Source organism: Peromyscus maniculatus, chromosome 1 (genome assembly GCF_049852395.1).
Source record: "Peromyscus maniculatus bairdii isolate BWxNUB_F1_BW_parent chromosome 1, HU_Pman_BW_mat_3.1, whole genome shotgun sequence".
Classification (NCBI taxonomy): domain Eukaryota; kingdom Metazoa; phylum Chordata; class Mammalia; order Rodentia; family Cricetidae; genus Peromyscus; species Peromyscus maniculatus.
In genome coordinates, this window is record NC_134852.1 from 157,703,664 (window position 1) to 157,774,086 (window position 70,423).

The 70,423-nt window shown below is 47.8% G+C and overlaps 2 protein-coding genes and 1 long non-coding RNA gene across 3 annotated transcripts; 1 reads left to right on the forward strand and 2 right to left on the reverse strand.

Moving 5' to 3' along the window:
• Nucleotides 1-1,491: 1,491 nt before the first annotated feature.
• On the reverse strand, nt 1,492-8,119 carry LOC143269827 (uncharacterized). Its single transcript, XR_013046602.1, has 2 exons — nt 7,608-8,119; nt 1,492-3,216 (listed from the first exon to the last, which is right to left on the reverse strand). It is a non-coding gene; the product is annotated as an uncharacterized LOC143269827 (long non-coding RNA).
• Nucleotides 8,120-12,020: 3,901 nt separating this feature from the next.
• On the forward strand, nt 12,021-15,287 carry Mrpl11 (mitochondrial ribosomal protein L11). Its single transcript, XM_006980581.4, has 5 exons — nt 12,021-12,390; nt 12,741-12,836; nt 13,207-13,300; nt 13,386-13,545; nt 15,000-15,287. Exons 1-5 carry the CDS (start codon nt 12,268-12,270, stop codon nt 15,103-15,105), a joined length of 579 nt encoding a protein of 192 aa, XP_006980643.1. The 5' UTR covers nt 12,021-12,267; the 3' UTR covers nt 15,106-15,287.
• Nucleotides 15,288-27,121: 11,834 nt separating this feature from the next.
• On the reverse strand, nt 27,122-33,491 carry Npas4 (neuronal PAS domain protein 4). Its single transcript, XM_042258952.2, has 8 exons — nt 32,402-33,491; nt 31,496-31,647; nt 31,205-31,307; nt 30,823-31,096; nt 30,528-30,637; nt 30,051-30,186; nt 28,497-29,926; nt 27,122-27,865 (listed from the first exon to the last, which is right to left on the reverse strand). The coding sequence occupies exons 1-8, from the start codon at nt 33,021-33,023 to the stop codon at nt 27,837-27,839; spliced, it is 2,856 nt and encodes a 951-aa protein (XP_042114886.2). The 5' UTR covers nt 33,024-33,491; the 3' UTR covers nt 27,122-27,836.
• Nucleotides 33,492-70,423: the final 36,932 nt, after the last annotated feature.

The window sequence follows — 70,423 nt, forward strand, 5'->3', positions numbered from 1 at the left end:
CAACCTTACACCTAGAACTCCGTGCTATGCCGCAGGGTTCATTAGGCACATGTTCTGCTTTGCACATTGTCACAGGTGGTAGTGTTGCTACATTTCCTGTCGCTGTATCACAAGGATCTCCGTGCCCTGAGAGCCAGTGATGTGTTCTTCATTTCCTTTCAACTTTGACTGTTAGTCCTGCCAAAGGCCATCAGATATTTGCTGACAGTTATATCAGACAGGGTCCTCAGGCAGTCCCCATGACATTTGCACTTTGGTACCCACTGCCTTTTATAGTCCCCTCACCTTGAGTATATGTAGTGGCTGTGACTTGCTTCTGACCAAGAGTAGAAGAAAAGTGATAGGATGTACGTGATCAAGTCTACTGATGTAATATGTTCCTAAGTTCACTTGTAGCACTTGTCTTGATTGGATGAAGGGTTAAGTATCTAAAAGCCTCCTTCACTGTTATGATTAAAAGAAAATCTGAGCCGGGCGGTGGTGGCGCACGCCTTTAATCCCAGCACTCGGGAGGCAGAGCCAGGAGGATCTCTGTGAGTTCAAGGCCAGCCTGGGCTACCAAGTGAGTTCCAGGAAAGGCGCAAAGCTACACAGAGAAACCCTGTCTCGAAAAACCAAAAAAAAAAAAAAAAAAAAAAAAAAAGAAAATCTGCTTCTCCAGAAGCCGTCTGGGTCTTCTCTTATGCCTCCATCAATCCTAATCTAACAGGGGGCCTATGTGTCAAAAAACTGAGGTTGAGCCAGATGTGGTGGCACATACCTTTGATCCTAGCACTTAGGAAACCAAGGCAGCTCTCTATGAATTCAAGGCCAGTCCGGTCTACATAGTGAGACCCTGTCTCAAAAACCCAAAACAAAACAAACAAAAAAAAAATAAAACTGGTTTATGTCTACGAGCTAAGGAAGGCTTCCAGCCAGTAGCCAACAGGCAGAAAAGCTCTCAGTCCTAACACCATGTGCCACTGGATTCCACCAATTAAAGTGGATCATTCCCCAGCAGAACCTCAGAGAAGACCACAGTGCCGCCCAATGCCTTCAGTGAAACCCTGTGAGACCCTAAGTAGAGTATCCTCCAGAAACAATGAGATCATAAATGCACGCTGTGGTTTCCTTGTTTTGTTGTGAAAGACCCCCGAAGGCAGTCTTCCCTCTGGAGAGACCCTCGCCCAGAGATCACACGAGACCACAAGTCAGATGCAAACAGCAAGAGGCTTTATTCAGGAACACGGGTACCCGGGGCAACACAGTCCCTCAAGAAGCTCAAGAGACTGGCACCCCCGGGCTGGAGCGGAGGGTTTTTATAGGGTCGGGCAGCAGGAGCACGAGGAGGGCGGGTTCAAACTCAGGGCAACTCATGGTTTACAGGGCTCTGATTGGACGATTCAAATGAGGCCGGGTTCAAACTCAGGGCAGCTCGTGGTTTTTCCCCGAGCTTGACACGCCTGCTGCCTGGCTCCAAGTTGTTTTTCTGACCTTTAGTACCCTTTTCTGGGGCCAGGAGGCCGGCTGTAGACACCCTGCGCTTTTCAGACCTTACTTGAAATGGCGTTAGGCTAAGCTAGTATGCTGGGATCTTTCATTCCCCCATTTTCTTATCTCAGGGAATGGAATCCTCCATTCATGGGGAAGAATAGGGATGTGGCTCCATTTCCACCTGGTTGAGTCGTTGGTATTGTTGGGTCAATACCAAGGTCTGAACAATAGAAACACGTTCCCTGATAAATTGGTCCTTGTCCTGACACCTCGGAGATTGTAAGCTTATGCTGAGGTGTTGAGGCACATCCTGATGGGGGTGAAGAGGAATTGGTGAAACTTCCGACTACGGCCACCCCCTCATAATAGGGAGGTGTGGAAACTAGGCATAACCAGCACTCCTGAGTCCGATTTGGGCTGGTAACATTGAGGGCTGAGTAAGCGCCCTCTATAAGATTCAATAGCCGGTCTCCCGTACCGGGTCTGGGTGGTTGGAGGGTGACAGGGGTTACAGCGGCATTCGGAGCCGTGCTTGGGCGAATGACCGAATTGGGTCGGGTGGTAGCCCTCGGGGGTGCTGGAGCAGGTAAAGAGGGGCGCTTTTGGTCAGCGAGAACCTGGTTGGGGCCTATAGAGGCGGAGGGCTCCTCAATTTTAAGTTTAATCATAAAGGTAAATCCCTGGTCCTGTCCTGTCATGAAAAATCTAAGTCCCCATGTTTTTCCTTTAATCCAATCTTGTGCCGTCCCCCTTCCTTTCTGAGTAAAGGATATGTTTAGGGGGTTGCAGGTGAAGTTTATACAGGGGCCCTCCCCCTCCCAGTATGTACTAAGCTCGCCTGGGAAACCCCAACAATATGCTCGGGTGAGTGGGCGCCATGTGCGGCTTTCCCCTTGGGTAGTCCTTTTTACCCTAATGAGGTCCCAAGTGGACGAAGGCTTCCAATAGGTATTGCCAGTTGTTTCACATCCCCATGCTTTACAGAAGTAACTTTCATAACCCCCACATTGGCTAATCAGCTTTCTGTCCCTACCATCCCGGGGGCAGACGTAGAAGGATAGTTGTGACAGGGCTTTCCTGGCTTCGGGGTGGCCACATCCGTATCTCCCGTCACTACATTTGCAAGTTCCCTTACCATCCTGACAGACGTCTGGTGCTCTGGGGTTCATGGGGTCAGTGGTAGGGATGTCCCAGTCCTCTGACCCTGCTGCTAATTGGCAGAGATCTGGATGTAAGTTAGGCCACCATGTAAAGGGGGTGTGAAAGGCGGTCGTTTGCCAGACCGTCTCCCCAGTTTGTGAGATGACCTGCCAAGTGAGCCTCTTAGCTAGGTGCGGGCTCTCTGCCGCCCTAGTCCCCTGGGGGTAGGTAGAGATTAAGAGGAGGGGGAGGAAGAGGAGCCGCGGGTCAACCTTATTTTTAAGGGGTTTCGTGTATGGCGCACTGTCCATGTTGACTTTCTGGATCCTGCTGGGTCGGGTTCCCTGGCAGCCTTCACATGAGAGGCGTGGATCCATGCAGCAATCCCGTCGACCTTGAGTGCAGTGGGGATGGTCAGCAAGACAGTATAGGGCCCCTTCCACCGTGATTCCAGGCTCTTGGTCTGGTGTCGTCGGACCCAAACGGAGTCCCCGATCTGGAAGGGGTGGGGCACCACCGGCTTGTCTAGCTGCTCCTGATAAGCCTTGGCCAGGGGCTTCCAGACCTCCCTCTGCACCAACTGGAGGGCTTGAAGATGTGCTTCTAAAGTAGGGGTGGTGGCAAGAGAGGAAATATCAGGATGGAGAAAGTTTACAACAGGAGGTGGGGCCCCATATATGATCTCAAAAGGGGTTAGGCCGTGTGGGCCGGGGGTATTTCGGGCTCGATAGAGAGCTAAGGGAAGTAGGAGCACCCAATCTCTAGTGCCAGTTGCAAGCGTTAATTTGGTTAGAGTCTCCTTAATTGTTCTATTAGCTCGTTCTACCTGTCCTGAGCTCTGGGGGCGGTATGTACAATGGAGTTTCCAATCAACCCCCAATAGTTTGGCCACCTTCTGACTTACCTGGGAGACGAAGGCAGGCCCGTTATCTGACCCCAATAATTGAGGCATCCCATACCTGGGGAAGATTTCTTCCAACAGTTTAGCCGTCTCATTCTTGGTTAGAAATGCCTCGATCCATCCAGAAAAGGTGTCCACGAAGACCAAGAGATAGAGTACTTCTGTAAAGTCTATTTCCCAATGAACACCAGGACGATGGCCTCTTTGGCGGGCCCCCTTGTTTAGATGAACCTTTCCTGCATTGACTTGAGCACAGGCTGGGCAGGTGGAAGTTACCTGCTGGAGTACCTGATCCTGGTTCAGCAGCACTGCTCAGGTGTTTTCTCTGTCTAATAAGGTCTTTATCTTGTTTTTGCTCAAATGGGTCAATGCCTGTCTTCTTTGTTCCCAGTCCACCCCCATTTTCTTTGCTAGCTCATGGTCTTCTGGGCTATAGGGCACGGGGTCTCTCTCAGGCTGTGGTCCCGAAATTTACCCGGTCTGAATCCAGCAGTAAGGCCTGATAGTTAGTCATTCTGGCGTTAGAAAGCCATCTGTCCGGTGGTTGTCGGGAGTAATACGACAATGGCTGCCACCATGCGGAGGCATGGAGGCCATCCTGTAGCCATCGGGTCCAATCTCTTGGACAAGCACGCTACAGGTCTCCTCCAAGGTCCCAGTCTTTGCATCAGTACCCCCTTGGCAACACCTGAGTTCTCATTCACAAACAGCTCAAAGGGCTTGGTTAGATCTGGCAGACCCAGAGCCGGGGCCTCGAGTAAGGCCTTTTTGATCTGTTGAAACGCTTTCCGATGTTTCTCTTCCCATTGGAACATGGTCCCTGGTTTGGTGAGGGGGTATAATGGGGCTGCCAGTTCGGCAAAGCCAGGAATCCAAAGGCGGCAGTACCCAGCCGTATCCAGGAATTCTCGAACTCGGTGGGGGTTCCGAGGAGGGGGGATGGAGATTATCGTCTCCTGTCCCCGGTTTCTTAACAGGCAAGAGAGGGGCGTCCCAAGGTGATTGGCAGGGCTTTAACACCCCTTGGTCCAGGAGCCTCCGAATATGGGGCTTGATCCCCTCATGAGCTTCCCGTGACATTGGGTATTGTCTGATTGAAACAGGAGTCGCGGAGGCCTTTAGTGAGATCATCAGCGGTGGCTTCTTGGGGCAGTCTCGGGCCCAGTGTCCCTTCTTCTTACAGTAAGCTCATTGATCTTTATCAAGGGGTGGCCTCCTTCGCTCTCCCAACCTACCTCCCTCTCTCTGCTGTCCCTGAGACACAACGGTGGCCAAAACCTTTTTCATCTCCCTATGTTGTTTTCTTGTCCCTTTCCTCACGTTTCTGCCATCTCCTTTTCTCTCTTACTGAACACTTTCTCTGCTTCCTTCAATAAATCTGGCAAACCTAGCGCTTGCAAACTTTCCAACCACTGCAATTTGGTTCGGATATCTGAGCTAGACTGGTATCTGGATCATACGGAGTGTACATCCTATAAGCCTCCTTCAGCTTCTCTAAAAAAATGCAGCCGGTGATTCTTCCTTTCCTTTCCTTTCCTTTCCTTTCCTTTCCTTTCCTTTCCTTTCCTTTCCTTTCCTTTTTCTTTTTCCTTTCCTGAGCCAAATTGGTAGGCCTTCTGGCGGCCGCTCGGAGACCCGCTAAGAGCAACTGGCGATAGAGACGTAGATGCTCCCTACCTTCAGGTGTATTGAAGTTCCAGTCTGGGCGGGTCAAGGGAAAGGCGGCATTGATGATATTTGGGAGTTGGGTTGGCCTCCCGTCATCGCCCGGAACCTGCTTCCAGGTCTCCAGGAAAACTCTCTGCTTTTTTTTCTTCCTCCGAGTCCCCAGCGAGCGGGTTCATCATGGGGGGGGCGGCCGCCGGGAAGGTCGCGGCCGGCGCCGTGACAGGAGCCGCCGCGAGCGCTGCCGCTGGGGTGGTCGCGGCCCGCGCCGTGACAGGAGGCGCCGCGAGCGCAGCCGCCGGGATCGCGGCCGGCGCCGTGACAGGAGGCGCCACGAGCGCAGCCGCCGGGATCGCGGCCGGCGCCGTGACAGGAGGCGCCGCGAGCGCAGCCGCTGAGGTGGTCGCGGCCCGCGCCATGACAGGAGGCGCCGCGAGCACAGCCGCCGGGATCGCGGCTGGCGCCGTGACAGGAGGCGCCGCGAGCGCAGCCGCTGAGGTGGTCGCGGCCCGCGCCATGACAGGAGGCGCCGCGAGCGCAGCCGCCGGGGTTGCGGCCGGCGCCATGACAGGAGGCGCCACGAGCGCAGCCGCTGAGGTGGTCGCGGCTGGCGCCATGACAGGAGGCGCCGTGAACGCAGCCGTTGGAAGGGCCGCGGCCGGCGCCGTGACAGGAGGCGCCGAGAGCGTAGCCGCTGCGAGCGTAGCCGCCGGGGTTGCGGCTGGCGCCATGACAGGAGCCGCCGCGAGCGCAGCCGCCGGGATCGCGGCTGGCGCCATGACAGGAGGCGCCGTGAACGCAGCCGTTGGAAGGGCCGCGGCCGGCGCCGTGACAGGAGGCGCCGAGAGCGCAGCCTTGACAGGAGCCGCCGCGAGCGCAGCCGCTGAGGTGGTCGCGGCCCGCGCCGTGACAGGAGCCGCCGCGAGCGCAGCCGCTGGGGTGGTCGCGGCCGGCGCCATGACAGGAGGCGCCGCGAGCGCAGCCGCCGGGGTTGCGGCCGGCGCCGTGACAGGAGGCGCCGCGAGCGCAGCCGCCGGGATCGCGGCTGGCGCCATGACAGGAGGCGCCGCGAGCGCAGCCACTGAGGTGGTCGCGGCCGGCGCCGTGACAGGAGGCGCCGCGAGCGCAGCCGCCGGGATCGCGGCCGGCGCCGTGACAGGAGGCGCCGCGAGCGCAGCCGCCGGGATCGCGGCTGGCGCTATGACAGGAGGCGCCGCGAGCGCAGCCGCCGGGATCGCGGCTGGCGCTATGACAGGAGGCGCCACGAGCGCAGCCGCCGGGATCGCGGCTGGCGCTATGACAGGAGCCGCTGCGGAGGCGCCGAGAGCGTAGCCGCCGCGAGCGTAGCCGCCGGGGTTGCGGCTGGCGCCATGACAGGAGCCGCCGCGAGCGCAGCCTTGACAGGAGCCGCCGCGAGCGCAGCCGCTGAGGTGGTCGCGGCCCGCGCCATGACAGGAGGCGCCGCGAGCGCAGCCGCCGGGATCGCGGCTGGCGCTATGACAGGAGGCGCCGCGAGCGCAGCCGCCGGGATCGCGGCCGGCGCTATGACAGGAGGCGCCGAGCCTGGATGGAGAAGGATTAGACACAGAACGCAAAACAGACCGACACCACAAACAAGAAACAGTTTCGCTGCGCGGCTCCGGTGTAAAACCGAAAGCAAAAACTCAGATGGGGACACGGAGTGTTTGAATTCTCCGTCCCCTGCCAGCACCACGTATCCTTCTGATACGGGGGTGGCCCCGAAAAACCGTGCCCCAGAGGGGACTTCCCGTGCCCCCGAAGGGGACTTCCCGTGCCCCAGAGGGGACTTCCCGTGCCCCCGAAGGGGACTTCCCGTGCCCCAGAAGGGGACTTCCCGTGCCCCCGAAGGGGACTTCCCGTGCCCCAGAAGGGGACTTCCCGTGCCCCCGAAGGGGACTTCAGAGACCCGTGGAACGTCTTCCATGGTCGCAGTGGCGAAGTCCGAGCTCGTCAGCTCCTTCAGCCCCACTGACTCCAGACCGATTCAGGCGCGCAAACAGACAACATTCAACACTTAGACAAACCGACAACACTTCCCGTGCCCCCGAAGGGGACTTCCCGTGCCCCCGAAGGGGACTTCAGAGACCCGTGGAACGTCTTCCAGGGTCGCAGTGGCGAAGTCCGAGCTCGTCAGCTCCTTCAGCCCCACTGACTCCAGACCGATTCAGGCGCGCAAACAGGTAACATTTAACATTCAGACAAACCGACAACAGTTCCCGTGCCCCCGAAGGGGACTTCCCGTGCCCCCGAAGGGGACTTCAGAGACCCGTGGAACGTCTTCCAGGGTCGCAGTGGCGAAGTCCGAGCTCGTCAGCTCCTTCAGCCCCACTGACTCCAGACCGATTCAGGCGCGCAAACAGACAACACTCTGACAGGACAGAAACGACATACACCAAGGCCGGCTTACCTCCTGACAGTGGGTCGGTGGTCCCGAGGTGGGGTCTCAGATCCCGGACGAGCCCCCAAATGAAAGACCCCCGAAGGCAGTCTTCCCTCTGGAGAGACCCTCGCCCAGAGATCACACGAGACCACAAGTCAGATGCAAACAGCAAGAGGCTTTATTCAGGAACACGGGTACCCGGGGCAACACAGTCCCTCAAGAAGCTCAAGAGACTGGCGCCCCCGGGCTGGAGCGGAGGGTTTTTATAGGGTCGGGCAGCAGGAGCACGAGGAGGGCGGGTTCAAACTCAGGGCAACTCATGGTTTACAGGGCTCTGATTGGACGATTCAAATGAGGCCGGGTTCAAACTCAGGGCAGCTCGTGGTTTTTCCCCGAGCTTGACACGCCTGCTGCCTGGCTCCAAGTTGTTTTTCTGACCTTTAGTACCCTTTTCTGGGGCCAGGAGGCCGGCTGTAGACACCCTGCGCTTTTCAGACCTTACTTGAAATGGCGTTAGGCTAAGCTAGTATGCTGGGATCTTTCAGTTGTAGTGCTGAGTTTTCTTCAGGGGATGTTGATAAAGGGTAGTCATAGCTGGCCTGGAAGTCACTATGCAGACCCGGCCTGAAACACACAGAGATCAGCCTGTCTCTGCTTTACAAGTGCTGGGCATAGTGACACACACCTTTAATCACAGCGCTATGAAGGCAGAGGCAGCCACTGCCATCTCTCCAGCCCCAATTTATATTAATTCTGTTATAGACTTATAGGCATATAAAATAGAAGAGTGGTAAGCAGAGAGTGGCAACCTCTCAGGAAATGCAGCTGTCCCTATGTGTGTTGTGAATTAATCCTCTTGTACACTGTAAAGATTTGTCACTTGAATTGGTTTAATAAAAAGTTGACAGGCCAGTAGCTGGGCAGGAAGTTAGGTGGGAAAGCCTAACTGAGAATGATGGGAAGAAAGAGGGCAGAGTCACCAACCAGATACAGAGGAATCAAGATGAGAATGCCATACTGAGATAAGATACCAAGCCATGTGGCTAAACATAGATAAGAATTATGGGTTAATTCAAGTGTAAGAGCTAGTGAGTAACAAGCCTGAGCTACTGGCCAAACATTTATAAATAATATTAAGCCTCTGGGTGGTTATTTGGGAATTGGCTGGTGGGAGAGAAACATTGCCTACATATGGAGAAACATTGCCTACATATGTGTCTACAGCTCTGTAAATCACCCCCAATAAAGTCATTGTACTTATCAATATGAACTTGAATTGGGTCCTTCTTCAGGCTGTTGGTGCCTCCCTAGACTGGGAGCAGATGCTAATTTTACATCTTCTCAGAAAAGTCATACAGCAGCTAGCTATTGTGGAATAACAATTTACCCTGAACCATGCATCCTAAAACAATAAACACTTATAATTGCTCAGTTTCCAAGGAGGAACTTGGATCAGTTTGGCTTAACAGTTCTGGCTCAGTGTCTCCATAGAGTTGTAACAAAATGGTCAGGAGAGGCTTCAGCTATCAGAAAGCTCGAAATGGGTGCTAGGAAGGCGGCTCACTGGGTAAAGTGCACGCTGAGTGAACATGAGTACCAGAATTCAGGTTCACTAAACAGACATAGCATGCAATCCCTGGAACAAGTTAGTTAGTTAGACTAGTTAGATCAGCAACCACTGGGTTCAGAGGAGAGATGCTGTCTCAAAATGTGACCTCCACATGCACACATGTGGACATGCAGATATACATGCATACCACCACACACATACACATGCCAAAAAAAGAAAAGTTAAGTATGGGAACTTAAATTAGAATCTCCAGCACCCATGGAAAAACCTGGGACCAATGTAAAAATCACTTGGTACAGCAGTTTACATCTGTAACCCCAGTACTGGCGGTTCAACAGAGACAGAGGGATCCCTGAAGCTAACTTGCCAGCCACACTAGCTAAATTGATGTGCTCTAGGCTCATGAGAGATTCTGTCTGAAAAATAAGGTGAGGTGGAGCATGATTGAGGAAGACATGCAACATCCACTTGTGGCCTCTATGCTAACACGCACATGTGTGCATGAGAACCTGCACAAATACATGCACACACCCACATGAACAGGTGCATTTACCACACACCACAGGGGGTGGAGGAGGAGAAGTTGACTGGTGGGACTTTTCAGTGGCACAGTGCTCTTGAGTCACCCACACTCCTGTAAGTCACTCCAATAAACTCACTAATTCTGAAGCGAGACTTGACAGAATCTTTCTTTGATGTGCTGACTCCTTCTCTATATGAGTAAATAGACATTTATTTTATGCCTTATTAGAAAAGTTGCCAGGTGTGGTGATGCACTCCTTTAATCCCAGCACTTGGGAGGCAGAGGCAGATGGATCTTTGGGAGTTCCAGGCCAGCCTGGTCTACAGAGCAAGTTCCAGGACAGCCAGGGCTACACAGAGAAACCTTGTCTTGAAAAACAATCAGTCGCCGGGCATCGGTGGCACACGCCTTTAATCCCAGCACTCGGGAGGCAGAGCCAGGCGGATCTCTGTGAGTTCGAGGCCAGCCTGGGCTACCAAGTGAGCTCCAGGAAAGGCGCAAAGCTACACAGAGAAACCCTGTCTCAAAAAAAAACAAAAAAACAAAACAAAACAAAACAAAAACCAATCAGTCAAACAAACAAACAACAAAAGAAGAAAAAGAAAGTCACTCAACATGAGCTCTACCTTCTTTCACGAAGGCTCCACTGGTGGGATAGACACTCTACTTTGGAACCCTAGAGTACCAATTGTTCTTGCCCCAGCTTGCAGTTATGAAGGGGAGATGTGAGGGGAAGTCGAGGGGACCTGAAGCTGCTGGGCCTCTTTCCTACCAAGCACTCAGCCTCTGTGGTGGGGTGTCTCTCAGGGAGACATGCTGTTGTTCCTGCCAGCACCACAGCTCAGGGATTTCACTGGGCACAGAAGACGGTGATAAAAGAAAGGCCTCTGAGACCTGACTTTATTTCCAGCACGTTGTGGAGAAGTTCAAGGCTAAGAGCAATTTCAAAAACAGTGTGTGTGTGTGTGTGTGTGTGTGTGTGTGTGTGTGTGTGTGTGTGTGTGTGTGTTTTGGGGGGGGGTGGCTCAGCAATCAGTGTTTCCTGCACAAGAGTGAGGCCAGAGGTTGGATCTCAACAAACCAGGTAAATGCCAGTTGGGCATGGTGATCCACCTGTAATTCCAGCTCAACAGAGGAACCCCAGAGCAAGATAGCTAACAAGACAACTGACAAGCTCTGGGTTTGAGTCAGAGACCCTGCCTCAATGTTAGGGCAGACGAGCCAAGGAAGAGGATCTTAACATCGACCTGAGCCCTCCACATGTATGTGCACACATGTACAAGTACACCTACACATGTGCACCCTCACGAGTGCAAAAACATGCACATTGCACACACAAGGAAATGGAAAAAGAAAAAAAACAGTTCAGAGCAAGCTGATAGAATCTGAGATGTATGCTACACAACAAACTGCCTTTTTGGCTGGAGAGAAATTCTAAGAAGAAACTGAGAAGTATCCTGGAATCTGAAGGATCTCAAACACTGACTTAGTGGATAGTTCCTTCCAAGTAGTCTCAGTCTGGTGATTGGGGATCAGCTTGTGGAGGATTTTACATTCTGGACTATTGTGGAAAATAATGGAGAATTAAGCCTGCAATTAGTGGAGCTTTCCCACCAGGTGTGGTCAAGGATAGTCAGTCAGAGTCCTACCAAGGCCATTGCTATCCCAAAACGCCTAGGTACACAAGGTTGCTCCGGGGAGTGATAACAAAAGCTTCCAACACCGGTGACTTCCGATGCCATTCACTAAAAGGCAAGGGATGACAAGGAGCCCTGGAGAGTATGGGGCAGGGTGCAGAGTGCTGAAACACATAACAGAATCTTCTGCTTCCAATAAAAAATGAAGTACAGGGGAGCAATGAAGTATGCCTAAATAAGCTGGAGGGAAATCGGGTTTCCTTTGTACAAATAGCAGTAACTGCTTCCTCGGTTCAAGTCTTGTTCTAAGGCAATGTGTTATTGCGCTGTCACAATAATTCTGAAAGGCACCTATAATACCCGTTGTACAGAGGATGAAAGGGGCCGTCCTAACCTAACCCCAACTCTGTAATACAGATCACGTTCATAGCCAGGAAGAGCAGCGGTCTGTCGGTTTGTTTCCACTCTACACTTGGAATCATACTGCCTTTCATGAAACTTCATGAGAAAACACAAGACTGGAGGGACTCCCTCTTGGACTAACTTGCTCCGTTTCAAACACTAAGGTAAGCCCGCTTCCTGTAGGTGGCAACCCAGAGCACAGCTAACAGCGGGCGCGGGATGAGGAGCTGAAACTACATTACCCACAATGCCGTGCGGAGACTCAAGGTCCCGCACTCCTGTTTGGCTGTCTAATGTCGTGCCTGGGCGCACTCCAGAGGGAATGCGTGTACTGAAACCAGATAGGTTCTCCTCCTGACCTCAGGGCGCAAAGCGTAGATTCCTCTATTCCTTAACCCGTCTTTAGTTGGAGAGCTGTATGACCGAAACCAGGCTGCTCTTTGCTGGCCTCACTGCGGCCTAACGTGAGGACCCTTGACCTCTGACCCAAGATGGCTGCGCGCAGAGCGTAGTTCTTGCTGCTCTAAGGCGAACCAAGACTGCAAGTCCCGCATCATGTCGAAGCTAAGCCGGGTCACTCGGTCCCTCAAGAAGCCCGAGGCCGGCGGCGTGATCCGGACTATCGTGCGAGCCGGCCAAGCTGTTCCTGGGCCCCCACTAGGCCCCATCTTGGGGCAGGTGCGGTGTCTGGAACCCGGCGTGGGGACACGGGACGGGGAGCCGACGGGGGGGACGTGCTGTGTGCCGGGGAAGCCTCGCTTATAAACGTCTCCGCTGCTCACGGCTGCAGGCGTGTGTCTGTGTTACTCACGTAGCCTCTTCTGACCTCAGCTTCTCTGACCCTTCCCGGTAGCGTAGTTGCTGATTAAGTAGGGCCCTGCGGACGAAGCGTCCGGACCCGAAGCTCTGGTTGATCTGGGTAGAAGGATAGGAACAGAGGGAAAGGGAGACCGAGGAGGGACAAGGGCTCCTGGGTGGTGGGAAGCCTTTACTTCCCACACTTAACTTTCTTTGTGCCTTCCTCATAGCGAGGTGTCTCTATCAACCAGTTCTGCAAAGAGTTCAACGAGAAGACCAAGGACATCAAAGAAGGCATCCCCCTGCCTACAAAGATTTTTGTGAAGGTGCAGAGTCTCATTCTTCCACATTCTTCCTCGGCGCTTGGAACTAGTCACCCGGGGTTGCTTGTCTGTCCCTAACCTGGTTGGCACCCCCCTCTTCACACAGTGAAGCCTAGACCGTGATTTCTCTGAACTAGTTGGCTTAGGCCTGCCATATTTTGGTTCTTATCTTTCATCTCACTGGGGCTTCCAGAGTAGAGCTGGCCTAGGAACAAAGATGATAGGGATGTGTGCTGTGATTTGCTTTTCCGGTCTTGTGATATTAAAGACACCTCAGGAAGGCACGGTGATGGGAGGAGGAAAGGGACATTATAAATTCCCTGGACCTGAGTAGAAAACCAAGAAACTCTCATATATCTTTTTTTCTTTTAAGCCTGACAGGACATTTGAGCTCAAGATTGGGCAACCTACTATTTCCTACTTCTTGAAGGCAGCAGCTGGGATTGAGAAGGGGGCCCGGCAAACAGGTGAGGACTAGAGCGGGCTCCTGGGATTCTGATGTATCCAGGAAAAAGTCATGACAGCTGACGCATCACTTGTCCTTCTTCCCAGGGAGGGAGGTGGCGGGCCTGGTGAGTTTGAAGCACATATATGAGATTGCCTGTGTCAAAGCTAAGGACGATGCTTTCGCAATGCAAGATGTCCCCCTGTCTTCTGTCGTCCGGTCCATCATTGGCTCTGCCCGGTCCCTGGGCATTCGTGTGGTGAAGGAGTGAGTATCCTGAGAGAGGTGTTGTGGAGAGGAAGCCCAGAAAGCTCTTAATTTGGGAGTAAAATTGAGGCGGCCTATTATGGTGAACAGTGGGCTTAAAAAAAAATTATAGCATGTATTAGTTATACATAATAGGTTTCATTATGACAGTTTTATACGTGTAGAGTTTTTGTTTTTGTGTTTTTTGTTTTTTTTTTTTTTTGTTTGTTTGTTTGTTTTGTTTCAAGACGGGTCTTCTCTGTGTGGCCCTGGCTGTCCAAGAACTCAATCTGTAGACCAGGCTAGCCTTGAACTCAGAGATCTGCCTGCCTCTGCCTCCAGGTGCTGGGGTTAAAGGTGTGCGCCGCCACTGCCTAGCTACATGTAGAGTTTTTAAGTCAAAGAACCTAAGATTCTAGCAGAACGATATGGGTTGAAGCCTCATTTATTCATTTGGAATATACTTCATAAGCACCTGTATATGCTAGACATGGTTCTGGACATTGGATATAACCAGGAATGAGGAGTAATGTTTGGCCACTCTGGAGAAATGTATAGTCCTAAGGTAGAGGCGGATCCATACATAGAGATTTAGAATGACATGTGGTCAGTGTCGTTTAAAAAAAAATGAATGGATGTCATGAGAGCAGAGAAAAAGAGTTCCTGCTTTTATCTGGTGCGTCATGAGGACTCTGAGGGAGGTGACGTCAAAACAGCCCAGGAAATGGAGGGCAAGGAAACAAATACTCCAAAAAGTGGGAAAGTGACAGTGAGCAGTGAGAGGTAAGGGCTGAAGCCACACTCCCTGCCGTCTAGGAGTCTTGTCTAGAGGCAGGGAGGGCTATGGTCTGAGGCAGGGAGCAGTCGGGAAGGATCTGTCGAGTTGTCCCACATCAGACTCAGTCCAAAGGCTAACAGCGGCCCCAGTCAGCTGGCTTTGGATGCTGTCAGGAATTGTGTCCTTGAAGTAACTTGTCAAGTGGGAGACCATTTGGCCCAGACCCTATCAGAGACAGGAGCAGGGACATCATGGGCCTCTTGCTGCTGGTGTCTCAGGTTTCTACAGCAAGCCTAGTTTCGGCTGTTCCTCACAGGGAGTCGAGAAGAACACAGACAGCCTTGATGTTTCTTCAAGTCCTTACTTTATGGGGCACAGAGGTCAGGTTCCTGCTTCCTCAGAGGAGTGTCTGTATATAAGCCCGGGACCCCTCATGTGAAGTGTTTGTGGCTCAGAGGAAGGACTAGTAAATCCCAACGGCATAGGAGAGGCCCCAGGTTAAGTAGGACTTGAAGATGGGAACAAAGGTCGGGAAGGTAGAGGATGTGTTATCTCAGACATCCCACTATCTGGTTCCAGGTAGAGGCAACATAACCAGAGGTATGGAGTTGGGAAGTCCAGGGAGGGGAACGAGGCGGGGCAGCGGGGGTCTGGTCCAGGACCCGTCACTCACTTTCTCGTCTTTCTTCCCCTCTAGCCTCAGTGCAGAGGAACTGGCAGCTTTCCAGAAGGAACGAGCTGTGGTTTTGGCTGCTCAGAAAGAGGCAGATTTGGCAGCCCGGGCAGAAGCTGCCAAGAAGTGACCCCAGCCTTCCACACTCCAGGAATTTGAAAGAAGAGGCCGAGAAGGGGGCCCACTGAGAAAGCTGAGCCAAACGAGAAGGGACTTCATGGCAACATGACTCATAGTTTCCTGACTTTATATATTTCTATGCATATGGCTGTGCCAAGGGATCACGCCTGAATAAACGTCGTTTGTGACCCACTCTCAGCTCCTCTCTTGAGACCACAGAGATGGGGACTAATACTGACAGTTACCGACCTTCACAGCTGTGAGCTGCCCACAAGTGAACAGGAATCTTCATGCTTCTCCTTGTGTGAACACAGGCTCAGCCAAGCAAATTACCATGCCCAGTGCCTTAGTTGGTTTTGTGTTATATCAAAATAACCAAAACTTGGTACTTTATAAAGAAAAGATATCTATTTGGCTTCTAAGTCATGGTGCTATTGTCTGGCAAGGGCTCTCTTGGCTGTATCACAGCATGGTAAAATGGAAAACAGTCATATGCATAGGGCCATCTGTGAGAGGTAGCCTCATGTAACAGTTCCTTCCTTAAAGCCAACGTTAATGAAGGTGAGATTCCTCAGCACCTTCCACTAGAGCCCACTTAAAAAAATAGATTTATTTATTTTTAGCTGGGCGGTGGTGGCGCACGCCTTTAATCCCAGCACTCGGGAGGCAGAGGCAGGCGGATCCCTGTGAGTTCGAGGCCAGCCTGGACTACCAAGTGAGTCCCAGGAAAGGCGCAAAGCTACACAGAGAAACCCTGTCTCGAAAAACCAAAAAAAAAAAAAAAGATTTATTTATTTTCTTTTATATATGAGTGTTTTGTCTGCATGTATGTATGTGCACCATGTGCATGCTTGGTGTCAGAGGGTTTTTGTTGTGAAAAGACACCATGATCCCCATAACCCTTATAAAGGAAACATTTCATTGGGGTGGCTTGCTTACAGTTTCAGAGGTTTAGTCCATTTTCAGAATGGCAGTGTGAGGGCAGATGTGGTGCTGTAGCTGAGAGTCCTACATCTTGCAGGCAACAGGAAGTCGACTGAGACACTGGGCGGTATCCTGAGCATAGGAAACCTCAAAGCCTGCCCCCACAGTGACACACTTCCTCTAACTAGGCCATATTCACTCCAACAAAGCCACACCTCCCAACAGTGCCACTCCCTGTGAGCTCATAGGGTCAATGACATTCCAACTACAACACTTGGTGTTTTTCAGAAGAGAGTATTGGATCCCCTGGAACTGGCTTTATGGGTAGTTGTGAACCACTATGTGGGTGCTGGGATTGAATCAAATAAGTGCTCTTAACTGTTCAGCCATCTCTCCAGCCCTCTTTTGTTTGTTTGTTTGTTTGTTTGTTTTGTTTTGTTTGTTTTTTGAGATGGGGTCTCGCTATGCAACTCTGGCTATCCTCAAACTCACAGAGATCCACCTGCCTCTGCCTCCGAGTGCTGGGATTAAGGCGTGTGCCACCACAATGGGCATAGACCCATGTCTTAAGGATTTCACCACCTACCACACTGGGAACCAAGCCTCCAGCACATGAGCCTCTGGGGAACATGTCATAACATTTAGGATCTGTGTAGCCCTGGCTGTCCTGGAACTTGCTTTGTAGACCATGCTGGCCTTGAACTCAGAGATCCACCTGCCTCTCCCTCTTCAGTGCTGAGATTAAAGGTGTGCGCCACCACACCCGGCTCCTTACTAAGGATGGTTATTTGTTGGCTTTTTAAAAATTGCTGGTTTTTTTTATGCTTCTGGGAATGAAACTCAGGGCATAAATACAAAACAAGAGCTGGATCACTGCACTCCGCTCAGGCTTCTGACTAGCTTCTGAATCTATACTTGGGTCAGAGGTAACTGAATATGAATCACAGCTTCACACTGACATAACAAGTAAACTTCCAGTAGATACCCACTTGAGAAGTCCTTGGGAAACCCTTGGCCTCCTGTTTTGTCTTGTATAATATTAGAGGGACCAGCCTTAATATTATACATGCCAGGGGCTCAGGAGAGAGAACTACTAACGGCAAGGACTATTTTCAGGAAATAGGATCTCAGCACACCGAGCTCTATAGTCCACTTGCTTTAATTCCTCTGGCATAACATCCAATCTACACAGCTTCAGTTCTGTTCTCATGCCTAGCTCCTTTCTTGCCTGATTTCTCTCTATACTTATCTATTGCTCCCTCTAAATTCTATCTTAATTCTCTCGTCTTAATTCTGCCTCATCTGGGTCCTTTTCAGCTAGTTCTTACCCAGCTAGTACTTCCCCATCTGGCTCTTCCTCATCTTCCATCTCATTCCTCTAGTACTCTTTTCTAGCTCTTCAATCTAGATCTTCCCCATCTCAGTTTGTTTTTTTCAAGTTCTTATTCATCTAGTTCTTCCATTTTCTTTTCTCTTCTCTGTGCTGTTCTCCCCTTCTACAGAAAATACCTGCCTTTTCTTTCCCTGGGCACATGGTTCCCTGCCTCCTCAGGAATGTTTTATCCCTCACCTTGATAATGTAAAAACCTCTTCTGTTCTCAAAGTGCTCTGGAGAACCACTAGGCCTCCTCAAGGCCAGGGGATGGTCTGAGCTTCATTAGCACAGGAAACAAAGCTAGGCATCTCCTACCAGCTTGTCTCCTAAATACAGCAGAGCAGTTAGTAACTTAGTAGATTCAGCAGGTCTGGGGAGCTGAACTGTTTACCAATTGGTCTGGGTACGCAAGGATTTTATAGCAGAAGACAGCTGAAATATTAAAGGCTGGGTAACACCCAATATTCATAATAAATGACTTTGCCTTTTGACAGACCCTTGGCCGGTCAAAATTCAACTTTAATACACAGCTGAATCTCTATAATATATTCTTGCGGCCAGCAAGAGTTTTGCCCATTCTTTAGAACATCAAGGGTTTGCTCAGAAGGGAGGCAGAATTGGTAGAGGAGATGAAATTCACATTTGCCATGTATTATATGCTGGACACTATATTTTGTTTGCCAGTGTACTGAACAACATTTAGCAAATTTATCACATAAAACTAATAATTAAACATTACAGACTAATATTGCAGTAAATACTGTGTTTTATTACATTTATTACATAAGTATAATCCATTGCTGTGGGATGTCTTTCTATATGCTGTGAATATGTGTTGCTCTGATTGGTTGATAAATCAAGCTGCATTGGTCTATGGCAGGATAAGATGAGGCTGTACATTTGAACTGAAGAGAAGATGAAGAAGGTGGAGTTGGGAGAGATGCCAGCCTGTTGCCCAAGGAGCAACAAGGTGCCAGCAGACCGATAACACCACAGCCACATGGCAACATATACATTAATAGAAATGGGTTGAGTTAAGTTATGAGAGCTAGCCTGATCCATAGACCATACAGTTTGTAAATAATATAAGCCTCTGTGTGTTTACTTGGGACCAAGCAGCTGCTGGACATGGGTGGGAAAGATTCATCCCAACTGTGGGCCAGGCAACACCAGAGAAACTTCTGGCTACAATCTACTATATACATATAAATATATCTATACATTCTATTAACTATTTTCTTTCATTGTTGAGATTATAATATAATTACATTATTTCTCCCCTACCTTCCCTCCCTCCAAACCCTTTCATATACCCCACCTTGCTCTGTTTCACATTCGTGGTCTATTTTTCCATTAATTGTTATTATATGCATCTATGTATGCACATATATATTCCTAAATATAACCTGTTCAGTCTGTGTAATGTTACTTGTATGCGTGTTTTCAGGGATGACCATTTGGTATTGGATAACCACTGTGCTCTTCCCTAGAGAAGACTATTTCTCCCACTCTCGGCCTTTCTTAGTTGCCTTTAATTCTTCGTGTAAGGCTGAGACCTGATAGATTTTCCCTCATCCATCTTGGAATGTCTACTGTGTCATCCTTGTTCTGCTCATGTTTAGGCAGTCATGTTGGCAAGACTTTATGGATATAGTTCTGAGGCTACTAGAAGACACAATCTCACAGTGAACTTTCTGATCTTCTGGCTCTTACAATATTTTCAGTCCCTCTTCTGAAATGTTCCCTGAGCCTTTTGTTGGGGTGTGTTTTGTAGATGTAGCCGTTGGGACTGGGCTCCACAATGCTACATATTTATTGGTTGTGGTCTTCTGTGTTGGTTTTTCTCTGTTGTTTTCTTGATGAGGGGTGAGGACAACACGTATCTGTGGGTATAAGACAAATGCTTAGATTATTGTTAGGAATGATGCTTTTAGCAAAGTAGTTGTAAGTTCTCTTCCAACATTCATGACTTCACTAACCCTGAGTAGCTGGCTAAGTTTCCAGGACCAGGCATTGTTTCTCTCTCGTTGAATGGACCTTAAGTCCAATTAAATAGCTATTAGTTACCACCAATATGTGTACCACCTTTGCACCCTTAGGCCTTGCCGCTCATTGATGTTGTTCATAGATGTTGTAGCTGGGTAGGACTGGAGTTCTGATTCCAGCACCCACATAATTTGTGAATCAAACTGGGCATCTAGCACGTGTCTATAACCTATCTCTGAGGGTGGGGACAGAGACAAGAGGATTATTGAGGCTTGCTGAGTTCCAGCCTTGGTAAGAAGGTTTATGAGCCCCAGGTTTAGGAGAGACCTGCCTCCAAAGAAGAGTGCAGAATGATAGAGGGGAAAACGTGGTGCCCTCGACTGGACTTCATGTGTGTAGTCCTGTGTACTTGAACACATATGTGTACACACATACATTTAAAATTTATACATTTTTAAAAATAAGGGGACTGGAGAAATGGCTCAGTGGTTATGAGCACTGGCCGCTCTTCCAAAGATCCTGAGTTCAATTCCCAGCACCCACATGGCAGCTTACAACAATCTATACATGTGGTCCCATGGGCTCCAATGCCCTCCTCTGCTATACAGATGTGCATGCAGACAAAACACTCGTATACATAAAATACAAGTAAATAATTTTGTTTTGTTTTGTTTTTCGAGACAGGGTTTCTCTGTGTAATAGTCCTGGCTGTCTTGGAGCTCACTTTGTAGACAGGACTGGCCTTGAACTCACAGAGATCCACTTTCCTCTGCCTCCAGAGTGCTGGGATTAAAGGCGTGCACCACCACCTTCCAGAAAGTAAATAAATTTTTAAAAATAAAACAGAGATTGACGGGCTGGAGAGATGGCTCAGAGGCTAAGAGCACTGACTGCTCTTCCAGAGGTCCTGAGTTCAAAAAAAGAGATTGACAAAGATACACAATGTTGATCTCTAGTCTCCACATGCACTAACACACACGTGCACTCATACACAAATATGTATACACACACACAAATGAGAGAGAGAGAGAGAGAGAGAGAGAGAGAGAGAGAGAGAGAGAGAGAGAGAGAGAGGAGGGAAGAAAGGAAAAAAGGGAAAAGAAAGTGCTGGGATTAAAGGTGTGGTGACTTCTTTTTTTACTTTTAACTTAGCAATTATTTAGACTATTTTTCACTACCACCTTTCTCTAATAATTTGTGCCTGTCTGTATGAAGGTCAGAGGACAACCTTGGGTGTTGTTCCTTTGTAGGTTTCCATCTTGTTTTTTCAATTTTTAAAATATTTTTTACTTTTAATTATGTGCATATTTGGGAGTACCATATGTACATGTGAGTGCAGGTGCCTATGGAGACCAAAGAAGGGTATGGGATGCCTTAGAGCTGGAGTTACAGGTGGTTGTGAGCCACCTAATGTGGGTGCTCAAAACCAAATTCAGGTCGTCTGCAAAACAAAAAGATTGGGCTGTAGGCAAGCCTGTAGAACATTTTCTTAATTAGTGATTGATGGGTGAGGGCCTGGCTCACTGTGGGTGGTGATACTCCTGGGCTGGTGGTTCTGGTTTTTATAGGAAAGCAGGCTGTGCAAGCCAGGAGGAGCAAGCCAGTAAGCAGCACCCCTCCATGGTCTCTACATCAGCTCCTGTCTCCAGGTTCCAGCCCTGTTTGAGTTCCTATCTTGGCTTCCTTCAGTGATGAATTATGATGTGGAAATGTAAGTCAAATAAACTCTTTACTCTCAAAGTTGCTTTTGGCCACGGTGTTTCATTATAGCAATAGTGACCCTAAGTGGGACATCAGTCCTTTGGTTTTTTGGTTTGGGAATTTTTGTTGTGTTTGTTTTTGGTTTGGGTTTTGAGACAGGGTCTTGCTGCGGGCCCCAGGCTGCCCAGAAATTCAGGATTCTCCACCCTCAGCCTTTGGAGCGCTGTGGTTGCCGTCGCACACTCAGCTAGAATAAAATGGAAATTCCTCAGCACCGTCTAGACGTCTAGACGTGCTGACAGTCTTCCCTCCAGCTACTCTTCTCTTGCTTGCCCCCCCTCCCCCACAGAACTTCGTTTCTATCTCTTAGGCAAGTCAAACACTTTTTTATTTTAATGTCCTTACACGTGCTTCCCGTGGGCTGGGACTGTTCTTTGTTCTCCTATTTGAGGTGTTAGCTCAGCGTCACTCCCACAGAAGGTGGCAGTGGGAATTAGTGCCCAGTTACTCAGCCATCATTTCCAGTACAGCCGTCTGGCCCCAGGGATCTTGTTTGTTCAGTTTTCCCAGAACTGAGGACAGCTCCTGGCTCAGGCAGACGTCATAAATATCCATCACAGGAGAAGAATACAAGAGTGGAGCTAATGCTTAACTCAGTCTTTCTTTTTGATTGTGTGTGTGAGCATGAGTATTGTGGTGTGCATGGAGGTCAGAGGATAACCTACTGGAATCACTTCTCTCTTTCCACTGGTGAGACCTAGGCATCAAACTCAGACTTTCAGGCAGCTAGCACATTTACCCACTAAGCCATCCTCTTATGGCCTTGAGTTCAATCTTTCTGACCCCCAAACTTAAGCTCTCCATGGTGGTTTGGATGACAATGGTCCTCATGGGTTCATATATTTGAATGCTTAGTCCCTAGTTGATGGACTATTTAGGAAGAGTTAGGAAGTGTGGCCTTTTGGGGGATATGTGTCACTGGATGTGGTAGTTTGAATGTGATTGGCCCCCATGAGCTCATAGGGAGTGGCACTATTAGTAGCTTTGTTAGAGGAAGTATGTCACTGGAGAGGAGGGCTTTGAGGTCTCATTTATGCTCAGGCCACGCCCAATGTCTCAGATCACTTCCTGTTGCCTGTGAGTCAAAATATAAGAACTCTCAGCTCCTTCTCTAGCACCACGTTTGCCTGCATGCTGCCTTGCTTCCCATCATGCCAATAATGGACTAAACCTCTGAACTGTGAGTGAACCACCACAGTTAAATGTTTCCCTTTATAAGAGTTGCCATGGTCATGGTGTCTCTTCACAGCAGTAGAAACCTAACTAAGACAGAAGTTGGTACCAGGAACTGGGGTTTTGCTGTGATAGGCCAGACCATGTTTCTGTTTAGAATAACATTTTGTTTGGGAGTTTGATTTAGGAAAGCAGTGGAATGCTTTAAGCACTACTTAATGGGCCATACTACTAGGAGTGTGGAAGACAGTGGTACTAAGATTATTTGAACTGTGGGGGCCTGGCTCAAGAGATTTTAGAGGAGAAGAATATTAATATATGGCCTAGAGATCATTCTTGTGATATTTTGATAAAGAAAGTGGCTGCCTTTTACCCTTGGCTGAAGAGTCTGCCTGAGGCTAAAGTGAAGAGTTTTGGATTAATTATGTTGGCAAAGAAAATCTCAAAACAGCCTGGTATAGACTCTGTCATGTGGTTATTAGTGATAATGCTAATGAAGATTTATAATGAAAGGAGCAAGCTGAGCAAGATAAATTACAAAATGTAAAATTTGAAGAGAAGAGGAGCACCAGAAAGTGGAATGGAGCTAAATTCTGTGTTTAAGGAGATAAACAGATTAAGAAATGGAATATAGGAAGTGGTGACCCCAGGGAAAGATCCCAGCCAGCTAAGTTTCCAACTTGTGAAAAGGAACTAAAGAAAAGCTTAGAGCTGGGTGTGGTGGTGCATGTCTTTAATCCCAGCACTCCAGAGACTGGTGGATCTCTGAATTTGAGGCCAGCCTGGTCTCCAGAGCAAGTTCCAGAGCAGGGAGACTTAGGCAGTGAGGAAACAATTGAAAACACAAAGTTGGTGAAGATGTAATAGAATGAGGGGCCGTTTTCCAGCCCCAGTAAACAGCAGAACTTGGCAGCTTTGGCCATGTGATTCTGCAGTTAAGAAGAAAGGGGCTATGGAATTTGCCTCTGAGACTAAGGAAAGCCATTGAGACCAGGCAAGTATCAGGGATATTCCTAAATGGAGGTCATTGCATGAAGTTGTGAAAGTGAAGCCTGGATTGCCTTGGAGATCCCAAGATGCCGGAGATGCCAGAATTATGGAATATCTGCCGAGGAGAGCTGCTAATAGGGAATGGAACAAGCCCAAGGGAGAGAAGTGTGTTGCAGTCAACAAAGCTGAAGGGAGTTGGAGATCTGAAGACTGACATCTTCATGGAGAAGTTCTGACATCCAATGGAGATGCTGAGTTTGGAGTTTGCCCAGCTGGTTTTTGTCTTGCTTTGGTCCAATATTTCCTTCCCTGCATTTTGGAATGGTAATGTATATTCTGTGCCATTATATGTAGGAAGTATGTGATTTTTAAAAAATATTTTATAGGGGATTACAGTTAAGAGAGTGCATGAATCTCAGAAGAGACTTCGAACTTTGGACTTTTAAACATTGTTGAGACTGTGATAGACTATAGGGACTTTAAAAGTTGAACTAAATGCATTTTGCATTATGATATTGTTACAAGCTTATAGAGGCCAGGGAGTGGAATGTGATAGTTTGAATGTAATTGGCCTCCATGAGCTCATAGGGAAGGGCATTGGTAAGAGATGTGGCTTTTTTTTTTTTTTTTTTCGAGACAGGGTTTCTCTGTGTAGCTTTGCGCCTTTTCCTGGAACTCACTTGGTAGTCCAGGCTGGCCTCAAACTCACAGAGATCCGCCTAGCTCTGCCTCTCGAGTGCTGGGATTAAAGGCGTGCGCCACCACCGCCCGTCAGGAGATGTGGCTTTATTGGAGTAGGTATGGCCTTGTTGAAGGAAGTATGTCACTGTGGAGGTGGACTTTGAGGTCTTATATATGCTCGAGCACACCTGGTATTTCAGACCACTTCCTGTTGCCTGCAAGTCAAGATGTAGGCCTCTCAGCTCTGTCTCCAGCACCATGCCTGCCTGCATGCCACCATGTTTCCTGCCATGATGATAATGGACTAGACCTCTGAAACTGTAAACTAGCCCAATTAAATGTTTTCCTTTATAAAAGTTGCTGTGGTCATGGTGTCTCTTCACAGCAATAGAAACCCTAACTAAGACACTGGTGTGGGCTTTGTTTTGGGGTCTCTCTTTGCCTCTATCTTGCAGATCAGATGTAGGCTCTCAGCATCATGCTTGCCTGCTGCTGCCCTTCTTTGAGCCATGATAATTATGGACTCATCCTCTGTAACTCTGAGCTAGTCCCCATTTTGAGTTTCCTTGGTCATGATGTCTCCTCACAGCAAAGAACAGTAACTAAGACACCCTCTCTCCTGCACTGTGTCCCCAGAACATCAGTTACTCTCGGATTCTGAAGTTCCCCACCACCCACGGGGGTTCAGTTTGTCTGTTCTAAGGTGACGATGCTCCGTCATGGGGCCTCACCAGCCAGGAATGGAGCAGCTGCTGCTCTTGCCAGCAGGGGGCAACATTGCCTTTCTAGTTTTCTTTTCCTCACCTCGGGACCTGGTGGTCTGGCTGAACCGCAGGGTGGGTGGTGGCTCAAGTCTATAATCCTAGCTCCTGGGAGGCTGAGGCAGGGAGATCTGCAGAAGTGCGAGGCCAACTTGGGCTGCTACATAGTGAACTCCAGGGTGGCCTGGGCTGAAGAATGAGAAGCTGTCTCAAAAAAGAAGAAGAAAGAAGAGGAGGAGGAGGAAGAGGAGGAGAGAAGAAGAAGAAGAAGAAGAAGAAGAAGAAGAAGAAGAAGAAGAAGAAGAAGAAGAAGAAGAAGAAGAAGAAGAAGAAGAAGAAGAAGAAGAAGAAGCCAGTGGTGGTGGAAGTACAGGTCTTTAATCCCAGCAGAGGCAGGTGAATCTCTGAGTTCGAGGCCCACCTGGTCTATAGAGCAAGTTCCAGGGTAGCCAGGACTACACAGAGAAACCTTGTCTCAAAAAACAATCAAACAAACAAAAGACAAGGGCACTGGGAAGTGGGGCAAGACGTAAATACAGTAAGTATCTGTAATTTTATTTTAAAACAAACAAACAAAACAAAAACAAGACAATTCAGTGCTCAGGAAGCAAAGGTAGGTAGATCTTTATGAGTTCAAGGCCAGTCTGGTCTATATAGCAAGTTCCAAGCTAGCCAGGGCCTGTTACAACAAACAAAAACCTCAAATGCAAAATAAACAAGAAATACACAACAAACAAAATATACACTATTGTCACCTGCTGCCAAATATCAGGGAAGTGTTTCTTTTTTTCTCACAGAAGTTTCATCTCCTAAATTCACCTCTATTTCTTAAATTTTTAGTTATTAGTTGTAGTAGTATATGTAGTGTGTATGTGTGTGTAATGTGTATGTAGTATGTGTTCAGTGTGTGTGTGTAGTGTATATGTACAGTGGGGGTGTGTGGGGGTGTGTGTGCGTGTGTGTATGCACACAGCCGAGTGTGTCCTGGAGTGCATTAGAAATCTGAGGGGTTTTCAGAGGTCAGTCCTCTCCTTCCGTCAAGGATTAAGTGCAGATCATCACTGGCACAAGCACCTTTATCCATCTCGCCACCTCGCCGTCCCTGTGCTGAGGAGGGAATGGAGCTAAGTCAGGGTCCTCTTGGGGATGACAGTGCAGCTTTTGGTTCCACCACACACCCCTCAAAGGAGGGAAGGGCGGCGGGTCCCTGTGAACACCTTCCTTTCCGTAAGGGAGGGACCTTCTGAGGGGCCTGGCTCTGCGGCTGCGCTTTGGAATGAGAGGAGGCTGGGACGGTTTTCAGGGCTGTGTTTCTGTGGAAAGATTGGAGCCTGGACTTGCCATCCTTTCCTTGAAGAAGAGGCTGAGTCTCCAGTCACCACTGCTTTGTAGGTCAAAACAACCTGAGTCTTCTGTCCTTCTTGAGTTGGAAGAGTCTTCTGTCCAGTCCTAAAGTGTCTCTCGGCTGCTGCTTCTGTCACTGCCCCCACTTTACCCGTGACAAAGTGGAAGCTTTGGGCCACTCCAGACGTAAGTGGTCAGAGTATGAAGTGAATCCGGGTCTTTCTACCTCCTGATTTTCACTGTCCGCCGCTGACTGCCCCCTGTGGCTATTGAGTCTTTGAGTTTGGAGTCAAACAAAATATTTTGAAATTTTCTCCTCCACTGACTTGTGACAACTCTGTTCTACACTGCAGACTTGGGAGGGGTCAAAGGAGAGGATTACTTGGGCCCCTGCTCCAACCAACACTGCCCTTCTTGGGGATTCCGTGATGAGATGGCTTTTAGAGCTGAGGGAACAGCCAAGACTGGGGGTGTGTGTGGATGTTGCTCACCAGCACCTCTCACTAACTGGGGGCGGGGGGGACACCCATCATCTAGTTAGTTTGTCAGTGAAATGGAGCTTTATCACAGTGATTTAGATGTTTGCTAACTGAAAAGCCCTGTGTAAGGATAACAGGTCACAACTTCCAATGTAAAGATCTAAGACTCTCCAAGGAAATCAGTATCCTGCAAGATTGGGCAGGGAAAGACCAGAAACTTTAAACCCGTATCCAGGACCAATGCCAAGCTGGGTCCTCTTGTCTATCCCCAGGCCCTCTGCTCCCCATTACACCGTGAACACTGTAAACCCAAGGCAGATCGAAGACTCCACTGTCTTCAATGTAGCGTCTGCTTCGGACAAATGCTCAGTCTTTAGCACAGTGTGGACCACACACTGAAGGTTCAGAGCCAATGGAGAAATGGACAAGTTCATGAAGACATGTCAGGACTTAGAGGAGGTCAGCCCGCGTCTCCCGCCCCAGGGCTCCTAACTCCTCAGCCTCTCTCCTCCCCACCCTTCCCTTTTCACAGTAGAGCAGGACACCAGAGGTACCAAAAAGGCAAACTGGACTTTATTATAAAGTTGGCTACAAAGTCACCGCAGCACCACGAGGTGGCCACCTGGGCAAGCCCAGGCAGTCTGGCGGCCGGGTGAGCCCCGCACCAGGTACACGCACTCGTGCAAGCACACGTGTGACGGCAGGTCTGCCTTCCTCCATCGGAAAGGAATGTAGCGTCTCTTCGCGCCCCCCACCCCAGGCGCGGGGCGCAAAAGTCACAGGAAGGGCCGCCAGGGCGGCAGAGTCCGTCGGAATTGAAATCCCGTTACTGCTTTGTAGAGAATTCTACGTGGGTGTCAAGAGCCCCTCAGGGCACAGGCTAGCCCCAGGTGGGCCATGCCTTTCCCCCACCAAAACCCAGAGGTGGCTTGGCCCCTAGGAGTGGAGAACTGGCCCAGGCCCATGGGGCAGCGCGGTGGGGAAGTGAGACTCCCCCATTCTCCGCTTGAAATCCATTCAAGGAAAGCTCACTACGAGTGAATACAGATTGAAATGGAAACTGGGATCGCTCGAAGTCCCTTGATTTTAAAAAGTTGCTCCCCTCCCTTACCCTCCCCCCTCCCCCCTAAATCCTTCAGGGCCTGGAGAATCAGATATATCCCCCTCTGGCCCCCAGAATCCCCCCAACAGTCCCGGGGGGGTGGAGAGCGGCTCCACGTCTTGATGACAATATGCCATACTTGACGACGTTAAGTCACAGACTTATTCAAAACGTTGGTTCCCCTCCACTTCCATCTGTAGAAGAGAGAGAGAGAGAGAGGGAGGGAGGGAGGGAGGTCAGTTAAGCCTATTAGGAAAAAGGGTCCTTGGGCTCAGACTGTGGTACAATGCTGATATATAACATGGGCTTCAAATGTGCTGGCGAGTGAGGAAATGATCCTGAGAGTCAGCAGACAGGGGGCAATGTGGATGAATGGAAGGGAACTGTGGCTGCCGCTTTACACAGACAGCACAAAGCCCCTGGGATGGAGCTACCAACTTCTACAGATTGCTGCTCTGCACCCCCTTAGGGGAAGCATCAACTTCCATTCATTTTTGTACGACTTAAGAAAAGTTTCTTAACTCTGGGGCCTTGGTTATTTTCATCTATAAGGAGAGGTGGTGACTGGTCTAGGTCCCTCACAAACGTTCAAGCCTTTGCCATTGTCCATCACTTTATCCCACATCACCTCCCCTGCCTACCAGCTCTACTAATCTTTCACACAAAGTGTGACATTGCTCTTACCCTCACTACCTTCCTCAGTGATAGATGATATTGTCCACTTAATAAAAAGGAGGTTCAGAGAGTGGAACTGATGTGCCTAATCTACTCGTCATCTGATTGGAAGGCAGGGACAGGGGCTCTTGGACATTATGCTGGACTCACCTTCATGGAAGCTGTCTTGAACTTGGCTCTGGAGTTGATGCAACTCATCAGCAAACCCTTCGTAGGGGAATGTTGAGACACCTGTCTCAAAGGCGGTTTCATAGGTGGCCAAGTCCTCCAGGAAGCTGTGATCTTCTGGGGACAGGTTGTTGCAAGGTGACAGGGCCCCTCCTGGGACCTCTGCCTCAGGATCCCCTGGACCCCACTCCCCATTGGGGTCTGGAGTAGAGAGGTCCATGAAGATGTCTTCCACTGGCGTCTCTTCCAGGAATAAATGATCAGGGTCAACCAGGAAGTCCAGCTCCTGGCATTTCCAGGGCTTCAGATCCAGGCTAAGCACAGGGGGTCCAGCCCCTGACAGGGACAAGTTGGGGTTCAGGGGCTCCAGTCCTCCGAGTGGCTCCAGCCCCCCGGTGCCAGCCTCAGCTGAAAAGGGCCTGTCCATGCCCTGAGCCAACTGACTGATCTGCTGGATGAGACGATCTATCTCATTTTGCTCTTTCTCAGAGTATTGGAAAAAACTTTGCTTGACTGGAGAGGCCTCAGGCGTGAGTAAGCCTTCAGGCACCAGGGGAACATCCACAGAGAGGGGGCCCCGGAGCTGAGCGAGAGCCAGGAGTGTGCAGTCCCCATTACCAGGGCTGCTAGGACTTGGGGGCAACTTCTCATAGAGAAAACTGCATCCCTCCTGGGCGAAGTAAGTCTTGGTAGGATTGGGGCTCAGTTGCTCTGGGAAGGTTTGGCTGGGACTGTTGAGGTGTGCTTGGAATGCTGTGCTGGGAGGAGTCAGCTGCTCACGGGCAGGGCTACCCAGAGGCTCTGGGAATGTGGCAGTGCTGGGAAGCAGCTGGTCTGGGAAGGTAGAGGTGCACGGAGTCAGTTGGTCTTCGTAGCTTCTGGCTGAGGTTTCGGTCAACTGTCCTTGCAGTGAACTGGTCAGTGGGTCTGGGAAAGTTGCACTGCTGGGTGTCAATTGATCAGAGAACGTCACGGTGCTTGGAGTCAGCTGCTCCTGGAGAGAGCTGGATGGAGTGGGCAAGTGAGTCTGGAATGGTTCATGGAGGCTGAAGAGGAAGGCACAGCCTCCTGGCTGGCGGGGTGTGTAAGGTGGAGTACACACCAAATCCTTGCTCAGGTCTGCGTGGAGAGAAGGCTCAGGCCTAGAAGGGAATGGCAGGTAACTGAAGTCCAGCTCTTTGGGGGGTTGGGGAAGCTCTTCTGATGTTGAGATCACACCTAGTTCAGGTGCCCTGGGGAAGGTGGTGCTTCTGGCGCGCCCCAGGGCTGGCATAAAGAGTGGGTTAGGACACTGCTCCTGGGAGAAGACATTCTCGGGGAACGAGGGTAGCGTGGCTGGGGCTCCCAGGACACAGGCTGCCTGGGTGTCTTCAGAGGTGAGCTGCTGGCGGAGGCTCCAGGCTTCCGCGTCACTGGAGAGGAAGAAGCAGTGGCTTGTGAGGCGCTGCTGTCCTGTTACCAGAGTCCCAGTCCCATTCTCTCCACACTGTCCTCAGCTCCTCCGCCCCCTCCACTGCCCTGCATCTTACAGCTTACCTGATAGGGTAGTTATTGGCAGTGATAGGGCCTTCTGGACCTTCTGAGTACAGCATGCAGTAAATCCATGCCCAGCCTCCATGCTTGGCTTGAAGTCTGACGACCATTTCTGCCTGAATATCTCCATTTTCAGCCACTGGGGAGAAAGAGAGGTCCAGGGTTAGCAAGTCCATCAGGCGACACCACCCACACACCCACCTTTCTCACCTCTACGCTGGACTGAGGGAGTCGTGGATTTTCTCTTCTGACTACCCTAACCTGTACCTCTAGGCTCCCCACCTTGACCTTATCACTCAGTGTTTCTTAGCCCTGTCCTATATTGCCTTGACTTCTCACCCCAAAGTTGACTATAGCCTCCAGAACTGCTGGACTCAGTTCTGTCTCCTCAACATCAGTGTGGACCAAGCCCATTCCTGGTCTATCTCCCACGCCTTCTGCCAGCTTCCCGTGTTATCCACGGCCTCTCAGGACACTCACACAGGCGGTAGTGTTGAGAAGAAGCGTGGGCCAGGTCCTCAGGGTGTAGCAGTCCATACCATGATTTACAGAGCAGTTCGTTGCGCTCAAAGCCCAGGTAGATTAGAACACTGGGAAGGTGGAAAGGGTGAGGTCAGCTTTCTGTTTTCCTTACTTCACACATGCACTTCATTCCCTCCCAGGCTCTCTGCCCACTTAAGCCCCATCCTCCCTGTCCTGGATCTAAGGTCAAGAGTCTAAGGTGCCCTTCTTTCTGGCCTGCCTTCTTACTGGAGTTTGAATACTCTGGGCTTACCTTTCAGAGATGTCCAGTAGAGCTAGGTCCTTAGCATGTCGGCTCTGAAACATGGCCAGGAAGAGTGAAGCGGGGCCAGGGCCAGGGCCAGGGCCAGGGCCAGGGCGGGGTCTTGGCTCCAGTGGGGCACAGAAAGCTGTGAACACGGGGTTTCCTGCCCAGTAGGCCCCAGGTGGATGAGCATGGAATCGACCTCGAATAAGCACCAGTTTGTTGCCTGCACTCTGGCGCCGGAGGGACTTGGAAGTGTTGAATCGGCAACGGAAAAGGCGATCTAGGTGAACAAAAAGAAAAACTGACTGAGAGAGTGGGCACCAGAGGAGAAGTAGATGGTTGGAGCAGGGAAGCAGAGGAGCGCACTGAAGAATGGGGAAGCTCTTACCAGCCTCCAGAGCAGAGGGCATGGTGAGCTGCTGGCGAACCGTCAGATGGTCAGCAGGGTCAATGATGTCGTAGATACTGTCACCCTGGGCAACCAGGTCCACCTAGAAGAATGAAAGGAGAGGTGATCATTAGTGAAGACAGCAAGAGCCAGTCTGTGACCAATAGCTTTTCTCAGGGCAGACTCCCCACACACACACACACCTCCAGTAACTCTCAGTGTCTCAGTAGCGGAAAGCTCATTTATCCCACATATGCCACAACCTAAGATGCAAAGACTTTCAGTACTCACCATAGAGTGGCCCAGATGCTCGCTCACACTCTCAGACAGGTACAGCAACTTCCCCTCAGCTGTGAACACAAGCAGAAATCCAGGTAGTGCTGCCACGATGTCTTCAAGCTCTTGAGCTGAGAGAAGCCCCGTGGGGCCAGCCAGAGGAGTGCCTGTAGGGTGAGAGGATGCGGTGTCGGGATAAGACTCAGGTACAAAGCAAATGAGGAGAGCATCACCTGAGTCTCAGAGCAGACACAGGACATTCTCGCAGACCTAGCTCTGAAAACACCTGTTGACCCTATGCCTGTGGATTTTGGCCAGAAAACCTGTTGCTAGAACGATCTAGCCAGGAAGCCCTCAGACTTCCAAACCCTGCGGGAACCTCAGCAGCCCTGAGCTGTCAGCACTGTGGACAGAGCTCTCCCGAAGGGATTGGGGTTCAGCACCGCGGACAGCACTCTTAGCAAAAAGACGGCTGTTTTAAGCACCGCGGACAGCAGCGCGCAAGCGAGCTGGTTTCAGAACCTCGGACAGCGCCCCATTGAGCGTGGAAAGACCCTCTAAGCATTTCCTAGCACATGCTGCTCTTGCCCAGACTTTGCCTTTGCAGGCTTTCCCTGCAGCTTGCCAGGCTTCCTTCCGTCCACTCCCCGGATTCCTGGAATGCCTCTGAGGCAATGGGAACCTGGACCATTCTGTTTTAGCTCTCCATCTCCCACAAATCTGGTGCTAGGACCATCGTTCAGGCTAGTCTAGACTCGAACTCAGGAGAAAAAGTAGCAAGTCCGGAGTCCCCTCAAGTCCCTTCTCTCCACGGTCTTCCAGAACGCTATCCTAGACAAGCGGCAGTTTCAGCGCGTTCCCTCAGCTCCTCCATCCCTGGTCCCTGTCAGCTCTGGTCTCCGGTAGCCCAAGCTTGCTCACCTCCAGCAAAGAAGACACCCTTGCGAGTGTAGATGCAGGCAAGACTCATAATATGCAGGTAGGACAGCCGGACCTTGTCCGCTTCAGCCAACGGCAGCAGTTCCTTGAGGTTCCGGATCTCGGCGTTGATCTGGTCGCGGCGCGCCTTGGAAGCGCCCTTGGTGGATCGGTACATGACTGCCGGCTGTGGAGCTCCAGCTCCGGCTCCCGAGCACCTGCGATCCTGTTCCGATGCACCGGAGGCTTCCTCTTGCTTGCTTCCCAGTCTTTCGCTCAGGCTCTCGCTCGCTCCCGCTCCACTCCTGGGCTCCGCTCGGCAGCGCTGCCCCCCTCGCCTGCCTCGATCCGCCTTATATAGCTCCTGGCAGGCGTGGGGGGCTCGTTTTAGAGACGGAGGGGGGAGCGGGAGGCGGGAGGCTGGGCTAAAGCAAGCTGCAGCGGGAGCCACTGGCTGGGGAGGGGGGGCGCTCCTCCTCCCTCCCTGGCTTCCTACGTCATCTTGTGACGTCGAACGGGAGAGGGAGGGGGCGGGGGAAGGGGGGGGGAAGGAGGCTGCGGAGGGGGCTGGCTGGCGAGAGCTGTGCAGAGCCAGGCGTGGAGTGCAGGGACCCAGGTTTCCCATTGTATTCTATTGAGAGGAGGAACAGTGCATGGGTTAGGGTGGGCTGAAGCCCTTGGCAGGAGAGTTTGCAAAAGGCCTAGGACCCGCTGGTACCAACACCGATTTTTCTAAGGAGGAAAAGGATAGGAAGGGGAAGGGACCTCTGCGAATTTGCCTCTATTTGCCGGGCAAAGGTCAAAGTCACATGAGGAACTTTCCTTAGGTTTGAGGGGGGGGTAGGTCACAACCGGAGGTCTTTGCTGGGGTCTATTCAATCTGAAAATCCCTTAGCCACTTTCAAATAAATAATTCCTTCCTCCCCTCCAAGCCCTGGCCTGAGGGTCTAAATCTCTAGGATGGAATGGTATTCCTGTGGGGAAGAGACCAGCTGAATTCGGCCTTGATCATGTATCCAGGGCAGCATAGGGACACAAACATCACCTCTGTGGTCCTCGTTCCTCTGTTAACCTTAGTCACCTGTGGGGGAAACTGAGGCAAGGACCCAGGGCCTGGTAAGGATCTGGATCTACATTTAGGCCTCCCCGCACCCTCTCCCAGTTGCCAGCCCCCAAGGAGAGCTGCTCCCCCGCCCTCTAGCGAGCCCCAGTCTCTCCGGCGGGCTGGGGGCGGGGGCGGGGCTGGGGGAATCCCAGCTCCATATTAGGACAGGAATCCTCCGGCGGCTGCGGCGGCGGCGGCGGCGGGCGGGGCCAACCGGCCTCCGCTCTGCTCCCGAGAGCTCCCCCCACCGCTTCGGCGAGGAAGAGGGGGAGGCAGCTAAGACGCCAGGGTCTGCTGCGCCTCCGTGACTGCTGCACCTACCCAAGACCCTTTAATTCTGCCAGGCTCCCCTTCCCAGCTCCCTCCAATTCTTGCTCCGATTTTAGCGCCAAGGCTCCTCGTTCTGCCTTTCCACTCTCCACTGTGTGTGTGTGTGTGTGTGTGTGTGTGTGTGTGTGTGTGTTTCCTTTTTGTTTTCTTCCTCCACTGATTGTTGGGAATTTGTGGACCCCTAAACCCCTGAAAACTGCACCTTTGGTTTATTTATTTTTTGTCCGGCTTACCTCCATAGGGTGGCCTTTGCGTCACACCGCCCCTCTCTCTCTCTAGTCACTATATATGATTGCTCTCTACGGAGGGGATGGGTACCCTTTTTTTATCCCACAACCTCATAAAAGGAGAAAGCGATGGTCTATGGAAACTTTTTGCCTGAAATCTCATTTAGAGTAGGAATATGTAAAAACACTTTTAGGGCTGGAAAAAAAAAACAAAACAAACAAATAAAAAACAAACAAGACCATTTAAAAAGCTGGGGGACAGGGACAGTCCTGGCTGTAGAAAGTCACAGAGGTAGAAATGAACTTTGACACCAAAGAGAAAAGTTTGTGGTCAAGAAAACGCTCATTCCATGGAAAGGGGTGGTAGCAAGAGAAGCAATGTGGAGTGAGGAGAAGGGGGCGTTGGAAGAGAGTGCGTTCAAGAATGGGACTATGACTTAGTCGTAGAGCACACTTTTAGCATGCTCAAGGCTTGAGTTCAATCCCTAGAGATGCCAAAGGTGAGAGGTGGGTGGGGAGATGGGGGAGAAAGAAGAGGTCCATGGTTGTAGAGACCCTTTCCTGGTGTTTTGTGCCATTCTGGTAGAGATTGAAAGCATCTACTTAAATCATCACACGGCAAGTGGATTTCTTTGTTTCTTAGAGCTGAGGATGGAACCAGGGCTTTGTGCATGCTGGACAAGCATTCTATCACTGAGGCTCATCCCTAGCCTGTCTTCCTCACAGACTGTTTTAAGCCTTGGCTAGCAGACACTCTTGGTATCTCCTCCATAATAAGTTGTGTCTCTCTGCTGGGTCCTGCTGGTCTCCCAAGCAGTTTGAGCAGCTGGGAAAACACAGGATGGTGGCCACTGTCCGTGGTGCTGAATATTGCCTTGCCAATCAGATTGGCCATGGCCTGCCTGTTACATCAAAGCCGAGGTGGGCCTCAGGATGGACGAGGGTGACAGGATGCAGCTGCCATCCTCTTCCCTGAGAATATAGATGGGCTATTTACAGGGGCGGGGGTCGACACTTCTGGGCTGTAGGAAATAGTTGAGCTAGGGAAGAGAGTTAGGCTATGGGAGGACTCCTTGGTTTTTTCCACAAGAATGGACTAGGGATAAGGAACTTCGGAAGGGGAGAAGGGTCTAGAAAGGGACACGGGAGGGGGTAGAGGAGGGATCATCCTAGTTTGACTACTCTGATTCAAGTTGAGAAGCTCTGTGTGCCCCCAATGTCTCCTCTCCCTAGGCCAGCTCCCCCTCTTCTTGCCTCCCACCTCCACGAAACTATTTTTAACTGTGAAGAACCAAAAATAGCCTGGCAGCAGCTTCAGGCCGTGGGAGAAGAGCTATTTATATCACCAGTGACGGTTCTGAAATAGCAGGCAGGAGGAGGGGGCGGCTGGCACGCTAGAGAGCTCCTGGCCGCTGCTAAAAATACTGTCAGTATGAGTCATCCTGGCCTGGCTGAGTCACCCCACTCTCTCCCCCCAAGCGGCAGGCGGCGGCGGCAGCAGCAGCAGAACAGAATTGGAAGCCTGAGATGGGGGAGGCATCACAGCCTTTTGTTATGGGAAAGTGGGCAAGGAGTGAGTTGAGAGAGGGGCTTTGGGGGTCTGTGTGTGTGTGTGTGTGTGTGTGTGTGTGTGTGTGTGTGTAGAAGAAATAGGTGTGGGTGTACAAGAGATTCCCAGCAGCTCTGCCCTCCTGCTATAGGATGCTTGAGGAACTGAAGGGGAGGTGTGTGTGTGTGTGTGTGTGTGTGTGTGTGTGTGTGTGTGTGTGTATGTGTGTATACTTGGCTGAAGCTGTGTTGCATGTTCTGTGTCTGTATCCAAGCCTGTCTGTCTGAACACACTTGTCTATCTGCATCCATGTATCTGTTTGCATGTGTTTTGCAGCTGAGCTTTGCATCCTTGTGTGTCTACACATTTGCCAGTACCTGCATCTGTAGTTTTGATCTGTCTGTGTTTTTCTAAGTCGCTACCTTCCTGTGTTGCATGTGGTTTTGTATTTTGTGCTCACATATATTTATTTTATAGCTCTCTGTGTGTTTGTGTCCATATCTGAGCCTGCCCTGGGTCTTTTGCACAGCATTTGATGGTTTGTATGGATCAAATGCCTCCCGAGACCCGGTGCTCCATCCCTTGCCCACTCTGATACCATTTGCTGGTTTTTTGCACCATCTGTCCTTTGCTCACCTCTCTCCACCAAGCATCTTTCTTTCTAACTCTTAGCCTCTAATCATTTGCAAAGGCCTCTCTGCTGCATGCAGTCTCTGCAGTGGAGAAAAACAACCTCACAGGAACACTCCCCTTTCTCTGGAACCATCCGGAATCTTCTCTGGCCTGCAGGAGTGAGTGGTTTTCCATCACTCCATATTTGGGGAGCTGAGAGAAGGGCTTTCTTTAGTTCTAAAAAGATTGCTGGTGTGGGCACAGGCATGTGTAGCACGCACATACACACAGAGACACACACACAACTGAGAGAATGAGAGAGAAAAAAATATCAAGGTCCCTTCTTTACTGAGCAGAGCTCGCATCTGTTGCCATGGAAACCCACCCACTCCTTCCCCGAAAAATCACCAAGAAGAGGTGATGGCATCGAGAAGGGATTGGCTGATTCCTTTCTTTATTTTTTCCGAAAAAGGCCTTTTTATAGCAAGAACAGGCCATGAGATCCCTTGCTCCTGTCTTGCATAGCTTTATTGGGGCTCTAGAGGGACATCACCCCTCAACCCCTATTAGAGAAGAAGTGATGTATCTTTTTCAGAGATTTTCCGGGAGGAAGACCTCCTGAGGAGTTGGTAGGTGGGTGGAGGATTTGATTCTTCAGAATATCATGGAGACTCCTGGCTGCTTTTTCTCAAAAATTGGAACAAGGATGTTGACAGAGGACTGTCAGTGTACATGTGGTGTTTGTCTGCACAAATATGTCTATGAGGAAGGGAAGGAGAGAGGGAAGGAAAGAGAGGAAGAGGAAGGGGGAAGAGAGAGGATGAACCACTTGCGAGGGCTTTAGAGATGAAAAGGGGTTGAAGGATGTGGCACTCAGAGGTCATCTGAGCAGACAGGACAAGATGACAACCTCAACTTTACGATGCAATGAATGGGGCTGCATGTTCCCACCTGACCACAGCTGTGGTGGCTTCATGGAGGCTCCAGGAAAGCTGGGACCAGAGCTGGCTAGGAGAACACAGACACTTACTGATCCTGACTCTAGTGCCAACCTGACTCTCACAGGCCTCCTGCAAAGCCTGGCCACCAGCCACTGCAGCCATCTTGCTCCCTCAAGTGAACTCTAGCACCCTGCCAAATGGCTGGATGGTAGAGAGGAAGAGAGATTCCTTGTTTCCTCCTGTGCTTGAATTGCTCCAGAAACGGGGTCATTGAGGACTGTAGGTTGGGAAGACAGACCAAGAATGTGACTCTATTGAAAGATGCATCTCCATCCTAGAAGGCTACTATCACCCTTAGCGAGCAAGGATGTGGCCTGTGTGGTAGATTTAGCACCGTTGAAAGTGATGGAGTAAGGGGACGGAGGGACTTGCTTTGATCTCTTAGACACTTTTTTTTCCATTTATTTATTTATCATGGTGGGGACACACATGTGTCATGGTGTGCATGTGTGGAGGTCAGAGGATAACTTGCAGGAGTCAGTTTACACTCCACCACAGGGTCCTGGGCAGGGATCAAACCCAAGTCATCAGGCTTGCCAGCAAGTGCCTTAACCTTCCTAGCCATTCTATCAGCCCCTCTTAGACGTTTTCTCAGGACTAATATGGTTGGTATTATTATGTTCATTATATAGTTGGTGAAATTATGATCAGAAATGGACAATGGCTTAGTCATACAGCAAGGTGCAGGCAATGCTATGCTTTAAGCCTAACTTGCTCACAGAAATTTGTTCTCTTACCACATCGAACAAAAGTGGGACCTATATACTATGACCTCAAATAAAATCTGGTCCACTGCTTCTTTTTACAAATGAACTTTTACTGGGACAGATTCAGACCCATTAGTTGACTTGTGGCTGGGCCCGTCTTCAGACAGCCACAGAGTTAGGTAAACGCAGAAGGGACCAGGGACCACCAAGCCGAAATGTCTACTCCCTGACCCTTGACAGAGAAAGCTTGCCATCCTTAGAGCAGAGGGCAAAGAAACAGCCCCCTACCCAGCCCCTCCTGTCACTTTGTCTCTTTCTGGAAAGCTCTCTGGTCTCAAACCAAGCTGTCACTTCATCTCTCTCTTTATTCTTTCTTCACTTTTTTAAGGGAGAACTTGGGAAGCCCTTACTAATGTCTAGCCCTCTTCATAACCATGAATGTACAGTCTCCCCCAAGCAGAAGTGATTCTGCATACCCTGTTCCCATGACAGCATGAACTCCAACTGGCAATGAAGAATCAGGATACCCCATTCCACCCCTAGTCTCTTTGGGACTGCATTTTGGGAAGATGAGTTGTCCCATATTGGAAATGAAGTTATTATAAGGAGACCAATTTTTCTTACAGGAAAATATGAGACACCAGGTCTCCTGATGTCTCTAATCTGACTCAATGGAAGAATATACACCTTCCCAGAGAGGGTGGGCAACTTGCTCAGGGCCACACAGCCAGAATGAGATGAACTCAGAATTAAAATCCATGTTTCTCAGCTTCCACATTCTTTGTTTTCTTTTTAAAAATCTAGATTTTCTTATTACATTGTTCTTTTGAGTTGGTGGACTTGCAGTCCCATAAATGTCTTCCAGAAGGTTCTCTGGCAGTCCTCAATCCATTTGTGCAATGGAAAGCTAGCCCTCAGGTAGGACTGGCTTGTGCAGCATCAAGCTGGTCTCAGCTGCTCCTCCATGGGCCGTTTTCCTTCTCCGACCTCCCCTTTGTGAGATCACTCCCTCAATCCCACTTGCTCATGGAAGCACTCAGAACGTTTTATCTATTTATGGTTATGATATCAACAAATCTCATGTGAAGAGGGTACACACTGGCACCCACGCATGGGAACGGTCAGAGCCAGGGCAGTGGGCTGGGCAGGGGAGAGGGACAGGGAGGGATGGAGTGGGTAGGAGGGGCAGACTAGAGCCTGGATGGGGAAAATGAAGATATCTGGGTAAGGCTTGAGGACAGGGCTGATAGAGGGGCCTGCTCCAAGGAGGGGAGAAAAATTAATTCACAGGACACACTTTAAAAATTCAGACCAGGGACCCCACTGCCTCAGTGGCATGAAGATAGAAGTGGAGGGCATGACCCCTGACCTCTAGATCTGTGGGCCTGGAGGAGGCGGCACCCTCACACATTCATGCCTGTGATCTTCCTCAGCAGGTGAACTCTTCCCTGCCCCGATGGTCTTCTAGGGGTGACTAGCACACCCCTTCTGCCCTCACCGTCCCACCCGGGCCTCTTCCTTATTGCACTTTTAAAAAATTTGAGACAGGGTCTCAGGGATCCTAGCCTAACCTCAAATTCATTACATAGCGGAGGACGACCTTGAACTTCCTGTCCTCCTGCCTCTACCTCCCCCGTGCTGGAGTTACAGGCATGCCCCTGTCTTCGTGGCTGCATGTGTCAGTCTTAATTATCATGCTTGTTCCTTGTCTACTACCCCAGCCCCTGCCACCATGCCCAGCATCCACCACAGGCCTGGGCAGGAATCAGGGACTAAGGGGGTGGAGGTGATGCTCACTACATACACCTGAGGGATGAATGGGGCCAGCCTCTGTGGTGGATGCTGCAGTGGGAGAGACACAAGCCTGGCTTTAACATCGTGGAGCCTCCACACTGGTGAGAAGACAATGCCAGCCAGCCGTCTGAATGAGAGACTGTCACAAAAGAAGCATCCGGGGCACTGGGGGATGAAACATAAGGGAAGACCAGGCCCAGGGAGCTGGCAGTGGACTCCCTAGGGAGGTGTGTTTGCGCTGTGTTGCTGGGAGTCAAGTGGCCGACTGACTGACTTGGTTGTGCTGGGTGGGTGGGGTAGGGTGGAATGAACTGGATGGAGCATGGTCCTAAGGCTTTATAAGGTGTGGTGGGTCCTGGTGGTAGAAGCTAACAGGTGCATTAATTAGGTGGACACAAGGCAGCACTGTGTTCCTTTAATAGCTGCCCCCCCACCCCACCCCACTTTAACCAGCAGGTTTGGCTGCAGGAGCTGTGCTGGGAATGAACCTGAGATGAGGCGGCCAAAGCTCAGGCATTAACCACCAGGGCCATCGGGAAGTGTGAGGAGCAACCCAGACCTCCTCCCAGGCTGTGCTGCAGTGGCCTTTCCCCTCCCCTGCCTGCGACGCCCCCCCCCCCTTCTAGCCACTGGCAGCTTCTGCCATTCTGTTCTCCGCAGCCCTGTGCACAGACAGCCCCTTGCCTCTCCCTGCACCTGGTTATCATTTTCCTCAATATCTTGGCTCAAATGTCACTCCAGAAAACCTTCCGTGTCAGGTCAAATCTCCAGCTACAGGTTCCCTGCGCTTCTCTCACCAGCTGTGACAGTGGCAATTCTGGACTTGGTTCTGCTGATGAGTTGGTTACGGTCTTCCTTGGCCTCGACTGGAGCCCCCTGGGTAGGAATGGTCTGCTTTGTCCACCACCAGCTTGGAGCAAAGTACCCCCTGTGTATTTGTGATATACACATATATATGTAATTTATATCTATATAAGATGGAAAGAATGGAGAGATTTTTCTTGGTGAAGAGAAGGCTGAAAGGAGGCGGTTTGTCATATTCAGAATGGAAGGGCCATTAAGAAAGGATTGAGGGGCCAGTAAGACGGCTCATCAGGTAATGGTGCTTGCCGCCAATCCTGACAACCTGCGTTCAATCCCCAGGACTGACCTGGTGGTAAGAAAAAACTGACTCCCACAAGTTGTCCTCTGATCTCCACACACAGACCATGGTGCACACCTGCCCACACACATGCACACAATATAAACAAGAATGTGACTAAAATGATGAAAAGAGGAATTTGAATATACAGGATCTTTACATAGAGCTGGAAGACAGTCAAGACAGGGAGGGCAAGAGGTGGGGCCTGGAGGGAGGGTCGGACTGAGTCTTGCCTCCATTACAGACTGTGACAATGGTCAGTTAAGGGACTTACCATTTCATGCCTCAGTATTAAACTGAGATGTGAGGATAATAAAACTTGTGTTAAGGCCTTGATGCAAGACTTAGGTGAGACAGAGACAGGCAGATCTCTGAGTTCGAGGTCAGCCTGGTCTGCAGAGTGAGTGAGTTCCAGGACAGTCAAAGCTACACAGAGAAACTGTCTCAAAACAAAACAAAACAAAACAAAAACAAATAAACAAAAAAGAGCTAGGTGAACTGATCTGTAAGCACTCAGAACAAGGCCATAGGCATGGAAGGAACAGAGTAAGTGCTGAATATGGAATGGGAGTGGCCATAATCTTAAGGAAAATATAATTTTGAATAAGACCACAGAGAAGCAGCTTGGTTGGGTTCATGGCCCTGTGTGTTTCCTGCATCCTTGGTCTATGAGTACTAGATGGAGGCAGCCACAGTCCAGGCTGAAACATCTCCAAAGAGAGGGATACAGATATCAGTGGAGTCCTGGGGAAACTGAGGGATACACACCAAGTGACCCTGAGAATTTGGATTCAGACCCCTTCCTGTGTATCAATGGGCATCCTCACATCCCTCAAGGGCAGAAAGGAGCATCCAGGCCAGTACCAATGTATTCTCTTCAGGAGTCAACAATTGAAATCCTTGGCCGTCTTTCTAGAGGCCAACCTGACCATGTTCTTACCCATCTTAAATCCCTGTTTCCCACACCCCAAAGCTCCCTGTGACTGCCCTTTCCTTGCTCTCCCTTCTACTCAGATTTGCAGGCTACTGCAGACCCAGATTTATGCTTGTCTCTAATATCACCTAAGTGTCCCCAGGGACATGGAGTTTACAGGTGCAGCCAATACTCATGCCTTATGTGTCTGGTGTGGGGATCGGCTCATTAGAACCCCAAGAGCAGATGTGATGTGTGGGCTGATTACTCCCAATGGCCCTGGGCACACAGAGGAGGCATTTTCAGAGAGCAGCCCAAGAGAGGCCAGGAAAGACAGAGGGATTTAAAACTCAGCAATGATGAACAGGCCTGGGCCAGAGGCAGAAAGAAAACCCTAGAGGCAACCAAGACGAGACCCCAAGAGCAGAGAGCTGGAGACATATCCACTCCTGCAAATGTTGCAACCACAGTTGGCTGAACCATAGCAAGAAGCAGAAAAGCAGCTGTTCTGGCCTGTTGCTGGAGAAGCTTCTGGAACTAGGAAAGAATGAGCACTGTGTGGGCGAGAAGGGGACACCAGGAAGCTGCGGAGGAAAGGACCATCTGGTGAAGGGGAAAGCTCCTGAATGGCCCAGCCCTGGCTGAGGATTCCACTGCCAAGGATTCAGAGATCTTGAGATGAAGAGGAAGTGAGCTTAGCCTCGGTGCCAGCAGACTGTGTTTAAGGCAGAGGAAGAGTCCCAGGCAGGAGGATCAGGAGACATGGATTCTAGCTCTAACTGCCACTGGGGGTACCATTGCAAGTCCCTTCTCCTCCTTGGGCCTCCCTTTCCCTATTTGCAAAGTGAAAGACCAGCAGAACACTTGGCCTTAAAGGCTCATCCTCCCCTATCGGCTTCCTGAGCGTCTCTGTATCCAGGTCCCACCTAGCCAAGCATCTCTCAGGCTCTGGAATCTGAACACTGCAAAGCTGAAACCCAGTTTCAGGGGGGAATAGCCCATGTGCCCAATGCTAGGGTCTGAGAGAGCCTGAAGTCTCCAGGGGACCATGTTTCTCAGCTCTGGGGTCCCTGAACACCAAGCCTGTGTGGATTTGGGGAAATAAATACTTCCTAAGGCTCAGTGGAAAGCAAGTGCTTCACTGGCTGTCTCCTCCGTAGATCCAACCCAGCCAGGGCCATCCTTCCAGGCCCGGACCTGCTTCATCAGGGGACTCACCATTGGAGTAGTCGGATGGGATCCAACATGCACAGAACAGACCCCTGCTTATCCTGAGAGTGGTCTGCACAGCCTGTGCCTGAAGTAACTACTGTCTGCAGCTTCCTTAACTCCAGTCTTGTGGAAGGAAGAAAATCCTCTCAGCATGGTCCCTCAGACAGCCATGGATGGACCCCACAGTCTAGCCCAAACACCCACTTTCAGAGAGTCTCGGAGGCCCAGTTGAAGAGGGAACTCCTTGGAGGTCATCTCTCTTGGGTGGCTGAAGGCTACTGCAGGATGAAGTGACTCCAAGGGCCACGGCCACAGTTGGAGATGGTAGATCTTGAAACATGTCTTTGGCTCCCACAGTGCAGTGACCTTGTGTGTCATTCAAAGGCTGGCCTTTGGGGTCAGGAGGCAGTGTTCTGGGTCCTAATCTCAGCAACAAATATACTGCCTTGCCTTGTGACCTTGGCAAATGACGTCTTTCTGACGACTGCCTCAGTTTCCCCCTTTGTGCACTGAAGGTTTGGCCCTGGCAATGGGTGCCCCTTGGAAGCACCATTCAAGGCTCCAGGGATAGTTGCTATACACAAAACCACAACTGCTGATCTAGATCAGATCCATTCTGGCTCACCAACCCTGGTCCAGACAGAATGGAGACCTGTCTGGAAATTGTACATCTCCTCAAGAATGGCCAAGTACATTGTGCTGTCCTCTGTCAGGCGTCATCAGGACTGGGCAGAGGGTCCAAGGGGCTGGGTCCACATGGCTCTGGGGAGTCCTGCCAGTGTCCAGCAGGCCACATTTCCATCCAGAGGCCAAGTGGCACTTGCAGGCAGTCTAGGAGAGGTTTGACTCCAGAACGTTCCAGAGAGCTGGTGGGCTGCAAGAAGCTTTCAATGGAAGCAGACATTTATAAGTAGCAACCTGGTCATGGAGTCCATGGGATCCAGAAGTTTGTCCAGAAAGGCCATTGGTCCAGAAAACCCACCTAAGATCTGGATGTTGCTGGGGAAGAAAAGACAGCTGGTTCGGAGGCGGAGCTGCCTGGCCCTTGGCTGGGTGCAGAGCAAGGGAGAAAGAGGAACACAATGTATCGGTAGTCTTCAGCGTTAAGGAGCAGGAGGATCTCCCGGGGCCAGGAAGCCAGGCTCCCTGGTCTCGGGCCTATGTTCCTCCAGGAACTAGCCATGTGCCTCTAGCCAATCACTACTCTTCTCTGTGCCTCAGTTTCCCTTTCAGTTTAATGAGAGGGCTGAGTTTTCCTGGGATCCCAATCTACTTCAGACTGAGCCCCAGGAATAAAAGGCTTAGTCAGGGGCTGAAAGGAGGCCCGAGGGCCGTGAGGTCCTCACCTGGCGTTGTCCCTCTTGAGGCCTTGTCCGTAGGATCTCCAAGCACGGATAGGCCTGGCATCTTGTTTCCTTCCAAGGTTTCTATAAGACAGTCTCCCCTCTTGGGGGCGGGGGGCGAGGGGTTAAGGGCAAGACCTCCTCTCTCCAAGGTTAAAATGTCCCCCACAAAGGTGGAGGGCATTAGGATGGGGATGGGGTGGGGCGATGGCTCCGGGGGGCTTCCGAGGCCGGCCAGGACTCCGCCGCTCAGGGGCGGGGGCAGCTCCTGAGCTCTGGCGAAGCCGCCACTCTGCCAGTTGCCTTAAAAAGGCGCCAGCGCGCGCGCATCAGCAGAAGGGCTGCGGCTCTCTTCCAAAATAGGCAAGAACTGGGAGGCCGCGAGAGATGAGCTGCGAGGAGTGCAGACGTCACGCAGGGCCTCCCTCCTCCCGGCCACCCCCTCCGTCTGCATCACGTTGCCATGGCAACGGAGTGCCGCGGCAGCAGATGAATGAGCTTCAGCAAGTCGAGGAGCCCACAGAGACGCGCGCTCCCTCCGCTTATCAGGGAACAGGGCTGCAGACGCCGCCAGAAGGAAAGAGTGCCAGGGCCCGCTCATCCCCCACTGATCTTACTGTGTCCCAGGGGCCCAGGGGCCGTTGGGTCTAAGCATCTCTGACCCTATGGTTCAGGGCTCCTCTGTTCCCAGGGTTCCCTTGTCCCTCATTCAGTTAATTCTCAGATCCCCGAACTCTGCGGAAAACCTGACAGCCTGTGCCTTAGCGCCACTGCGTGGCGGTTCATGGCGCTGAGGCAATGGTCTGTGGCTGGCGTTCCCTCCGTCTATGTCGCCCTCTGGCGTTTGCGCGACTGAGTAATTCAATGAAGGAAGCTATGAGAAGAATCATAGGCAACATCAGACAATACGATGGTAAACGCCTTTCGGGACGGCTTCGTTTCATTCTCAAATCATCTCCATAACGTAGATTACTACTGCTGTTACCATTTTAGAGGGCACCAAAATAGAGGCTGAGAGAGCGGGCAACTTTGCCCAAGAATTTCAGAATTTGGGAGATAAGGAAGCTGGATGAAGTCCACCACTCCTGTGAGACCTTACCCCTTAGGAGAGAGAGAGAGGAGTTCCTGTAGGACCCCTGTAGCTAGAGTTTTCCTGCCTTGCCCACAGTCAGGACAAATCTTTGTCACCCGCCAGTCCCACAGCCGCTCAGACCCAACCAAGTAAATACAGAGACTTATATTGCTTACAAACTGTATGGCCGTGGCAGGCTTCTTGTTAACTGTTCTTATATCTTAAAGTAACCCATTTCTACAAATCTATACCTTGCCACGTGGCTCGTGGCTCACCAGCATCTTCACATGATGCTTGTGCTGGCGGCATCTGGCAGGCAGTCCTTCTGCCTTCCTGTCCTTTTATCTCTCCTCTCTGTTAGTCCCGCCTATCCTTCCTGCCTAGCCGCAGCCGATCAGGTTTTATTTATTGATCAATCAGAACAACTTGACATACAGACCATCCCCCAGCACAGCCAAGTGCAGACCATCTCAAACACCTGCACTCAGGCCCATGGTCCTAATCATCCTCTATGCGGACCTGCTGGGTAACGCCAGAAAGAACCCAAGAAGGGCTCCCACAGGACATACAGAACATCCCACAGCAGACCCCTTCATTAATAAACACGTGGCCCTGGTCAAAAGAGGGATGGAGAGCTCTGTCTTTGCTCCTTCCATGGAGAGCTATGATTCTGTGTGTACCACACGCCATTTTCATGTTGTTTACCTGCAGCACTGCCTGGCTGCTTCTCCTGAACCTCTACAGGGCCCCTCCCTCCACCCGATGTTTTGAAAAGACCTGACCAGTTACCAGTGGGTAACTACTCCAGGGTCCCCACTTCCTCGCTATTCCTGCAGAGACACCAACTCTATGCAGGTCTTTCGATGTCGGCAGCTTATTCTTGCATTTGGGGCATCGTGGTATATATTCACTATTACCAGTTTTGTTGTAAACTTTAGCCATGGGGTTTGGGTCTTTATTATCTAGTTATGTTTTAAAGTGAGATTTTGTTTGTTTGTTTGTTTTGTTTTTCGAGACAGGGTTTCTCTGTGTAGCTTTGCGCTTTTCCTGGATCTTATTCTGTAGACCAGGCTGGCCTCGAACTCACAAAATCCACCTGGCTCTGCCTCCCGAGCGCTGGAATTAAAGGCATGTGCCACCACCGCCCAGCTTAAAGTGAGATTTAACAGAAACTCAAAACTTGTGATTGCCTTGGTGCTTTTTTCTCCATTTTTGTGTCTTTGTTTGTGACAGGGTCTCTCTACATAGCTTGGGGTGTTTTGGAACTCTTTATGTAAACCAGGCTGGCCTCAAACTCAGAGATTCACCTGCCTCTGCCTCCTGGGCACTAGCTAGGATTAAAGATGTGTGCCACCATGCCCAGCTTTCCCCCATTGTTTTTTAAATATTTTATTTTTAAAAGATGTCTTTATTTTTATTTTATATGTATGAATGTTTGCCTGTATGTATGGGCGCTATGCCTGAACAGTACACATGGAGACCAGAAGAGGGCATCAGATGGAATTGTAGTTACAGCTGAGAGCTGTCAGGGGGCTGCTGAGAACAGAACCCAGGTCCTCTGCAAGAGCAGCAAGTGCTCTCAACCACTGAGCCATCCTTCCAGCCCTTCCCCACTGTGTTATTTTTAACTCATGCACTTAAGGGTGGCCAGGTTCTGATTCAAACCATTGAAGGGAACCCAAGGGGCAGGCTGTCGTCACTAATGAAACTTGCCAGGCAGACCCTGGACTTCAAGTGCTGTCAAAAGTCACCTGACCTCATCTAAGGGAACACACCAAGAAGGGAACACACCAATGGAGTGAACTCTCTCTTTTTTTTTTTTTTCAGCCTTGATGCCCTGCTTTGTGTCTTTTTTCTTTCTTAATGGGATTTTCTACCAATTCTGAAAGGCTGTGAAGATCATTCAGAAGTGACTTGACCCAGACATTCCCAGATGTGTGACCAGGTGGCCTCTCCTGGACGCTTTCCTACCATTTCCGTTGACCGATTTCCTCCCGCCCCGAGGCGTCTTCTGGCTCCGAATACAGTTTCTCTTAGAAGGGTTGTGGTTACAGTTGCCCTTCTAGCTCCTCTCTGCCTGCTGGAACTGGGGTCTTCCGGGACATTCCCAGCTTTGAGAAGGGTACAAGGATGCTGCGGTTTGGTGTCATTTGGTAAGCATCACCCTTGAGTTGTAATGGTCACGTGTAATTTTCCACCGACATCCCATCTCTGCTGCTCCCAGTTGGCTCCACATCTAGGTTTTTAGTGTGGCCTCTGTGGTTTTTAGTGTGGCCTCTGTGGTTTTTAGTGTGGCCTCTGTGGTTTTTAGTGTGGCCTCTGTGGTTTTTAGTGTGGCCTCTGTGGTTTTTAGTGTGGCCTCTGTGGTTTTTAGTGTGGCCTCTGTGGTTTTTAGTGTGGCCTCTGTGGTTTTTAGTGTGGCATCATTGCTCTGATGGAACACCAGATAGGAACTACTTCAAAGAGGAAGTATTCTCTGGTCCATAACCCAGAGATTACAGTCTATCCTAGTTAACTTTGTCAGATTGACAGAGCCAAGAGCCATCTGAGAGAAGAAGCTTGATTGAGGAATCAACTGGCCTGTCAGGGGCATGTCTGTGAGGAATTGCCGACTGGCCTGTCAGGGGCATGTCTGTGAGGAATTGCACACTGGCCTGTCAGGGGCATGTCTCTGGGGGACTGTCTACATTGTTAATTGGTGCAGGGGCCCAGCCCACTGTGAGCAGCACCATCTCTAGGTAGGTGGTCCTGGGTTGTATAAGAAAGCTAGCCCAACATGAGCCCTGGAGCAAGTCAGCAAACAATGTTCCCCCATGGCTTCTGCAATAAGTTCCTACTCTGAGTTCCTGCCCTGACTTCCTCAATGATGGACTGTGAGCGTGGAAGTGTAGGCTGAAATAAACCCATTCTTCCCCTAAATTGCTTTTGCTCTGAGTATTTTGTCACAACAGAAAGGAAACTAGAACCCAGTCCCTGGCAGGGAAGGGATGGTGGTGGGGGCAACTCATGGCTGTGGTTACAGTGTATTATCTATAAGTCAGGAACCCTAGAGTTTGGGCTGGAACCAGAGTCACACTACAACCCAAAAGGCCCATAGCACTGACTTCTTCCAGTGTGGTGATATTTTATCTGTGTACCCCAATAAAGTTTATCTGAGGACCAGAGGAAAAAGCCAGCCACTATAGCAAACATCGAAGTCAGGCAATGGTAGCATATTCCTTTAATCCCATCACTCAGAAGGCAGAGATCCATCTGTCTGGATCTCTGTGAGTTCAAGGCCACACCAAGAACAGAGCCAGGTAGTGGTACATACCTTTAATCCCAGCACTAACCATAAAGGTCTGGAGGTCTGTACAGCCAGGAAGTGACAGAGCTGGGCAGGAAGAGGAAGTAATTTAGCTGGGCAGAGAGGAAGTGAGATGCAGAACAGAGAGGCATCTAGGCATGGGTATACAGAGATCCAGAAGTAGGTCTCTTTGGCTGGAGGATCTCCAAGTGGCAAGAACATGGCTGGCTTCTTTCTGCTCTTCTGATCTCTCAGCTTTTTACCCCAATATCTGGCTCTGGGTTTTAATTAATAAGACCGTTTAGCAATTCATCTTACATTCCAGATAGACCCCTTCTCCTAAAGGTTTCACAAACTCCCACAAGCTGGAGGTCAAGAGTTCAAATACTTGAGTGACCCACATAGCAGCTCACAACCGTCTGTCACTCCAGCTCCAGGGGATCAAACACCCTCACGCAGATATCTCCTCATGCAGAAAAAACACCCATTCACGTAAAACATAAACAAATCATTAAGAATGACTTTATTTTTATGTGGACGGGTGTTTTGCCTGCATGTATGTCTGTGCACCACCTGTGCACCTGGTGCCCACAGAGGCCAGAAGAGGGAGTCACAGCCCCTGGCAGTGGAGCTACAGATGGCTGTGAGCTGGGGTGTGTGTTCTGAGACTCAAAGCTGGGTCCTCTAAAAGAAGAGCAGCTGGTGCTCTCCCACACTGAGCTACCTCATCGGCCCCTCTTGAGTTTTTTAAACATGTATTTTGGGTGAGTGCCACAGCATAATGTGGAGGTCAGAGGACAACTTGTGAGAGTCAGTTCTCTCCTTCTACCCTGTGAGTTCTGGGGATCAAATTCATGTTGTCAGCCTTGGCCACAGGACCTTGACTTACCGAGCATTTCTCCTGGCCCTCCCAGATCTCTTTCTTATAAGAGGGAACTTTCCAAGATCCTGCAAACTGGCCATTTGACATTGCCTCTCTAGACATACTCTGTGCTCAGTGCCCCAGGAGGACACGCTGTGCAGTAGTATCAAGGGACTGTTCGTTGCCAGGTTCGCATCAGTAAGAGCCTGCATGGCAGACACAAAGTGGAGCCCTTTCCACACTGGCTCCACCCCTGCTGGGCTGCTGGGCATCGATGCTGTTCCTCTCACAGAGCTCCTGCCAGGCACCACATTCCAGGGAGCCCCTTTCTGGGTTTGGCCAGGGTGGTGGCAATGGCGTCAGCTAGAGCTAGTTTGACCGTTGATTCTCTATATTGATCTATTTGTTGATCATCTGTTTGCCTCATTTGACGTGCCACCTGCTTTCTACAGTCCCCTGAATGACACCTTTCCCTGCAGATCCTTCCTAACGGCCCCTTGTTTAGAACTGAGAAAGATGCCTATTCCTAAATCCAAACAAAAACAGCAAGGAACAACAGTGGTCAAGGACTGTAGAGAAAATGGCAATGATGAAGGATTCATAAATGAATGCAACATAGCCAATGTTGCCAGAGAGGAGATGAGAAAAAAATGCAAAAGTTAAAATATGAAAAGATACTAGCCAGGCAATGGTGGCACACACCTTTAATCCCAGCACTCAGGAGACAGAGGCAGATGGGTCTCTAGGAGTTCGAGGCCAGCCTGGTCTACAGAGTGAGTTCCAGGACAGCCAAGGCTACACCCCCAAACTCACAAGACAGCACAGACCTGCGCTGGGAAGGTCTGTGGGTGGGGCCTTGCTCCACAGAAACAGCAGGAGGACCCCTAGGGTGACAGAGCTGTCCTTTGAATTATCATACTGCTTTTGTGATTTTATGTATTTGAAAAGCAATACTGAACTCCGGGGGCACTGGACCTACTGTCCAGGCAGCTGCAGTGCAGTGTACTCAATACATGATGCTTCCTTTAAAAACTATTAATAAAAATAAATGCCAAAAATGTAAAACTTTTAGATTTCCAAACACACTGATGTCTAAATGGAGACAGACTTGTAATCTTTTCTGCTAATTTGGTCACAGTTGTGGGCCACGTTCTGCTGTTTTGATTACAATAGATGTTTGAGATTTTTGTTTGTTTGTTCTTTTGACAGAATCTCTAGCCCAGACTGGCCTCAAACTTGCTATGGAGGTGTTGTTAGAGCTCTCTGAAGGATCTGAACTGATACAATGAATACACACACACACACACACACACACACACACACACACACACACACACACTGCAGTAGCTGTTCAGTCACTAAGGCTAGATGTCTCAGCAGTCCCAATCTGGTGCTACAGTTCCAGAGGATTCCTGGAAAGCAGCTATCTCTAGCCTGTGCTGGAATCCTGAAGAAGTTGGTTCTATACAGGCAAAAGATGCCTGAACAACAGGATAGATGAATTTGCCAGCAAGAGTGAGGGCAAGCAGGCAAAAATCAAAAGCTTCCTTCTTGTCCTTTTATGTGGGCCACACCTTCTGGGAGTGGCCAATATTTAGGGTGGGTCTCCCCACCTCTAAAAATCCAGTTGAGAAAATCCCTTCACACAAGTGCTCAGCAGCTTGAGTTTGAGTTGATTCCAGCTGTAGTCAAGTTGAAAACCAAGATTAGCCACCACAGTAGCCAAGGATTGTAAACAGATGTTTCCGGTCCCAACTGCCGGGTCCCAAATAACCGACTCCGAGGCTGAATATGAATTATAAATGCTTAGCCGATAGCTCAGACTTGTTACTGGCTAGCTCTTACACTTAACCCATATCTCTATTTATGCTTTGCCATGTGGCTTATGGCTTGTTACCTCATTTTTTATACGTCCTGCTTTTTTGGTGGCTGGCTGGCAGCTCCTCTGACTCCACCCTCCTTCCTCCCAGAGTCCTCTGTGTCTGGCTGTCCCGCCTATACTTCCTGCCCAGCTACTGGCCTGTCAGCTTTTTATTAACCAGTGAGAGTAATACATATTTATAGTGTAGAAAAGGGTTGTTCCACAATATTTCCCCCTTTTTGTCTAATTAAAAAGGAAGATTTTAGCCTTAATATGGTAAAACTATACACAACAAAAACAGTTATTAAGTAAGAATTATAGTAACACTATCTAATTCATTTACATTTGGCAAAATTAGAGAAAATAATTATCTTAGTGAATCTAAAGTTTTCTATCTAATTTATTTTCTATTATAATGAAGGAAAACTATAATTATAAATATTTAGTCTTCAACTCTATTAAAGACACCAGAAGGGTGAAATGTTACCTAATGACAAGGGACATCAGGCTGTCTGGACAGTCACCCAGAGTTCCTCTGTAATGTTGGTGCATCCAACTCTGGCCTCCAGGCCTAGCATATCTGATAGACTTTCCTATGAAGCAGGGAATTTTGAAGGACTGTCCTACGTTGTCTTGGCACAGTTTAGCAGTTCCCTTTCTTGCATCCTGCTGGTCCAGTTTGGACAGTAACTGTCAGCAATTGAAGCCAAGGGCAGTTTCTTTGCCCACACGACTAGCTTTTGCCATAAAGAAAACAAACTCCATATGGGATTTTTTGATGCCCAACATCTCTGAAGTAGATTGGTGCTGCCAGGAGCAGACATGTCTCACTGTCATTAAAAAAAAAAAAAAAAAAAAAAAAAAAAAAAAAAAAAAAAAAAAAAAGGCCGGGCGGTGGTGGCGCACGCCTTTAATCCCAGCACTCGGGAGGCAGAGGCAGGCGGATCTCTGTGAGTTCGAGGCCAGCCTGGTCTACCAAGTGAGTTCCAGGAAAGGCGCAAAGCTACACAAAAAAAAAAAAAAAAAGCCTTATGGTTTTTTTGTTGTTGTTGTTTTTGGTTTTTTTTTTTTTTTTTTTTTTTTGGTTTTTCGAGACAGGGTTTCTCTGTGTAGCTTTGTGACTTTCCTGGATCTCACTCTGTAGCCCAGGCTGGCCTCAAACTCACAGAGATCCGCCTGGCTCTGCCTCCCGAGTGCTGGGATTAAAGGCGTGCGCCACCACCGCCAGGCTCTTATGTTTTTAAAACATCTTAAATTCCATATTCTGTAGATCTTTGAAGTGTCTGAAGACCATCTATCTGAATATATCTGTTTATGATCTTGAAAACATACCTAACATGACTATAAATTTGACTATTATAGATGACTATTAATCTGTTTTTTAATTATACATTACATTTTTAAATGAGCTGTATAAGCACAATACTCCAAATAAGAGTAGAAACATACATACAGCATAACAGAAATAACTTAAAATTTGCATCCATAAATTAAAATCCATACCAATGTAAAATATTTTTGATTTAACAATTTTTTTTGGATTAAAGTATATTCAACAATCTACTCTGTATCCTATCATTTCTATAACCCCCCTTTTCTTTTTAGAACAAGATCCCTGAATCTAATCTCCTCTGTTCAGCTTTTTTCTTGACCATTATCAATAACAACTTGTAACCAACCCCCCCTAAACGATGGCAAATATCCATAACTCACTGAACAACCAAAAACCACACACCCTACCTCTTGGGAATGTGGGCGTCCTGTTCTTAAAATTATTTCCTGTATTTTCTATAAATTTGTCAAATGCAAATGGACCAGATATTATTAATGTAATTCTTGCTTGTTATATATTTGTATAGTTGTGATACTTCTTGTATATAGTTTTACTATGTCAATTAACCTTTGCTTTTTATTTAGACAAAAAAAAGGGAAATGTGTGAGATTTTGATTGTGTTCTGACAAATAAAGCTTGCGTGAAGTCAGAGGGTGGAGCTAGCCACTAGCTAACCATAGAGGTTTGGAGGACTGAGGACAGATAGTACAAGAAGTGGTAAGGCGGGGCTGAGAGAGGATCTCAACCCTTTTGGACTGAGGAACGGAAGAGGTAGGAAGCGACTGTGGCTGCTCCCTGTTCTCTGCTCTTTCAGGTTCTTACCCCAATATTTGACTCCTGATTTTTTATTGATAAAGATTAATTAGATTAATGCTTCAAAGGATAACAATGAACTTCTCATCCTCATGTATCTACCTCCCAAGTGCTGAGCTCAGAGGCATGCACCACCACATCTGGCCCTGAATACAATAGTTTTTAGCTTAGATTAATAAACCTATTGATATGATCCATTCTAAATGTTTACATAAGCCAGGCATGGTGGCACATGTCTGTCATCCCAGCATTTGGGAAGCTGAGTCAGGAGGATTGCTGTGAGTCTGAGACCAGCCTGCTACACAAAATAAGACCCGGTTTTAACCAGAAAGTAAGAAGGAAAGAGAGGAGAGGGTGGAGCCAGGCTTCCTCTTGGGTCTGTACTTCCTTGAGGGCTTGTGAGATTTCAGCCATTGTTAATCTCTACCTGCCAATCACCACGGCCCACCCTCTCCTTTACCTCCCTCAATGGACTGAGCACAGTAACGTGACAGGGTAAAGTTCCTCCCTCATCTTGTCTCAGCTGGAGCCATCTTTGATTTAACCTGGAACTGGCCCTGCTGTGCACAGTCCTGTGGGAAAACACCCAAGACTGTTCTAGAAAATCAAGGACAAAATACCTAGCTAATGGCATGGTTTTTGATTTATGTTAAACTGCTTGCTTGCTTAACTTCCCGCTGCAGCTGCCACCAGGATGTAGTTTTTCTGTGTTCTTTACCTTTAAAAGCTCACTATAAAATGCACTGGAGGCTGCTCTGTAAGAAGTGTTGCCCTCCAGGCAGTCCCCAGCCTGCTTAATACAGACAGCCTCTCAATTAGGACTTTGCTTGCACTGAGTGGTCTTGGGGTCTCTGCCCTGCAACAGTAATAACAGGAGACACGTAATAGGACATATCTGCCGTGAAGTCCAGAACAGAGCTGCTGGCATCTCCAGGTGAATCACCGCACTTGGCACCATCTGGAAGGCACCGTGAGGTTTGTGCTTTGCCTGGCATACTCGACCCCACCTAGTATCAGGTGCAGACTGTCACCCACCATTTCTAGCCTAACTCTGGTGTCCGAGGCATCTTTTCTCCGTAGGTGAAACACATCAGTTTCATCTCAACCATTTTTAGCCATCAAATGCTGCATGGGTTTGCTTTAAAAGAGCAGCCCTGGGGTGTTAGTCAGCTTTGCGTCAGTGTGACAAAGGCCTGAGGTAACCAACCCTGTTAGTCAGCCTTCCGTCACAGCCCTGACAAAATACCCGAGGAATCGGCTGTAATTAGGAATAATTTATTCTTGGTTCACAGTTGGCTTCCTTGTTTCTGGTCCTGTGGCGAGACAGTCTTGAGAGCAGGGAGAGTGAGGTGGAAGGAAGGTGCTTTGCCCACGGTGGACAGGAAGCAGGAAGAGAGAAAGAAGGGGCCAGGCAGAAAACACACCCTTCAAGGGCATGTTCCCCATCACTGAATTGCTCCAACTGCATCCCACCTTCTGAATCCCCACCATCTCCCAGGAGCCCACAGAGCTAGGAATGCACGCGCGCGCGGCTCAGTCCAGTCTGAAGTCAGAGGCCCCAGGATCCCATCATCCTACCCTGGAGCCTCATCTCTGGACACAGCTGCTTCAGCGGGTAAGCCTTCATTTAACGTCCAAGCCGTAAGAACCACTGCAAGGACGGAAGGCCGTTTGGCTCACATTTTATGAGGTTTCAGTCTATAGCCCCTTGGCCCTGCTGCTTCAGGCCTGAGATGGCTCCCGTGCTCCAGCTGAGGGGTGGGGGCCTCTTCACCTCACGGTGCCCGGGAGAGAAGAAACACAGTGAGGCGCCAGGTTCCAGCATTCCCTTAAAGAGCACACTCTCAATGACGTAACTTTTTTTTTTAGATATTTTTTATTATTTTAATGATTTATTCTTATGTCTGTAAAAGGGTGTCGGATTCCCTGGAATTGCAGATGGTTGTGAGCTGCCATGTGTGCGCTGGGAATTGAACCCAGGTCCTCTGAAAGCGCAGACAGTGCTCCTAATCACTAGGTCATCTCTCCAGCCCCCTGGTTTAACTTCTTTTTGCTAGACCCATGTCCTAAAGGTTGTCACCTCCCAACAAGGTGACCTAGGCTGGTGACCACACCTTTAGCACCTGGGCTTTGAAGGACTCCTATCCAACCATAGTAACTGGCACTTAAACTCTAACTTTATTTTTTAAATTATTTTTATTTTTGATTTTTTTTATATGTGAGTGTTTGCCTGTGTGTGTTCATATGTGCACCATGTGTGTGGCTGGTGCCCAAGGAAGACAAAAGCGTGTTGGATCTCCTGGAGTTGGTTGTGAGCTGCCATGTGAATGCTGAGAACTGAACTCTGGTCCTCTGTGAGAGCAGAAACTGCTCTAAAGCATTGCACGGTCTCTCCAGGCCCTGGAACTGTAACTTAAGGGGAGGTGTGGTAACATATACCTGTAACTCCAACACTTGGAAGGTAGAGGCAGGAAAATCAGGAGTTCAAGGTCATCTTTGGCTACGTAGAGAGTTCAGGCTAGCCTGGACTGCAAAATGACATCCCATTTTGGGTAAAAAAAAAAAAAAAAAGGAAAACACACAAAAAAATATTTCTCCATCCCTTTGGTATCAGGTTGTGACGCTTGCCTTTCTCCTTTGATTAGAAAAAGTGGTCACTAAGCCCAGGAATGGGGACTCATCCCTGTAATCCTAGCACTTGGGAGCTGAAATTACAGGATCTTCATGAGCTGGAAGCCAGCCTGAGGCTACAGAGTAAATTCGGGGTCAGCCTTGCCTAGGGAGAGACGCTGCCTCAATAAATGATAGACAATTAAAAGCTGCTGAAAATTCTGTCCATGTCTTAGCCACAGAGGGTGCTGAAGAAACACTGCCAGAGGGGGAACCCAAAGCCCACCCCCCAAAAAAGGATGATTACAAGAGTCTGTCTTGGTCCCTTTTGTGTTGATATAGCAGAACCCAAAACAGAATATGAGAGAGGTCATCCTCAGTAGCCACCTAAGCTGCTAACAGCATTCTCCCCTCAAAAGGTGATAGCATGAAATCATTTAAGAGATGGGCTAAAGCTGGGTGTGGTGGTACACACCCTAAATCTTAGTGAATCTCCTGTCAACGAGAGGAGATAAACTGTATAAACCAACCATAAATGAGAGGAGACAGAGCTAAAACAGCAGTTTAGGACACAAGGTCCAAAGAGGAATAGGCTCGTTCTCATTATTTACTTAATAAATGTGTTGAGAAAGCATATTCCCAGTGTGTCAGTTCGGAATCTGCGGGAAGTTTACTAATTACTTTTCCTTGCAAAGTGATCACAGGGCATTATAGTTGATAGCTTTCTGCAAGATTCTCCTTTCCAACACATTTATCCTCTCTTAAAACTTGAGAGAGTTCTCTGGCCTTCCTGAATGAGGTTGGACTGCCCCCCTGTGGCGTTCACAGCAACACCTACATGACCTTTTTAGGAGACAGCAGGCGTAAGAAATCAAGCTGTCTCCACACACAGACAAATAAATCAATGAATGTATGTTAAAGGGGGAAAAAAGTGTTTCACTTAAAGAAAAAAAAATTATAAAAGATCTTCCTTTAAACAAACAAAAAGAAAACCAACTTGGGCTTGGGAGATGCCTCAGCCATTCAGAGCACTGGCTGCTCTTCCAGAGGATCTGGGTTCGACAGCCAGCACCCAGTCCAGTTCCAGGTGATCTAATGCCCTCTCCTGACCTCCATGGGCACTGCATGTACATGATGCAAAGACACGTTCAGGCAAAACACCCATGCACGTAAATAAAATAAAGCTAAAAAGAACTTGCTGAAAGTTTACTTGTTTTCCATTTAATATTTTGGGGCCATGGCTAATCTCAAATAACTAAAAATATATAAAGTAAAAGCTTGCATGAGGGAGGGACTGCTGTAGAATGGTTGACACCCCCACCCCAACATCTGTCTACAGTCTGAGGGGGCTTATGGCAAGACAAAAACCAACAACCCCACAACTTCTGTGCTGAATGACAGGAGGGTGCCAGGCCTGGGGAGCCTTAAGATGTGACACCTGGAGTCTCCCTTTCCCAAAACTCTTAAGGTCAGAAGTTTTATTTGTTTCCTTTCTTTCTTGGGGGGGTTCCTGTCCTGGATCTCACTCTGTAGACCAGGCTGGCCTCGAACTCACAGAGATCCACCTGCCTCTGCCTCCCAAGTGCTGGGATTAAAGGCGTGAACCACCACTGCCCCTCCAGAAATTTTATTTGTTTGTACCTAATGAGATATCTTGGGGATCGGAAATTCATTTCTGTATTATATACACCAAAACACGGAGCCTGAAATTAATTTGATGAAATGTTTTGAAATAATTTTAATTTTTTATTTACTTACTTATCATCTACTTGTGTGAGAGTGATTGGGGGTGTGGGTGTGAGTGTAAGTGTGTGTGCCTGTGCTGTGGCACACACGTGGTCAGAGGACAACATTTGGATGTTGGTTCTCTCCTTCCACTGTGTGGACCCGAGGATGGAACTTGGGTCATCAGTCTTGGTGGTAAGTGCCTTCGCCTGCTGAGCCATCTCGCCAGCCTTGGATAGCATACACTTATTTTTATCTCAAATGATAGGTGTGTGAGTACATGTACATGAATACAGTAGTCTGAGAAGGACAGGACGTCAGATCCCATGAAGCTGGAGTTACAGGGGTTGTGAGATGCCTGACGTGGTGCTGGGAGCTGAACTCAGGTCCTCTACAGGAACAGTACAGGCTCTTAGCCTCTGAGCCATCTCTCCAGTCCCCAACAGTGCCTGCTCTTCAGAAGGTGCTGTGCCCAGGTCGCAAGACCCCCAAGCAAGACCACCACAGAGCCGATATCCGATGCAAGCACACAGAGGTTTTTAATAAGGAAACAAGCAAGCCCAGGACTTGGTCCGTGCGTCCACCCCAACACCTGACACAGCGGGTGGAGGAGAACGGCCCCAAGCACTCACTTGAAGGAGTTTATATAGGAAAGGTTTATATGCAGCTTGGGATTGAACGAGGGGCTAGGGGTGAGGTAGTTCTTTGAAGTTACTGACTGAACTGTAAGCATGAGGTTACTGATGGCTAACAGGATTCAGGGGATCTACAGAGACATAAATTTTTACTCCCGATGTCCTGCTTTTGTTGAGCCCAGGATATACACATTCAGATTTATTGTTCCAGTCCTGCTCTCCTCTGAGTTCAACTTCTGGTCAGTTGAGCCCGTTACTCCCCATATCTTGTTTTGCCAAGTCCAGTATACATAGATTTATTGTCCCAGCCTTATAAGTTCAACTTCCGGTCACTTCTAAAACTGCTGGTCAGCAAATACCTTTGGAGGAGGGGAGGGGGAAGCATCTCTCAAGATGGTTACTGATTTTTTCCTTTCAAAGGAAACAGCATAGAAAATAAAACAGAATTGAGTCTTCCTCCTCCTAGTTTAAGATCTCAACAGGAAGAGCTGTGAAGAGCTGGAAGAAGCTAAAAAACAGTGGTATTGTCTAGATAAGTCCATGTATTGGACACTTAATCCCAGAGGTGTTTGAGCTGTGGGAATTATGGGAAGTGTTAATATTCTGACCTGCTCCTTGAAATCCCGCCCCTTGGTGCAGCCCTGAGTCCTGATGTGAAAGCCCCACTTTAAGGAAAACCCCTCCCCTTCCTGTCTCTCTTTCTTCTCCGCCATGAGGTGCACACACCTCTGTTTTTCTCTCTTCTCTTCCTCTCTCCTTTCTGTCTCTCTATGTTCATCATACCATTGACACTTATTCTGCATTCCAATGGGCATCTGCCTTAAATTCTGAAAAGGCAGATTCTATAATTATACATTATTAGAAATAATGGCTGTAAAGGGCATATTGGTACAAATTAAGACTGATAATACCCGAGCTTATGTTTCCAGTAAAATGAAGCAATTTTTTTGTACGTTACAACATAAAACATGTTACCAGGATACCATACAACCCTACAGGACAAGCAATTGTTGAGAGATCTAACCTCACCCTAAAAGAGATGCTTGTTAAACAGAAGGGGTATATGAGGACACCCAGAGATAGACTGCATAATACCCCACTAACTCAAAAAAAAAAAAAATCTTTTTAAGTGCTAATGAAACAGGAACAAAATTGAATTATGGAAAGAATTGCTGAATCAAGTCAGCCTATGTATTATAAATATTTTAGCATCAAAGTAGTCCAGGGAAAGTGTTGAGTTAGGGCCGAGGTTATGCTTATATTTCCACAGGAGATAATAAATTGTGGATTCCATCGAAATTGATAAAAAATCTGCCATGAGCAAAAGACATCTCCAAGATGCTGCAGATGCAGGAATGTCTCTGCCAAAGTCGAGACACAGGAGACCTTTGCAACAAACTAATCCTCCCACCTGGGGACAGCTTAAGAGTTTGTGTGATAAAGGAGAGATGACACTTGGCATGACTCACAAGCCTTTGAATGCTACAAACTTGTTTCTTGCCATGCTTTCCTTGATAACGGTGCAGATAAAAGGGATGGATGATAATTATTGGGCTTATATCCCCAATCCTCCAATTAACATAGCAGTAAGTTGGGGAGATAAGAATATTCCTGTAATGGTTAATGAATCATCTTGGCTACCTGGTCCTTATGACAACTGAGGTTCCGCTCAGCCAGATAGGAGGGTAAAGTGATTGACAATTACAGTGTTGGAGTACAAGGAATTCCTATCTGCATGGGAAATGGAATTCAGTGCCTAAAAATGACCTCTCAAGTATGGCTATCCACAGTCAACACTACCCAAGATTATCGAAATAAGTTTTATAGGCTTCATGCATCCGGTCTTAAAGGACAAGAGATTAATGCTACTAGTTCCACAAATGTACCATTCTGTGAGATGAGGATTACCAACAAGGAATCTGACCGGGCACACTGGCAACAGTGTAAGAGTGAGAAACCGGGCTGGAGAGATGGCTCAGAGGTTAAGAGCACTGCTTACTCTTCCAAAGGTCCTGAGTTCAATTCCCAGCAACCACATGGTGGCTCACAACCATCTGTAATGAGATCTGGCGCCCTCTTCCGGCCTGCAGGGATACATGCAGGCAGAATATTGTATACATAATAAATAAATAAATCTTTAAAAAAAAAAAAAAAAAAAGAGTGAGAAACCCCGAGTGCTAATTAATATCTCCAAAGGAGACCTCATCGATTGGAAGCCTTATGGCTCCCCTCAAGGGAAATATTATCACTCAGAATTAAGGTGGAAACGGTATAATATAAATGTAACTGTGGAAACCAGTGCTTCTATTAATGAACCTATTCAGTGGCATGGAGTTGGAATGGCAAGTCCTCTCCTGCAATTTGATGATTCAGTTCAGACTAACTTGTGGAAATTAGCAAGTGCCTTCCACCCTCTTAAGGCATGGGAAGGAAAATTAAAGATTAAGGATGATAAGTAGACTCTGTCTTTTAGACTAAATCAAGGCCATCCTTTTATGGCATGTGTGCCATTACCTTACCTGCTATTAAAGGGGCCTGTACAACGGCACCCTAATAATTACAGCATCACTGTGGACGGTGTACCCTTCATACCTGTGTTAATTATAGTATGTTTTTAAATATGACCTTTGAATGTTTATATATTCTTAGAGCAAGGCCAACAATCTGGATACCAGCGAAGTTGTCAAGGCCATGGCAAGACTCTCCTGTGATGATCCTGGTACAGAAGCTCGCTGAAAGAATATTAAAAGGAACCTGTCGTATGGTTGGACTGGTGGTTGCAGTTATAATGGAATCATTGCATTGACGGCTACAGCAGCAACCGCTGGAGGGGTACGTTATAAAGAAATTCAAACTGCTGAGTTCATTAGAGGTTGGCAGAGACATTCAGAAGAACTTTGGACTGAACAAAATAAGATTGATAATGAGATAGTAAATAAATTAGCTAAAATAAGGCAAGCTGTTTTATTTATTTATTTATTTAATTTTTTTTGTTTTTTTTTTTTTTTTTTTTGAGACAGGGTTTCTTTGTGTAGCTTTGCGCCTTTCCTGGAACTCACTTGGTAGACCAGGCTGGCCTCGAACTCACAGAGATCCGCCTGCCTCTGCCTCTCGAGTGCTGGGATTAAAGGTGTGTGCGCCACCACCGCCCGGCTAGGCAAGCTGTTGTATTGTTAGGGGATCAGTTAGAAATTTTGAAGGAGCAGATAAAATTAAAATGGGATTGGAATGTTTCTTGTTATTGTATCACACACTTAAGATTTAGTGAAAGCGGGCTGGAGAGATGGCTCAGAGGTTAAGAGCACTGACTGCTGCTCTTCCAGAGGTCCTGAGTTCAATTCCCAGCAACCACATGGTGGCTCACAACCATCTGTAATGAGATCTGGTGTCCTCTTCTGACCTGTAGTCATACATGCTGTATACAAAATAAATAAATAAATCTTTAAAAAAAAAAAAGATTTAGTGAAAGCAAGTATGATTGGGAAAAATTAGAATGCATTTGTTGGGTCACCCTATTTCTTCTCAAATGGTTTTTGATTTACAGAAAGAAAGTAAAGAAACATTTGCAAAAATGTTACCTGATATGACAGGAATGGACATTATGAAGAATCTAGCAGACCATAGCCTCATTCAATACTATGAATCACTTTAATAGATTTCTTATCCTAGCAGGTGTTGCCCTTGTTCTAGCAATAGTAACTTTATTGGCTTTAAAATGTGTTTTTGGTATACTTGTGTAAGACTGTAAGACAAACAGATAGAAAGAAGGCTATATTTGCTGTAAGGCTGCATAACCTACGAGATAATTGATTTATATATACATACATATATATGTATATCTATATACATATATAGAGGAGGGGGAAATCTGTGGCTGCATTCCTGCTGAGCCCCACCTGGCCTGGCTCCAGAGCATAGCACCCAGCCCTAATCCATCCTTTGTTTAACCCATACCTTTTGTTTCTCTAGCCATCCTTTGTGATTCTTGTCTGAGAGTCTCCTAAGGTTACAAAGCCTATGCAAAACTTGGTTCAGGAAACCTGGAAAACTGTGGTACCTGAGAAATCGAGGAATTTGCACTTGGCATTCTATCTTTGGGAGCTCCTTTCAGGTTGTTTTGAGCATATGGAAATTACCTGGCTAAACTGTAAATAGAGAGGAAATAAAAATGCTCTAGGCAAAGGGAAAGTGCTTCAGTCCTTCAAGGCTGGACCCCCCTGCAGCCACCAAGGGCTAAATTCATTCTTAAGGTGCCTCTGAGTCTTCTTTCCATGGATCTGCTTGCACCCACACACCCGCGCCACAACCAACAGTGACAAGGAGGGAAATCTGGGAAGGAGCAACAAACAGTGAGAAAAAGAGGAGAGGAGGACTTCAGGGGCCAGTCACCCAGCTACACAGCCAGCCACAGAGTAAAAAGTCAAGAGAGGTATATATAGAATAGGGAACAGTAAAATTCTAGAGGCAAAAGATAGATGGGTTAATTTAAGAAAAGCTGGATAGAAATAAGCCAAGCTAAGGCCAGTGGGTATTCATAAGAAAGAATAAGTCTCCATGTGATTTATTTGGGAGCTGGGTAGTGGGCCCCCAAAGAGCCAAAGTGTAGCAGGAATCTTAGAGAGTCTTATTAATAAAATCAAACCTGGGCCAGGTATTGGGGTGAACTGGAAGATCAGAGAACCAGAACAAGCCACAGCTACCTCACCTCGCCGGATCCTCAGCTGGTCTTGCTTCCTCAGCCTAGAGGCTTCTGAGTCCTCATCCAGAATGGGTCTCAGCTGAACTGCAGCTCAAAAGCCTGAATGCTTAACCAGGCCAAATGTTTAACTAGGCTAAATGCTTCTAGTTTCTGGTCCTCACGCCTTATATACCTTTCTGCTTTCTACCACCACTCCCTGGGATTAAAGGCTTGCTTTCTGGGATTAAAGGCGAGATGAGTCACCATGCCTGTCTGTATCCTTGAACACATGAATTTCTGCCTCTGGAATGCTAGGATTAAAAGCATGTGCTATCACTGCCTATATTAAGTATCTAGTGGCTTTTCTGTTCTCTGACCCCAGATAAGTTTATTAAGGTACACAATATTTTGGGAAACACAATACCACCACATCAAAGAGTAAAATAACCAACTACAGCAATTACATCTTTATATAACTGCTTGCCCTGCAGGATTGTGTGGTATACCTGTAATATGCTTTATGTTGTAATATGCAAAAAGCCATTTCATTTTACTAGAGACTTATGCTGGAGTATAGTCAATATTAATTTGTAATTTGTACAAGTATTCCCATGATGGCCATAACTTCTAATAAATGTGTGATTACAGAATCAGCCTTTTAAGAACTCCAAGCAGTTGCCCATTGAAATCCTGAATATGTATCTATGGTATGGTGTACATGTTTTAATTTTCCAAACTCTGCAAAATAAGACACATCCATTTGCCAAATTTCATTTCTTTGAGTACTCATAGGACTACTTCCTGCAGGTAGTAGAGTTTGGTTATACAAAGAACAAGTAGGACATTTCCTTACAATTTTGTCAGCTTACTACCAAGTGATAGAATAATCTTTCTTTAAACCTCTGCTGAAGCATAATTCTAATTAATCTTATCAATTAAAATCAGGAGTCAGGCCGGGCGGTGGTGGCACATGACTTTAATCCCAGCACTCTGGAGGCATAGCCAGGCAGATCTCTGTGAGTTCCAGGCCAGCCTAGTCTACAGAGCGAGATCCATGACAGGCACCAAAGTTACACAGAGAAACCCTGTCTTGAAAAACAAAAACAAGGGGCTGGAGAGATGGCTCAGAGGATAAGAGCACTGACTGCTCTTCCAGAGGTCCTGAGTTCAATTCCCAGCAACCACATGGTGGCTCACAACCACCTGTAATGAGATCTGGCGCCCTCTTCTGTGTACATAATAAATAAATCAATCTTAAAAAAAAAAATCAGGAGTCAGATATCAGGATAAAAACCAGAAAGAGCAGAGAAGCAGGGGAGCAGCCACCAGTGGCTTCTTACCTCTTCCATTCCTCTGACCAAAAAGGCCGAGAACCTATCTCCACCCTGCCTTACCACTTCCTGTCTCCTCTCTCTGTACAGACCTCCAGACCTCTATGGTTAACTAATGGCTAATTCTGCCCTCTGACTCCAAGCAAGCTTTATTTGTCAGAACACAAACAAAATATCACACAACAATTCCCCCATTTTGTCTAAATAAAAAGAGGTTTTAACTGGCATAGAAAAACTATATACAGCCAGGCAGTGGTGGCTCACATCTTTAATCCCAGCACTTGGGAAGTGGAGGCAGGCTGATCTCTGTGAGTTCCAGGCCATCCTGGTCCACAGAGCAAGTTCCAGGACAGGCTCCAAAGGTACACAGAGAAACCTTGTCTCAAAAAAACAAAACAAAACAAAAAAAGAAAGAAAGCAAAATATATACAATAAGTATAATAACTATATACAAATATATAAAGCAAAAAATTACATTAATAATGTCTAGTCCATAGCATTTGATGAATTCAGAGAAAAATATTCCATTATCTATCCTATCTTGGTGAGTCAAAATTTGTACCTAATTCACTTTATATCCTAACTTGCATTACCAACCCAAAGCTATCTTTTTATATCTCTCAAACTTATACACTTTACACCTCTTTTGTGAGTTTCTTTTCTGAATTTGTTAACAAGGAAATTATAACTATAACTATCTAGTCTTCATCTCCATCAGAGACCTGGGAAGGATTTAATATTACCTGAATGAACAGGAAGTGCAGGGCAAACAACTTCCAAAACTAAGAAATGGCAGAAACAGAATGGCCTCTGTACCATTAGGGCATCCATATTTGGCCTGCAGGCTTATAATATCTAACAGACTTTTCTGAGAAGCAGGAATTTTGAAGGACTGTCCTACCTTGTCTTGGCAAGTTTCAGCATTCACTTTTTTTTTTTTTTTTTTTTTTTTTTTTTTTTGAGACAGGGTTTCTCTGTGTAGCTTTGCACCTTTCCTGGAACTTGCTTTGTAGACCAGGCTGGCCTCAAACTCACAGAGATCTGCCTGGCTCTGCCTCCCAAGTGCTGAGATTAAAGGTGAGCACCACCACTGCCTGGCCACTTTCTTTTTTGTCTTGCTTGTCCAATTTGGACAGCATACTGTCAGCAGTTGAGGCAAGGGCACTTTCTTGCCCAGTGGCTAACTTTTGCCACCACACAAAAAAAAGTAAACTCCATATGGAGTTCCTTCAATGCCCATCATCTTCTCTGAAGTAGATTGGTGCTGCCAGGAACAGACATGTCTCATAAAAACATGTCTCATGTTGTCATTAAAAAAGAACCTTATGGGGAGCTGGAGAGATGGCTCAGAGATTGAGAACACTGGCTGCTCTTCCAGAGGTCCTGAGTTCAATTTCCAGCAACCACATGGTGGCTCACAACCATCCATAATGAGATCTGGTGCCCTTTTCTGGTCTGCAGGCATACATGCAGTAGAACACTCTACATAATAAATAAATAAATAAAATCTTAAAAAAAAAAAAAAGAACCTTATGTTATTAAAACATCTTAAATGCCATATTGTGTAGGTCTCTGAAGTGTTTGAAGACTATCTGTCTATCTAAAATATATCTGTTTGACCTTGAAAACATATCTAACATGACTACCAGTTTGATTGTAATGGGTGACTGACTACTAACCTGCATTTCTTTATTATCCTAAATAGTTTGTAATAATAACTTTTAAGGACTAGAAATTTACATTACATTGTTAAATGAGCTGCATAGGTATAATACCTTGAAAAAGAGTAGAAACGTAATGTACAGTATGTTCTAACAAAAATAACCTTAAGCCGGGTGGTGGTGGTGGTGGTGGTGGTGGTGGTGGTGGTGGCGGTGGTGGCGCACGCCTTTAATCCCAGCACTCGGGAGGCAGAGGTAGGCGGATCTCTGTGAGTTCCAGGACAGCCTGGTCTCCAAAGCAAGTTCCAGGAAAGGCATAAAGCTACACAGAGAAACCCTGTCTCGAAAAAACAAAAAAACAAAAAACAAACAAACAAACAAAAAGTAGATTCAATAATCTACCCTTTTATCCTATCATTTCTACATCCCCATTTTTTTTCAGAACAAAATCTCTGAATCTAATCTCCTTTGCTCAGCTTTTTTCCTAACCATTATCAATAACAACTTGTAACCAACAGCCCTTAAATTATGACAAATATCCATAACCCATTAAACAACCAAAAAGTATCCACCCCACCTCTTGGGAATATGGGCATCATGTTTTTAAAAATAATTCTTTTTGTCTGGTGGTAATGGCACCTGTAGAGGACCCTGAAAAAAAAGGGATAATGGTCAAGTCCTGGGAGAGCTAGCTGTATCACTTGTTGCCCAGTCTCTGTAATGGGAAAGTTCAGGGCTTGTCTGAAGTCCTGGCTGGAGTAGTCTGTGAGGCTGGACCAACTCAGCTAGCCACCTAAAATTGTCCTGAGCAGTTTGTAGTCCAAACCCAATCTTTGGGTGGTGGTTGTCAGCTTAGTGGCATTACCATAGTCCCGGTGGAATCATGGTTTCGGGGCCCCATTCTCCTTTTGAAGACTTCAAAGGTCACTGTTAGGCATGGTAAGGGTTCACTGCGGAAAACATAAACATTTTAAATGTCATATGCAGCAGATCTTAATGAGGTTAAAGGACCATCATTTGTTATGTACAAACAGAGCACAAAAACTTATTCCTATTTACCGGATTGAGATTCAAACCCCAAATCATGTATAGTAAGCTAGATGAAGTCTTTTTCTAGAATTAGTACTCTATATGACCATTAATATCATGACAAAAAGCTTAAAATATATATATATATATTAATTTTATAAATTTTGAGATAATATTTATACCTTAAGAAAAGTTTTAAAGAGTCAAAATAAAACTAAAATAAAACTAAAGGATTATGAGATTAGTGACAATAGAATAGTCCCTTAATTTTGGCTTTTCTTCTGTCCCACATCAGGTGGCTCTTCTGACATGAGACAGAGATTTTGGATTTTCCTTTAACAAGGATGCTTGGGTTTAGAGGAGAGAGCCATGCTACAACTCCAAAGCCCACTTTAATTTTTAATTGAATTGGACTATAAAAAGACCATTTGTATAATATGTCTGTAGAGAACAGCAGAAACAAAAATTTAGGAAGATTTATGAAATTTTATCCTGTTGGAGATGTGATATACCCATAGGCCACTTTACTCTTTTTCTTGGGTCATTTTCTCTGGATGATTCATCTCTTCAGATGTCTCATTTGTCTGGTGGTCTTCAGATTCCTTAGTTAGATGCCTTCATTCTCCTGGAAAGACAAAAACAAAACCTGCCCCATTCCTAACTTTGGGGAGCTTGGGGCGTGTGGACATTGCTGTAGAAAGGCTGCAACAGGAAAATTCCAGACTTGCTCAGAGGGCTTAGAGAAGAGAGGGAAAACCTAGCTGGTGGTGAGGTGCCTCCACCAAGTGCAGCTCCTGTATGCAGCTCCAGCGGGTGCTGGTGGCGGCAAAGCCCGGGGCAAGCAGCTAGCTCATGAATTAGTGCCCCAAAAGTTGGACACCAGATGAAGTGTAATTCTAATTAATCTTACCAATAAAAACTAGGAGTCAGATATCAGGGTAAAAAAACAGAAAGATTAGAGAAGCAGAACAGCCACCAGTGACTTCCTACCTCTTCTGTTCCTCTGACCCAAAGGGCCAAGATCCTCTCTCTGTCCCACCTTATCACTTCCTGTCTCCTTGCTGTACAGACCTCCACACCTTAACTAGTGGCTAGCCCTGCCCTCTGACTCCAAGCAAACTTTATTTGTCAGAACACAAACAAAATATCATACAACACCTTGCTATTAACATGGTGTTTCTTATGAAATTCTGAGGCTTCTAGCACATTTCCTAGGAATAGCCAATCAATTTCATCATTACCTCATGCAAGAGGGCCTGGTAGACCCTGTGTGGGAGCTGAAAGGTGTTATATACAAGGGATGATTCCTATTTCTGATTATTTCTTGTAATTGAATAAATAACAAAGTTAATCCTGAATCATCTGGAACAAGTCCAGTAGTTTCAATATGGAAAACAACTCTTTCTGCATATTGAGAGTCAGTAACTATATTAAGAGGTTCTGGAAAATCTAATAATACCATGAGAATAGCATATAATTCTGACTTTTGAACAAAACCGTAAGGGCTTTGAGCCACTTTACTTAAATTTCCTGTCTTATAACCTGCCTTTCTTGATTGTTTGCATTGGTATAGAATGTAGGGGCTCCAGAAATTGGTGTTCCCTGTACAATGTGAGGAGGGACCCAGTTAGTTCTCTTTATAAACTGAAGTCTCTTGTTTGGGGAATATTTGTTGCTAATCTTTCCCAAAAAATTACTGCAAGCTCTTTGCCAATGTTCATTTTCTGCCCATAATGAGGAAATTTCAGCATTAGCAAAATGTACCACAATTTCTGCTGACTCTATTCCTGGTAATTGACAAAGTCTTGATTTTCCTTTTAGAATTTATTCAGAAAAGTTTTCTATATAAGTCTTTAATTTGTGCTCTGTTTGTGTGGTAAAAATATCCATTCTAAGATACTCTCTTCTTTCTGCAAGAATTCCTGTAGGAGGACATGCAATGATGAGGATACAATCAGGCTCCGGATCCAAACAATCCACATATGCATCCTGTAATTTATTTTCTACCAAAGCCAAGTCTCTCTCAGCCTCAGCTGATAATTTTCATGGAATATTTAAATCCTTATCATCTTGGAAGGTTTGAAATAAATTACTTAGTTCTTGAGTTGTCAATCCAATTGTAGGCTGTAGCCAGTTAATATCTCTCAGCAATTTTTGAAAATCATTAATTGTAATTGATCTCTTTTGGTTTGTACTTTCTATGGTTGAATTTTTTGTAAACCTATCTTATATCCTAGATAATTAATAGAATCTTCTCTTTGTATTTTTTCAGGAGCAATTTTTAATCCCCAACAAGGCAAAATTTACATCTTCAAACATTTTCTCTAAAGTTTCTGCATTTGAATCAACTAATAAGATATCATCCACATGATGGTAAATTATAGATTGAAGGAACTGATTATGAGTTAGTTCTAATGACTGTTGTACAAAATATTGACATAAGGTAGGACTGTTAAACATTTCTTGTGGAAGAATCTTCCAATGATATCTTTTAACAGGCTGGGAATTATTATTAAGAAGGCACTATGAAGGCAAATTTTTCTCTATCCTGTTCTTGTAAAGGTATAGTAAAAAAAAAAAGTCTTTTAAATCAGTTGCTATAGTAGACCATTCTTAAGGTAATTGAGAAGGCAAGGGAATTCCAGGCTGTAAAGAGCCCATTGACTGAATCACTTTATTAATATCTCTTAGATCTGTTACCATTCTCCATTTTCCAGATTTCTTTTTAATGACAAATATAGGAGAATTCCAAGGACTGGTTGATTTTTCAATATGTTGAGCATTTAGCTGCTCCTGTACCAGCTATTATAATGTCTGTAATTTTCCTGATACTAAAGGCCATTGTTCCACCCAGACACTTTACCAATTAATCATTCTAAAAGTAGGGCTGCTGGTACCTTTGAAAGATCAGCAGCTGTTGTGCCCTGTTTTTGTACAACCTGAGGGTCAGTGACTGTTCTTGATAATACCTTTTAATATTTTTCTCAGAAACATATATTAGTTTATTGTTTGTTTCTGAGATTAGAGTAATGTTAATCTGGGTATTCCATTGCTGTAACAAATCATGTCACCATAAATTCATTGCTGTGAATGAATGAATTAAAAATATGGCTTTAATTTTCCTCTGTCTTTCTGGCCCTATACACTCGACCCATCTTGCACTTTGTTTTACCTGAGATAAATTCCAATCCCTAG

Coding starts and splice junctions, on each gene's coding strand:
- Npas4 (XM_042258952.2), bottom strand. CDS start 33,023: ATGGGAAACCTGGGTCCCTGCACTCCACGCCTGGCTCTGCACAGCTCT. Junction 30,638..30,822: donor CTACTGGACATCTCTGAAAG/GTAAGCCCAGAG, acceptor CCACCTTCCCAG/TGTTCTAATCTACCTGGGCT. Junction 29,927..30,050: donor GCCAATAACTACCCTATCAG/GTAAGCTGTAAG, acceptor CTTCCTCTCCAG/TGACGCGGAAGCCTGGAGCC.
- Mrpl11 (XM_006980581.4), top strand. CDS start 12,268: ATGTCGAAGCTAAGCCGGGTCACTCGGTCCCTCAAGAAGCCCGAGGCC. Junction 12,837..13,206: donor CTACAAAGATTTTTGTGAAG/GTGCAGAGTCTC, acceptor TTTTCTTTTAAG/CCTGACAGGACATTTGAGCT. Junction 13,301..13,385: donor GAAGGGGGCCCGGCAAACAG/GTGAGGACTAGA, acceptor CCTTCTTCCCAG/GGAGGGAGGTGGCGGGCCTG.